At 35.7% G+C, this 72,089-nt stretch overlaps 1 protein-coding gene and 3 pseudogenes across 1 annotated transcript; 3 read left to right on the forward strand and 1 right to left on the reverse strand.

The window, feature by feature from the left end:
- The first annotated feature begins 1,309 nt into the window (after window positions 1-1,309).
- On the forward strand, window positions 1,310-1,743 carry LOC102479649 (coiled-coil domain-containing protein 58 pseudogene; annotated as a pseudogene).
- A 17,107-nt stretch (window positions 1,744-18,850) lies between these two features.
- On the reverse strand, window positions 18,851-19,452 carry LOC114006878 (ribosome biogenesis protein NSA2 homolog pseudogene; annotated as a pseudogene).
- A 27,191-nt stretch (window positions 19,453-46,643) lies between these two features.
- On the forward strand, window positions 46,644-47,014 carry LOC102480067 (Golgi-associated plant pathogenesis-related protein 1-like). The gene is made up of 2 exons (XM_027769923.1): window positions 46,644-46,765; window positions 46,948-47,014. Exons 1-2 carry the CDS (start codon window positions 46,644-46,646, stop codon window positions 47,012-47,014), a joined length of 189 nt encoding a protein of 62 aa, XP_027625724.1.
- Window positions 47,015-67,001: 19,987 nt separating this feature from the next.
- Window positions 67,002-68,322, forward strand: LOC102480487 (selenide, water dikinase 2-like; annotated as a pseudogene).
- The last annotated feature ends 3,767 nt before the right edge of the window (window positions 68,323-72,089 follow it).

Below are 72,089 nucleotides of genomic sequence, written 5' to 3' on the forward strand. Positions count from 1 at the left end.
GAACATTGTGAAAGTTCATGTGATTTATTTAGTATGTTAGTATGACCTTCTAAAATCAGGCTCCTAAGTTTTGGAGTTTTGTCTCATTGTCTCTGTGGAGTACTTCTACATACTTCTGCTCATAGATCTTTCAAATATGAAGAATACCAAGTAACTTCAGAATTCAGATTAACCCTACTAATGTAAAAGAAAAAAATAAATGATATTCATGTAGTTCTAAATTAAATAGTAGTGTTCACTGCACCAACTACAGTTATACAAAAAGACTTATGTTTATGAAAGAATTAATTTTGAAGACATATCACATATCTAAATGAAGTGAGCAGGAAAAAGTTAACAGGATGAAATTTTTTATTGGTTAAGTTTTTAGTTCAACCGACATTCAGTGCTCAAGCCTGCAATTGGATGTGATTACTTATATTTCCTTCAGGAAGCAAATATACACACACACACACACACACACACACACATACAATGGATCTTAGAATCAGCATTCACAAAATATATTTTTTAATCTATATACAGGATTATTTGATTCTTTTCCCACAACATTACACTGAGATCATGTACTTCCATTTCTTTTTTCCTGTTTCTTCCAACTTAGATAAACTTCAAACACACTGTTTTATCTATGATCATAAACATATTTCTGATTTCTCTATTGTAGCTGATGGGAGGATCCCTCAGCCTTGGCCCTCATTGGATTACTTTGTAGTTGCTCAGTCAATTGCCTTCTCATTCTTTATTCCAGCCTCATCTTGATAATCAGGTGCATATCCTTCCTGCTCTTTACAAAACTCTTCTTTCAATAGCAGCCCTGCCTTTGAACACAATAATATTGTAATTAAAACACCTACCCCCATATCATTGCCAACTTATAACTCTCATTTTCTCTCAAACTCATGTCAACACATTTTAGTTCAGTTAGAAGCATTTTTATTTACATTTATTAATATTTAGAGCTATAATAGCAGTCTTCAGTTATTACTTTTTATATTTCTGATTTAATTATACAAGAATGTATTAACAAGAATAGTTTTTTTATGATTCTTGTAGCATATTTCCAAAGTAATGTACATAAAGTATTCTCAATAAACATCTGCTGAATAAATAATATGTTAAAGCATCTAATAAAGCATTTGTAAATGTTCCAATTTTTCAAAATAGTATTTGAGAGAGAGCTGTTGTAAGTGGCATCTCAGGGGGACATTTAGATATGTGTGTTTCTTTTAAAAAATAATGTGTAACTACACTTATTTTAGTAGGATATTACAATTTATTTTAGAAATAGCCCAAATACTAGTCCAATATGGTGGTGCTAATTGGCAGTGTGATCAGTGAAGAGTTCAGCAACTTCCAGAAATCACTCAAGGTGATGAGGACAACTGGTGACAGAATAGTACATGAATTGAACACTACGGTTCCAACAGCTTCCTTTGCAGGGAAAAGTGATGCTAGACAAACCTGTAAACAACTTTATGAGTCTTTGATGGCACCTCATGCCAGTAGGGATAGAGTCATAAAAAACTGAATAGCCCAGACCTCAGCAGTAGTAAAAAGCTTCTGAAAATAAAGAGAAAATAATCTAGATGATTTAGCATTATTAAAGCAACTTTAGAAAAGAATAGACAAAGTTAAAATGGATGCAATCAGAACTGAATGTAGAAGAAGTGGAAGGTGTTTAATGAATACTGCCAAGTTCACTTTAAGCCTCCAAAGATTGAAGAAAGACATTTTTTTTAAAAAAAAAAAAGGACTAAGTCATCTCATAAGAGCTAAGCATGGCAGACATCAACAAGGCAGGCTTCCTAAGATTACTAAGTCAACAGTCAAAGATCTTTCATGGCCCCACTTAGCCAACACCTCAAATATAAAGAATTATGATAACTATGAAGAAATCTATTGCTATTTTATACTGATTCTGTTTTTTAAAAAAGTTTTGTAACTATTAAGATAATTTTCTGACTCAGTGTAAACAAACAAACAAAAAAGAAATAGTCCAAATACTTTTCCATCACAAATACAATCGGGTCAAAATAACTGATCATTGTTTTACTATAAAAGTAAGACTAAAGACAATTAGGAAACTACTTATAGCTTAAGTTGTGTGGTTTGTTTTAAAAGTTCATTTTTATTCAATCTTCCAAACATTTTTTTCATTAAAAATTTTGTTCATTTGGGACCAGCATATGGTGTAATGGTTATGTCACTGGACTCCCACGTAGTCGACTGCAGTTCAACAGAAACTGTGGCTTAAAACTCACACTGGACACGTGTGCATGTGTGCCCAAAATACTGAGAGAAGAATGGAGAAGGGACTGCAATATGGGCATTTCCCCTGGAAGAGTAATTTCTTGCTTTTCCTCTGTGTGTCTGTATGTCTGGTGAGCGCAAGCACCCTATGGCAAAGATCACTCTAAAAGAAAAAAGTTATTCAATAAAAAACAAAAAATAGACTGCCTAAGCCCTCTCACTTCTAGCTTCTTCAAATGGAAGAAGATCATGAGTAGAACAGATTTTTCCCTTAAGATGTTCATCGTTGAATGAGGAACTGAATGATGAGTAGAAATATGCATACTCTTGGATCTTTATAAATTCCATTTTCTGGAATTTATTTGAAGTTTAAATTCTTCTAAACTTCATTATATGTTAATCATAATAACAATCAATTTTAGATAAATAACTAAGCATTAACTGAGCAATAAATTACAGAATAAAAAAATTCTTAGATTTATTGTCTTTTCCGATGGGAAAATGAGCTGAACAAAAATCTCTCTAAGGAAGACATATGAATAGCCAAAAAGCATATGAGGAAATGCTCAACATCCCTCATCATAAGGGAGATGCAGATTAAACCACAATGAGATACCACCTAACCCCTGCCAGAATGGCAAAGATTAAGAATATAAAAACTGATGTGTTGCGGGGATGTAAACTGGTTCAGCCACTGTGGAGAACAATATGGAAGTTCTTCAAAGATCTACAAACAGAACTACCATTTGATCCAGCAATCCCACTTCTGGGTATCTACCCAAAGGACAGAAGAATGCTCAGTCGGAAAAGCACTTGCACATCCATATTTACTGCAGCATTATTCACAATTGCTAAGACATGGAACCAACCCAAATGTCCACAAACTGATGAATGGATTCAAATGAATATATGCTCTATGGAATACTACTCAGCCATATATATATATAAAAAAAAACCCTGACATTTGATAGAAAGCGGTCAGATATGAAAGATCTATTGCTGAGTGAAGCAAGCCAGGATATGAAAGAAAAAATATTGTATGTATCCACTTAATATATGCTGACTATCTGCACTTTATGAAATATTAGAGGGCATAAAAGCAGTGAAAATAGTTAGCAATGATAAGGACAGTGTGGAATGTGGCAAGAGAAGAGTATGGAGAAGGATAGCAAAAGAACAAATAGAGAGGCATGACACTAGTGGGACACAGAAATGGTTTATTACCTATTGATGATGACATGTATAGTATTCTCAACTGGACTGGTCTGAGAAGTATTTCATGTTGGGTAAAGTCTTTTTACAAGCAAAATGATAAATAGTGATTGAATGTTTAAAAAATAATTGGAATAATAATAATAATGATCTGGAAAAAATAATGAAAAGCTATTTGATGATGATGTGGATTTTAATGTCTTTGTATTGACTGATAAGCATGGTATTCCTTCTGGAAAAAGTAATGTAATACACTGTAAAGTTATATGTGATTTAGTGTAATATAAACAAGAGTATGATAATAATAAATTTTAAAAAGGACGTGGATGAAAAAAAAAAAAAAAAAAAAAAAAAGGACACGGATGGCCCGTAGAACTGCCAGAAAAGGATATCGAAGCCTCTGGGGGTCCTAGAGACCACCACATGCTAAACAAGTCACAGGAGCCCAGGAATAAGACTAAGCACAATAAAAATACAAACAATTAAAGAAAAATAATATTTATTGTCCTTTCCTACATTCATTCTAAAAAAAAAGAAATAAACTGTAATGATCATTTGATCACTCAGTGGCTTCAATTTCCAGACTTATACCCAAGTAATGCATGAAAGTTGGTCCAAAGTGCATGAAAGACCATTTCATACTCACCAAAGCTGTCAACCTATCCCTAGAGTTAGATGTCCATCCTCTAAACATTCTCATTCATGTCCTCATTTGAAAAATAAAATCTTATGTCTAGAATAACAGGCCTTATGTAATTATTAAAATAAAATCAGGCTAAAATATCTTCTTTACCAGTCATTGTCATTACCATTCTCCATGCTCAGCTACCAATATGTACTTCTAGTTGACCCATATTTAAGTTACCTAATGACTTAAAATTTCATTTCAGTTGAAATTGTTTATGACAGCAGAATCACAATATGTATGTTTAATCTCTTTCTCTCTCTCTCTTTTTTGGAGAGCTTTTTGCTATAGGGTGCGTGCGCTCGCCAGACAGACAGAGAGACAGAAAGCAAGAAATCACTCCACAGGGGGGATGGCCACACTGCAATCCCTTTTCCTCCATTCTCCTCTCGGGATCTTGGTCATGCACGCACATGCACCCGGTGTGAGTTTTAAGCCACCAGGTCCGGGACGCAAACCGCAGTCAACTACATGGGAGTCCAGCGACATCGCCATTACGCTAACTGCTGGTCCCAGTATGTTTAATCTCTCTGAAACTAAGTCACTAGTGAATGCTACAGATATTAGACAGCTTATGTTTTAAAACTGAAAAGTAGACGAGGTGTGATAAAAGATATGCTACTTTTTGCACAAAAATAATGGTTTATGCATTATGTGAACATAATGAGAAAATACAAGAACAATTTCAAGTTAAGGATAGAGAGAGTTACTTACTTTTAGCCAAGGATTAGCTAAGTCTACAGAATTTTCTTTTTGTTTGTGTATGATAAGCACTCTTCATATCCCGGGGCAGAAAATTCTGAAATTCTATTCATCTTTAATGAACTTTCTTTTGCTTTTACTTCATAATTCAAAGAAGAAGTTCAGCTACTTAAGGGAAAACAAAAAGAAAGTAAAAAAAGAAAAGAATTGTTGAATTTTAATATTTAAATTCTGAAAAACCAAAACAATGTACAATTTATATAAATGGACAATTAAATCAATCATCTACTTTTAAAAATGCTAGAAAACAATTAAAATCAGGCTAAAATATCTTCTTTACCAGTCATTGTCATTACCATTCTCCATGCTCAGCTACCAATATGTACTTCTAGTTGACCCATATTTAAGTTACCTAATGACTTAAAATTTCATTTCAGTTGAAATTGTTTATGACAGCAGAATCACAATATGTATGTTTAATCTCTTTCTCTCTCTCTCTTTTTTGGAGAGCTTTTTGCTATAGGGTGCGTGCGCTCGCCAGACAGACAGAGAGACAGAAAGCAAGAAATCACTCCACAGGGGGGATGGCCACACTGCAATCCCTTTTCCTCCATTCTCCTCTCGGGATCTTGGTCATGCACGCACATGCACCCGGTGTGAGTTTTAAGCCACCAGGTCCGGGACGCAAACCGCAGTCAACTACATGGGAGTCCAGCGACATCGCCATTACGCTAACTGCTGGTCCCAGTATGTTTAATCTCTCTGAAACTAAGTCACTAGTGAATGCTACAGATATTAGACAGCTTATGTTTTAAAACTGAAAAGTAGACGAGGTGTGATAAAAGATATGCTACTTTTTGCACAAAAATAATGGTTTATGCATTATGTGAACATAATGAGAAAATACAAGAACAATTTCAAGTTAAGGATAGAGAGAGTTACTTACTTTTAGCCAAGGATTAGCTAAGTCTACAGAATTTTCTTTTTGTTTGTGTATGATAAGCACTCTTCATATCCCGGGGCAGAAAATTCTGAAATTCTATTCATCTTTAATGAACTTTCTTTTGCTTTTACTTCATAATTCAAAGAAGAAGTTCAGCTACTTAAGGGAAAACAAAAAGAAAGTAAAAAAAGAAAAGAATTGTTGAATTTTAATATTTAAATTCTGAAAAACCAAAACAATGTACAATTTATATAAATGGACAATTAAATCAATCATCTACTTTTAAAAATGCTAGAAAACAATTAAACTACATAGAAATACAAATTGAAATAGGAACATGAAAGTGAAAATATAAAAAACACTTTATCCAATCTGTAGAGAGTCATAAGAAAATAAGTAAACCTGCCCCATTAATGAAGAGGATCCAAACTTTTGTTTGTTTTAATTTGCCATGGAGTACATGCCTACACTGGAGACAGAAAAAAAGACAGAGCAAGAAAGTAAAAAAGTACCCCTGGCCACAATCCCTTTTCTTCCACACTCCTCCCCAGATTTTGGGCACGCATGTACATGCTCCCAACGTTTTTCAAGCCACAGTTTGGAACTTGTTCAGTAGGCTAGATGGGACCTAGCAGCGCAAACTTCCATACAATCTGGCTGCCCCACATAATAAGTTTTTACAATGTAAGAAAGACTTTCCTACCTTCACCTGCCCCTCTGCATCTTCTCTGGAAACTGCCTGTAGCTGATGAACATCCTACATTCCTGATAAACTGACCACTTTCAACTGACTGGAGCTTGCAGAATTTTCATTACCTTTTCCCCCCCCCCCCTGCCATAAGGACAGAACCTTGCTCAGGTCTGGTCCAGGGTTTTCTCATCCATTCTTGCTTCAGGAATTCTCCCCTGAACCCTAATAAACCAAGTTGCTTCTTGCATTTCTGCTTTTGGTATGTTCTTTTTCTTTTTTTCTTTTTTTATAAGAGATTTTTGCTATAGTGCATGTGGGCTCACCAGAGAGAGACACAGAGACAGACAGCGAAAAATCACCTCCCTCCAGGGGAAATCACCACACCACAATCCCTTCTTTCCTATTCTCCTCTCAGGATCTTGGGCATACAAGCACATGTGCCCTGCTGGTCCCTCTGGTAAATTTTGTTACCATGGGCACTGACCCCACTACCCAACTGCCCCACTACACAACCCCAGTAAAAGTGCAGAAAATCTGTGTCTAAACAATTAGTACAAACCTTCCACTAGGCAATTTAGCAACATTTAATGAAAGACCTAAAATATATATAAACTTTCTGACCTACTAATTTTTCTACAATATTTTTCTTGAGAAAATAATCACAGATGTTGAACAACTTTAGTTAACTTCAAATATTTTTATCATGGTACCATTTATAATGGTGAAAAATGCCCAAAGACAGCTAAATAGTTTAATAAACAATGTAAATTTGTACAATACAATGTCATGCTGACATTCAATATGTTGTATGAGATTATGTGGTAACATGAAAATTTCCAAGGATATATAGTTAAGTGGAAATACACATTTTACAACTCCAGTGCATGAAGATGCTGAAGTCGTCACTCTCATCTTTTCCAGAAGAAAATTTAGAATAAACCAAAAATATTACTTTTCCTGGGCTCCTCACAAAACTGTGACCACAGTATAAATTGACAACTTAAAATTTGGAGGTTTGGCTGTACTTAGAAAACTGTAGCAACTAAGAACTGAGACATAAAGTAATGAACTCAAACTAATTTTTACAACTGCCAGATGGGATCTAGCATTTTAAAGAATTGCTGGAGGATGAGCATAGATTAGTTTGAGAATGAGAACATTCTAGGGCTACAGTCTTATGGGACCCCACCACACCTATGCGGGATTTGCATCTTGGAAGTACGCCAAATTATCACCATTAAGATATGCATGAAACTCTGTGTGCAGAATGAATATATTATAAAGTAGCACCTAGCTGAAGCTATATAGCTTACTGTGGTCATTAAATAAATATTTTTTAATACATTTTTTAATTTTAAGAAAAGCAGTTTTAGCTTTAATAAATCAAAATTTAAAAAATGTTAAAAGAATTTTGCTTAAGACTTAAAGCCAGGAAACAGGTTAAGATTCTGCTCAAATAGTAGGTATATGAACCTACTGACAACTCAAGAGAAGACAAAAATCCTTAAATCTAGAAAACAAAGCATAGAAGAAAATCAGTAATGCCTTAGTCAAAAATCATAAAATTTTATTTCACCAGTGCAGTCTCATGTGCTTTAATCTATCTTCTGTTGTGGTCTGATCTTTCCTTTTAAATTCCAGAAGATAATATTCAACTCTGGACTTGTCCCAACCATTATGTTGGCCATTTTCTTAGTTGTATTTGAACTCTTACTTCTGTGTGTCTGTATTCAGTTTTTCTGATTTAACACTCTCTTCAGTACTTCTTGGAGAGCTGGTCTGGTATTGGTAAATTCTTTTAGGTTTTGTTGATATGAGAATGTTCTTGTCTTTTCTTCCCATATACATAGGATAATCTTGCCGAGTATAGTATTCTTGGTTGAAATCGTTTTTCCCTTAACACATTGAACATATTTTCCCATTCTTTTCTTGCTCACATTGTTTCCGATGAGAGGTCTGCTGTTAGCCTGATGAGATATCCTTTGTAGATAACTTGACGTTTCTCTTTACCAGTCTGATTATTTTGTCTTTTTCTGTAGTTTTGGTCATTCTGGCTATAATGTGTCTTGGAGAAGATCTTCTTTGGTTGATTCTATTTGGGGTCCTTTGTATTTCTTGGGTCTGAACCTTTGAATGCCTCTCTAGGTTAGGAAAATTTTCTTCCAGGACTTTATGGAATAGATTATCAATGTCCTTATTAGTTTCTTCACTTTCTGTGATACCAGTTATCTGGAAATTTGGACATTTGATGGTATCTAGTATTTCTTGTATATTATTTTCATTTTGGGGGGCTATTTACTCAATCTTTGTGGTGAATTTTTCTAGGCCAGTGATTCTGTCTTCTATATCTGAGACTCAATCTCCTGTATGATCTAGTCTGCTTTTAAGACTTTCAAGGTAGGTTTTGGTGTCCTGTTTTACAGCCTTCGTCTCTAACAGTTCCATTTGATTCTTTTTATATCATGTATTTCCTCTTTCAGATCATGCAAGAACTTCCTCACTTCCTAGAATTTGTCGGATCTTTTCTCCTGTATCTTCTGGAGCTCATTGTATCTCTTCTCTTGGTTCTCTATTAGCTTTGTCACTACGAATACTCTATTTTCTTTATCTGACATGTCTGTGAATTCCATTGTACTGTCTGTGGATGAAGAGGAGTTATTCTTTTCCCTTGAGAAGGAGTTATTTTCTTGGTTTTCATATATTTTGTGCCTTTGTGTTGATTTCTGGTCATCTGATGGGTCATATGTTTCTTTCTAATTTCTTCACGTTCAATCTGAGCATTCAGAGGCATGCAAGAGGAGGTGATCTGCCATCTCTCTGCTGTTTTGTTTTTCTCCCTAGGTGTGGTGGATTCAGTGGGAACTGAGGAATATTCTCACTGTACTAGTATTCAAATGTTTGGCTACAGTTCACTTAGACTGGTCTAGACACTCAGTGCATGGAGGCACTCTAGAATCGGATATGGAGGGTGAAGTCTCAGCAGAAAATTTTCAGTCTTAGTCCTTACAGCTCAAATGCAGTAGACATTTCAGAAGGTCTACAATTTTGCCACAAAATTATAATGCATGAAAAAAGGCAAGAGAAACCACTCTGAAGAGAAAACACAATTATCAGAACTAGCTTCAGCTATAACGTAAATATTAGGATAATCAGGTAATTTAAAGTAACTGTTATTCTAAGGGCTTTATACAAAAAGTAGATAATATAAAGAAAATGATGGATAGTAAAAAGAGATGGAAACTCTAAGAAAGAATCAAAAGTAAATACAGAAATCAAAACACAGTAACACTAATGAATAATGCCCTCAATTGGTTCCTCGGCAGATGACATGATTAAAGAAAAAAAAACTGGCAACAAAGTCAATAGAAATGTCACAGGATGGGAGAAAGCCACAACCACAATAAAAGTAGGTAGAAAAGAGAATTTAACAGGAAAGAACGATTTTAGAAATGAAGTACACCCAAAAGAATTTTGGGCAAGCAGGTTGCTAGGTAGCAATGCATTTGGAACTGGTTAGGTGTTATTTTTAATTACTAGAGGTGATACTGAATATATAACAGTGGGAGGTCTGTCATTCTATCTATGTTCTCTGAATTCCCAGGCTTTCTCCTGTGTTACCTTATAGGTGAGGAATTTGAGGAATTTGATTACCTAACTGGGCATGCCCAGTGTGAACCATGATAACAGGAGCACCCTTATTTGGATAAATTGCCCAATTAGTTTATTGCTCCAGTGGCAAACAATGTTGGCCAAAATGTCTGGTCAGGTCTTTTCATATTTATGAGAAATAATAAGAGAGAAATTTACAATCTTCCCTTTGTGTCTTCCTCAGGTACCAAAGAGAAAAATGGGATTTGCCTCACTTCTCTGGTACAAGGAGCTGTGTGGGAAGAAGGTATTTTCATAGAGGGTCTGATTGTAACTCCTGATAAGTTGTGATTGATGTGGCACGTGTCCTTCTGCTATTTTCTTAAGGTTGCCCATTTATTTCTAGCTAACTGCCTATCACAGAACCTTCTCAAACTGAAATGAAAATGAGCAATAAAATGAAAATACATACTTTAGATCACTAAACATAGTGTGGTACTAGATTTATATACATAAGTTAGTTCAAAATAGTTATTTCTAAATCAGCAATGAGATTATTGATGAGTTTCACTATCTTTTTTTCAGGCATATTAGTTGCTTCTTCAAAGAATACATATTCCTTTGGTGATACCAAATGAAAAGTTAAATAGGTAGAATTCAATTATAATTGTTCACTAGTCATTTTACTAAATGTTATGATATTTAATGTTATTTTTGTAAAATATATTGACTACAGAGGCTGGGTGTATGAACACACACACACACACACACACACACACACACACACACTGATATGTACAAGAATATTTGGAAAAGAGAAAAGTTTTATGAAGAGGGGTACAAAGAGAGAAGAAATAAGAAGGAGAATGGGGAATCTGATTCACCTCTGGCCTCTTGAACTGCATTTGAGTTCTTAAAAGTAAGGAGTAAAATATAAGAAGATGTTGAAACTGTTCACTTTGTGAAATTAACTCATGCACAGATATTGGAGACTCATGTCACAATGTACAACATGATCTATAGAAGAAGCTTCCCAATCACGGAGCATAACCCAGCTTTGGTTGAGAGCTGGAAATTCCACAAGCACTCAGAGATCACATTCCTAATATGGAGTGTTGAGGCTATTTCAAGTGACCCTATTTGCCACAAGTAGAAATAAATATGGAACAGCAGAATAGTTTGCCGTGGAGCTTCATCAGTGAAAGTGTCATCTTTATAGAGAATAGCATGGTTTTTTCAAAGCATTTGTACAGTGTGCAACAATCAAATAGAGGATTAATCATTCTTATATCTGAGTTATCCTTTAGAAAAAATCATTAAGCACAAAGAACTCTAGGTTGAAAGATTCAAGCAACTTGTCCCAATTTCTAGTAACAAAATGCTGTGCAATATTAAAGATTTCACTTATTTCCCATAACATTTATCCTTCAAAACTAAATGCATAGAAGAAAAATAAAAATTTGCTCTCAATCCAGATGATGTAAGAAGAGTAGCAAGCTAAAAGTCAGGAAATGTGGATTCCAATCCCCATTCCATAGTCATCCTTCAGGTAAGTTATTTTACATCTCTGAGTCTCATTTACTTTAGCTGAAAAATGAGAACACTGGAATATTTCTTCTTCTGTAATAAAAAATGTTATAATGTGAACACTTCTGGCTTGGCTGTCAGAAGCAGAACTAAACCCTGACTTTACACTGTCTGAAGTCACTTCACCTCTTGGTCATTTCAGTCAATAGCTACACTTCACTTGCCTGATGTTCACTCCTTAAATACTGAAGAATGTCTGAAAATAATGACCTTGGATTATTTGTTGACATGCTTCCTAGAAACAAAGATGTATGGTATAAACTAATGGAATCAACCAGTCATTGTGCAGACTTTGATTTCTCATTTGATTGACTTTTCCATATTAAATAAAACTAACTCATTTTTTCCCATTGCTGTTGATACATTAGTAACAGAAAAGTCTTTTAGTTAGATGTGACTTTAGAAAATATCTGTGTAAACTAGACTATTTTATATATTAGAAAATTAACCTTAAGAGATACAGAGAAAAGGGAGAATTGTATTCTTTTTCTTCTCAGCTTTGCTTAATATGATTAGATTCATCTTTTCAAGACCAATCTATTCTATGTGATCCAAACTAGTTTTTTTCTAAAGAACTTAGTTACTAGGTTGAAATAGATACTCAGGATTTTGATTGATGACTTAGAAAAATGTACATATTATACATATTCTTTATTCCTATAGCTCAGATAAAGGCTTCATTTTCAAGCAGTTAAATATGTCAATATTCTCCTTTTCCAAGAATCAAAAATGTAGAAATAAGTAAATGTATCTATATTATAAAACAGTAAAACAATTGTTTCCAAAGATGTTAACAACATAAAAATTTAAAAAAAAAATTCAAGTTGCTTTTAAGTAATTCATACCATTCTAATACAAGGTTTCTTAAATGAGCCAGCCTACTGTTAAAACCCTTTAATTGAACATTTGACCAAGCTTTCCTATCTTCACTAAAGGCAAGATTTTAATATACCTCAAATGATCAGGACTACCCTTTGATAAATAGAAATTGTGAGGGAAGTTTTCATAAAACATACAATATTTTATCTAGAAAGTGTTGCTAAGATAGCACAGTTAGAGTACAGTACCACAAAGGTAGTGAGTTTCTGCTGGGTGTAAAAATTTCCTGCATTTTTAAAGCAATAAAGCTACTGGTTTTATGATACTTTATCTCCCCTTTCAAAAGGACATCCTCTAAATTCTCAGACTTATGTAGTCACACTTCCCTGATCTTTTAATCATCTTGCTATCCCACATTTCTCTTACTTATTCCCTTTCTATGTTAGAACAGCAGGTCTATATTTCTGACTGTGAAGGAATTGAGTGCCCGCACCAAGCTGTGTGACATGCCTGAATGACAAAATAATGGAATGATCCCAAAGACCCAGGAGCCATGGGAGAAGTATTTATTGCTTAGCAACCTAGACTGATGTCAAGAGTTTTACCCAAATGCAGATGGTGAGTAGGACTGTTGAAAATCAAAATTGCTTTGCTATAATTCTTTTAAATTGGTTTCAACCAAAATTATTAATTAATTTGCCCATTTATTTGCTTGATTGATATAACAGCTTTCTGGCCAAGACCAAAGTGGCAATTAGTTAGCTGGTCACACTAAAGGACCATAAAAATATAAAACTTAGGAGAAAAGAACCCCCACAATTTCTCCTAGAGGATAACTATCTGCTTTTCTGAACTGACATTCAAATGCATTTTCTGGTCATTGTAGCTACTTTGAGTCTAGAAAAGTGACAAATGATGGAAAAGTCTTTGAAAGCACACCGAAAACAAGGTATAATTATATGCCACATAACAATATTTCATTCAGTTATAAACTGCATTTTCAAGTGGACTTCAAAAAGTTCATGAAAAAAATGGGATAAAAGTCTAAGTTTATCTTGGTCCAAAAAATTCTTGAAATCCAGGCATAGTTTTTTTTTTTTTTTTCATAATATACATTTTCCATGAAATGGAAAGTGGTGGTGGTCCCAAAAGAAGTACAGAGGCTATACCACATAGCCTAGGTGCGTACTAGGCTATTCCATCTGTGTTTGTATACATACATGCACACGATGATGCTGAAATCCCCTAATGACACATTTCATAGACTATATCCCCTCTGTTAAGTGATGCATGGCTGTTACTTACCAACTAATATTAATCAATGGCACACACTCAGTCCTTGTACCATACTTATTATTCTGTGCCTGAGGCCTTTGATTGAAGGAAAAATGAGCAACTGATTATATTTTCATTAGTATTAAGTAGTTTCACAGGCTTTTGAAGTAATTTTGAATATGCTGTAGGGAGCCAAATACAAAATACAAAGCTCTTCTTAAATCAATAGTATGTATCCAATTTACTTCAAAATAAAATTCACACTTGCTGCTATAGGGAGTCACTATTGGGATATGTTTTATCAGTTTTGACACAGTCATAACACCATGAACATTGAGAGGAGCTTATTTTCGATATTTTTGAATGTAATACCTCCAAGTGAAAGTCAGTATGAGGGCGATATTCCTTTTAAATGTGGGCATGTGTTTCCTAGCTGGTAGTATGTCGATATCAGGAAAACAAGGGGTCAGCAGGTGGCATAGAGGTTCAGGCACTGGACTCCTACATGGCCAGCTGTGGTTCAAGTCCTGGACCTGGCAGCTTGAAACTGATGCCAGAGACATATGTGTGCATGCCCACAATCCTGAGAGAAGAATGGAAGAGAAGCGATTGTAACATGGCCATCCACTCTAAGGGGTGATTTCTCACTTTCTGTCTCTCTGTCTCACATGTGCCTTATTGCAAAAATCTCTTAAAAAGATAAATAGAAAAATAATCAATGACTTTTTGAATAGTCATCCATTTGGTGCAGGCTATCAATAAAGGAAAATATTTTATTCCAACCGAGCTAGATCTTAACCAACTAGACTATTCAATTAAACAACATAATTTTTCAAAGAAAAAATAAATAAAAATGGGCACAGGCCCAGTCACAGTGGCACAAGCAGAAGAGCACCAATGAATGATAGCTGAGAACTCATGGAGCCCTTACTTCAATTTCAGGTCCAATCTGAAAAATTTGGACTCAGTCATGGGCGTCTAGAATTCTAGGTAACTGGGAAAAGGAGCAAGGACGACAGTGTGATTAGACTCTGGGAATAATTCATGTCCTTCTCTTCCTCATACACTCTCTTTCTCTCACAGGGGAAAACAAACAAACAAGCAAAAACGGAACACATTTAATGAAAAAAGCAAATAAAAATAAGACCATTTTATTGGGAGTTGTCTGTTTTGTCAGAAGGCATATGAACAAGGCAGAAAGATAGAAAAAGAACCACTCCTCAGTGTCTACCTCATTCAATCCCCTTTCCCGTATTCCTCCTTCCTCCCTTGAACCCATGTTTTTCATGCCACCAGAGCTGAGATCTGTACTGCAGTCAGCTGTGTGGGATACACTACAAGGCTGGTCTCAGAGGGATGGGAGGGTCTGCCTTTTTTCCTTTAAGTTTTGTTCAATTTAAACATATTTTTACTTCTTCTAGGGTCACTTTCAGTAGTTTAAATGTTGTTCTGGAAATTAGTTCATTTCATCATGCAATTGGTCTAGATTTCCTTTATATATATATTTTTTTAAATTTCAGTAAGATCATTAGAAACATCCCATTTTTTCATTCCTGATATCACTAATATGAGTCCTATCTCTATTTTTCTTGGTCACTCTACCTAAAGATTCATCAATTTTATTAACCTTTTCATAGAGTCAACTTTGGCTTTGTGGATTTTTCCTTATTATGTTTATCCCACTCACAGTCCTCATTTGTAAATCTTTCCATTTGTTTTTGGTTTAGTTGTCCTTATTTTCTGTGCTTGAAGGTATAATTATAGGTTGTTGAACTTAGACTTTTTTGTTTGATAACTGAAGCATTTATAGCCATAAATTTCCCTATAAGCACTATATTATCTGCTTTCTGTAAGTTTAATATAGTATATTTTTATTTCCATTCATCTCAAACTATTTTCTAATTTCCCTGTGATTTGTTTCTTTGACCCACTGATTACTTGGGAGTATGTCATTTATTTTCCACATATTTTGAATTTCACAAGTTTTCCTCTGATAATGAATTCCAATTTTATTTCACCATGGTCAGAAACAATTCTTTGTATAATTTAAAATTTTTTACATTTACTTAGACTTGTTTTATGATCTAACATATAGTATATCTTGGAGAGTATTCTATGGACTTGAGAAGATGTGTATTTTCTGTTACTGTTCGTCTTCTATTTCTGCCCTGATCTTTCATTTATTTTATCCATTATTGAAAGTGAAGTATTAAAGTGCCCAACTATAATTATTGAGTTAAATTTTTCCCTTTTAGTTCTATCAGTTTTGCTTCATGTATTTTTGGGCTGGATATGCATGTATTTATAATTATTATATCCTCTTTATATCTTGACCCTTTCATCATAACAAAATGTCTTTCTTTCTCTTTAGTAATACGTTTTTTCCTAAAGCCTTTTTTGTTCATATCAATGTGAATATCTCTACTCTCTTTTGGTTACCAATGACAAAGTATGTCTTTATCTATTATTTTATTTTTAACATATTTGTGTCTTTCAATCTAAAGTATATCTCTCATAGACAGCATGAAATCAGATAACCTGTTTTCATCTACTATGCCAATCTCTTCCATTAGGAAGCATATCTAATACATTTCTATTTAATGCAACTGTAAGAAAGATAAGATTTATATCTGCCATTGTTCTATTTATTTCTATTTAACTCAAATCTTTTTTGTTCCCCCATTCCTTCATTCCTACCTTTCTTCTGTTAACTATGTACTTTGTAATGTAATTTTTTTATCATCAATAATGAATCTATTGATAAACTTAATGAGATATTTGTGATTCTTACAAAGCATTAGGAAAACTTTCAGAACTACAGGACTGAAATGTGATTTTAAGTGGCTAGTCTACTTGCTAACTGTCCAGTCACATTCTACTAAGTCCTTTGTGAACTGACTTTTTTCTGTTTAGAAATTGTTTGTGAAGAAGGGAGTTCACTTTTAGTACACATACATATATATTTCCTGTGTAATAATAAAAGTTAATAGCAAAATTTTAGTTCAGTTTAGACATCACAGAAAATAGTGTATTTAAGAATTTATTATAAAGCTTCTCTACAACTTTTAAAGATCAGAGGCTCTGTTACGATTTTTTTAATAAAATTTAATGGCATGACTTACAATGTCAGTCTTCTACTGAAAATGTATCTACATTCATGGTATCTTCATTCAGTGCAGAGACGAAAAGGATAACATCTAGCTATTAATGGTTTACTTTAAGCAAGCTACAAGAACACTAAGATGGTTTCAGTGAAAAATATCTAGGTTTACAATCACACTGAATAGAGCCTTTATCTAATATCTGCCCTTACATTATGCTTTACTCTTTGGAATTACCTTCTAAGGTTTGGTCACACCAGCAAACAGATCTTACTGTAAATAATTTACACTAACATTACTCATCTGTGTACCAGTATTTTAGAAACATATTTCTACCTTGTGTGTCCAATAGTAGCAATATGGTGTTTCAGGTGTGATCGTCTTTCACGGATGCAATTAAAAATGTTATACTTATGTTTTCATGTTTAGCGTCAAAGCTTTTTTTATACGTTATGAGAGTAATTTGCTCATTTTTTGGTTCTAAAAAATAAGCAGTTCTCATTTCTGTGGTATCCAGTGATTATCTAGTCAGTTTTTCTTTCTTTTTTTTTTTTTAACTTCTATACCTTTCAGAACTTAAGTCATTCACATATTACCCATTTTTATTAGCAGCAAAATCATTGGTTAAAATTTGATTATAAGAAAGGTTCAGCTTCTGCCATCAAGTGCTTGTATTATACTGGACTGTCATTTCGAAGGAGCTAGCCTTTCTTTTCCTGTGTGTATGTGTTCTAAAACTGTTTATAGAACTTAGGGAACATGTTACATTATTCAGAATTGCAGTCTTACTGGAGTAATCGTTTGTTCTTAGTAGTTTATTTTATTTTATTTAAAAGTTTAAAAGTAGTAATTAAACCTATATTTTGTGATTGTTTTCTGGTCTATGTTTTGATATTCTTTACCTTCTTTTTCTCTATTTTGGTCAAGATGTGTTTAGATAATGAGCTTGTTTAGACATTGAATGATTTTGTTAAAGGCAGAACTATTCATATTGGTTGTACTTTGAAGACAGACTTAAAAAAATAAATAAATAGATTTTAAAGCTATGTGGTGATTATGAATTAATATAAAGATACCACTAAAGCTCAAAGCCATAAACATAAAATTCAGATCAAGAAGTGCTTTGACCAAATTACAACCCTAAAACATGGCCTTTTAATATTGTTTAAATAACTGCAAATAATTTCCAGGGTATCAATAGTCTTTTTTCTTTCAAAACTAAACTGGAATTATTTAAATGAATTTTTAAATACCATTCTCAAAGCATAAATATACTACTCTAGGTTTGGAATATAAAAAATGCTAAAAAGAAGTACAAATATTTTTTGTTTCTTTTCCTATCTTTTTTGTGTTTTAAAAGTAGAGTTTCAAGTAGGTATTACTATAAGTGGTGAGAAAAAATGATTTGAATACTATAATAATTTACTAATTGTACAAAGTTAAGTATCAACCACAAGTTAATAGATTTATCTAAGTTCTCAACATGTCCTACTAATATAGTGTGCCTTCTTGCATATACATTTAACACAGATACTTTATGAACAGTATAAACAATGTTAATGGTACATTTTTTTCAGGATTAATGATGAAGAATACAGTAGTTGAGACTTCAGGTAAGCTCTCAGACATGACAAAATTTCCTAGCCTAAGCCCCGTAATAAGTGTGCTTTAACCAAATGTGTTTTCAACCACACTGGTAGTTTTTCCAGTAATGACAGATCTGCATTGCTAAATATCCACTCTTTAAAGTAGATACTAATGAAGTAGCATATTTGTACATTTCCTTTTTTCAATTGTAAATCCTAAGTAGACACCAAAACAAAGGCGTATTTGTAAAACCAGGCCACTTTAATGTTTTTGTACAATTTAATAAATAATCTTTTGATGACTGCACACATGTAAGACCAGCTATATTCAGAAACATCAGTCATGATGGTTTTCCAGATGATGTATCATCTTCAAAATTACAAGGAGTTATTTGCATGCAACTGCTATCAAACCAGTAAAACAGCATTCATGCACCCATCATTTTCAAGATTATGGGTAACGTGGGCATATTTCCCCCAAATAACCTTGCCTCTTTGTGTCACAAGGCCCAGCTCGCTCAAGTTCACCTCAGTGACAGTACCTTTGGTGATAACACCCAAAGTTGTATATAGTGGGGATGAGGGATTCTTCTTTACACCGAGTATTGGCAGGCAAAAGGTGGCTTTCAGTTCAGGATGTGTTACGTGGGCCTTCTTGAAACGTAAGCCCATTGGCCTAATGAATCTTTCATATTTAGGTGGTTTTCTAGTATAGCTCGGGACTGTCCTTCTCTGTCCAACAGATAGGCAGGGCCTGCTCCTTGTGGAGTCTTTTCATCATTCTTCTGTTTGGTGTTCCTCTTTTCAAGCATCTTGATAGTCTTTTTCATTTGCATTTTCTCAGCATGGTGCTATTTATGATAGAGCTTAGCCTTCAGACCAATCATCTTTTTTGCCTTCTTTGAACGTTTATGAGCCTCCCGACTTTCCTTCTTTCTCTTTTTCTCATGGTAATCCAAACAGTATCCATAATGTTTACGATGTAATTCAATATATTCGTTTTGTGGCATGGTGACGCCTGCAGAGTCGCCAGGAGCAGCCTCCTGGACACAAAGAAGTTGTCAACTTTCAGATCAGAGACCAACAAGCTGACCCAATGCGGTCCGGAATCTAATGTAATTATTTTTGAGAGAGGTTTTAGCTATAGGGCGCATGTACTCACCAAAGAGACAGACAGAAAGCAAGAAATTACCTCCCCCCAAAGTGGATGGCAATCCCTTCTCCTCCATTTTCTATTCAAGACTTTGGACACACACACATGCCCAGCATGTGTTTCAAGCCACCTGGTCCAGAACTGACACCATGGTCAGCCATGTGGGAGTCCAGTACCTTAATCACTATGCCACTTACTGACCCTTGTAGCGTAGTATTTTAATTAAATAGGTATTTTATAGTGTAATATTTTAATCCCCTTGTTACTTTTTTACAACATGTTTTTCACTTATTTTATTAGTGGTTATCCCAGGAATTATAATTAATGTCTAAACATATAAAATGTATATAAAGTTAGGATTATCACTTAATCACAATAGTATACAAAAACTTTGCTTCTATGCAGATTCATTTTCTCTCCTCCTTTATTATTCTGTTTTTTTTCATGCAAATTATATCTTTACATGTTACATCAGTATAAACACAGATATGTAATTATTGGTTTATAAAGTCGTATTATAAGTTAGTTAGGAAAAAACACTTATGAACAAAAAAGCGTTTATACTGCTTTTTACATTTATCTATGTAGTTACTATTTCTGGTCTTACTTATCTCAGCATTTGTTTTTTTTTATTTGTTTTGTTTTGTTTTAGTTCATTTTATTTATGGGTTTAGGAGGTGGTATGGTAGTTAGACACTGAACTCCCAAATGGCTGACCATTGTTCACATCCCAGACCTGGTGGCTTGAAAAGCATGACAGGTGTGTGTGTGTGCATGCCCAAAACTCTAAGAGGAGAATGGAGAAGAGATTGCACGACGGCCATTCCTTCCAGGGGATGATTTCTCACTTTCCTCTCACTGTCTCTCTCCCAGAAGCACACATGCCCTATGGCAACCACTCCCTGCCCCCGCAAAAAAAAAAAAAAAAAAAAAAAAAGTATTTCATGAGTGAGAAAATCAGAGAAAAAGAAAAGATAGAGCTATAACACACCCCAAAAGGGTGTTGATGCTGAGTTCTACTTCCCAGCATCAGCCTGTCTGCAATACAAGTATATACATGCCTGGTGTATCGAGGAGGTCTGTAGGCTTGAACTGGCAACATTCCTTCATGGGTCTGCCTTGCATAGCACTGCATTTTAACACTGTACCATTATCTGGCCCCTTTATCATTTGGATTTGAATTACTATCTAGTATTCATTCATTTCATCCTAAGGAGTTCCCTTTATTACCGCTTTTGTACATAGGGATAAAAACTGGCTTACAAGATTTAATAGAAATGACAGATCTTTTTGGGAAATGATCTCAAATACAATGGAATCCTTATTATGCTTCCAAGTGGAGATACTTTCTTCATAGAAATAAGGAATCTTAACCAAAAGCCCCAATTTTTGCAGGCATAAGATTTGCACTCAAATGTACCACTGAATTGTGAGTGATATAACAGTAAAAATATTTATCATCTTGTACTATACAGTTACAGTTTCTTTTCCAATAAACAATTAATAAATCATAAAGTTGGCTTTCTGTTTTGATAGTTAACTATTCATGTTTTTTAAAAGATACTATATGGCCAATGCCCTAAAGCCCCTTTCTTCCAGTCCCGTATACTTTTTCTCACATCATTACATACATTGTAAATGTTCATATTTATTCATCTTATATTCTTATTATTAAGTCCAGTTTTCATCAAAAGAATTTCAGCTTTGCGTCCACATAAATCCAGTGTGTCTAATTTGCTGCTACAACCTCAAGACCCAGAATGTCTCCTGGTATATCAAATGTACTCAAAAGTATTTATAAATGAATGCAGGAATGGATCTTTCTAATTCCCCAACAAATGCCCTTACCTCCTTGCTCTCCAACTTTGCGTGAGTGTTACAGTTTTGTAGTTGTCTACAAAATCCAATCAAATTGAATAGACTATAAGACAGATTTGCTAGTAATGAATTCTCTCAGTTTTGTTTTCCTATGAATGTCTTCATTTATCTTTCATTTTAAAAAGAAGAAGAAAAAAAAAAACTAAAACAAAAACCTTGCCAGAGAGTACATACCTAAGCTCACCAGAGAGATAGAGGTAGAGATAGAGATGAGTGAGAGAGAGAGGGGTGTGGAAACAACAGCCTCTATGAGTGTGGTCATTTCTCAATCACTCTTCCTTCATTTCTACCCTGTTGGGATTTGAAGGTATGCACACATACATGTCCAGCATGTTTTTCAAGCCACCAGGGTCAGGATTCAAACCACACAGTCAGCCATGTGGGATCCAGTTCCCTTAACCAACAGACCATAGGGCTGGCAATATCCATTTTCAAACTGCCTTCTGGCTTGCATTGTTTCTGATAAAAAAAAAAAAAATCAGTATTAATCTTATTAGAGACACTTACACTCACTGAGTTGCTTCTCTCTTGCTTGCTTTAAAAAATCCCAAAGACTAATGTCTTTGGCTTTGGAAATTTAATTACTGAATGGCTAGATATGAGTTTCATATAATTTTTTTTTTTAGTTGGAGTTTATTGACCATATTGGATATGTCAATTAACATGTTTTCATCAAAGTTAAGAAGTTTGGGGCCATTGTTTCTTCAAATATCTTTTGATCCTTTTTCTCTCTCCATTTGAGAATACCATTATATATAGGTTAATATGCTTGATGGTGTTCCATGGGTTTTTAAGGTCTTGTTTCTACTTTTTCCTTTTGTCATTTTGTTCCTAAGACTGGATCATCTCAATTGACTTACCGATGGGTTTGTTGATTGTTTTTTCTGTCTGCTCAAATCTGTTGTTGAGCCCTACTAGTAAATTCATTCCAATTATAATAATTTTCAACTTCAGACTTTATATTTGGTTCCTTTTATAAATATAATTTCTTTGTAATATTCTATATTTAATGATAAATCATTCTCAAGTTTTTCATTCTTTAGACACGTGTTTCCTTAGTTATTTGAGCATTTTAAAAAATAGCTGCTTTAAATTCTTTGTTTAGAAAGTTCAATGTCTTGGCTTCCCCAGACACAGTTTATATTACTCTCCCCTCCCCTGATATATGGCCCATATTTACATGTTTATTTGCATATCTCATACATTTTTCTTGAAATTTGGGCATTTTAATTAAATTAATGTGACAATTAAGGTCAGGAAATAAGGTTTTCTTCTGTCCCCAGGATTTTCCATCATTGCTGTTTATTTGTTATTGACTTTTCTGAACTATTCTATAAAAATTCTATATTTTTTATAATGTCTCTGAAGCTTCTGGTTAGTAGTCAGCTAATGATTAGATAGAGATTTCCTTAGATGCTAGAACTAATGTCTCCCAATATTTTCTAAGGGGCCATTTGTGCATTGGGGATGCCTTCAATATTCAGACAGTTTACAATTCTGTGTTGGCCCTCTTTTTCTCCTTGGACAGAGCCTCAAAGTTAAGCAGAGTGAGGGCTTAGGCTCTTTTTTTCTTAATATATTAACAGCCTCAGGCATAAGAACAGTCCTACAAATAAATCTGGTCTTGTAGATTCACAAGAAATTTTTAGTTTTTCAAAGCCCCTGTTGATATTCAACATTCTAGGTTTTTCCACATTTTTATTTTATATTCCTTGGTTAGTCTATTGTTTGCTTTAACTATTAACCACCATCTACGGAAGTCAAAATATGCTAAAATAATCTGTAATCATTTCAGACAGATGATCTGTGAAAAAAGACTGTTCTCACTAGGTGACCTCTAAATCAGATCAAATGAAAATGACCTTGCCAGAAAAACTCATCAGATAGGTAAAAATAATGACACTCTTCTGGGCTGTTTGTTTGAAGAAGCTCCATCTTCACCGTTCCCTTCCAGTGGCTGGTAGGCTGCTGCTTTTACTGTGAGTATGGACTACCAGTTTCTAAGGCTACCATAGAACTTGATGGGAGGTATGGGAATAAGGAAAATGAAAATGTCACAAAGTTTACTCTTCTTACTGAGATCCCCATTTCCATAGACTCTGACAAGCCGTTTGTTAATATCTGAGTTCTGAAAGATCTTGATGGTTTTGCTATTGTTCTTATTTTTATGATGGGGAGAATATTTGGAGGTCCTTACCATTTTTTTATACATTAGCTTTTTATTAAGATGTGTTTTGTTTTGTAATGCACATCATCAAATTACACAGACTTCATTCAGCTCATTTAATACTGGTATCTACTCTAGTCTACAACTGAACGTGCATAACAGCGATCACAATAACAAATATTTATTGACTTCTTAATATGCACCATGAATAACTGTAAATATTTTATAAGTAGTGGGTCTTTAAAATATTTAATCTCAGTCTTGCTTTTTACAAATGTCAATTACTAAGGAGTTGAGAGTAGATAGGAACTGACTCAGAAAAACCTTTCCTCTTATGTCCATGTTGTTACGTGTGCTACTCTGAAAACTGTAACTTAAAACTGGATAAAACATCAATAAAATTATCTGGCTTTTCTATATAAAAAGACTTCATAAAATAGTATTGCAAAGAAAAAGGCAACACTTATTTTCAATTTAAAAGTGGTTTGGGCAGCTAATATCAGCAGTATCTATGAAGAGATTTCCAGGACTACTTTAAGAAAACAATGCTCTGTAGTATAGATACGGCCCTGAGCTAGGGCATCCCTCGTTACTAAGACAGTGTGTAACAGCACTTGATGAATGCACCAGTATTTGAAAATCGCTACAGAAGAAGAAAAATATAACTCTTCATTTTGTATGCTTTGGCTTGCTTGCTTCATTTTATTATTTCAACAGTCCTGTGAGAAATATTCTATTCTTTCAGATAAAAATAGAAACTAACAGATTAGATAAATTCTTGGAAACAAAGTATTATTATGTACTTATTATGTGTGGTCAATAGTCTATATGTACTTTACATTCATTGGCTTTTTATCCTCACAATAATTCTGTGAGATAGATGGTATGATTATTAGCTCCATTTTATAGATGAGAAAATTGAAGCAGAGAAAGGTTAAGTAACTTACTCAAACTCAAGTGGCAGAACACATATTTGAACATGAGAGAGTCTAGTTATAGAGACCAAACTTTTATCCCTGAAGTAATCAATATAGGAATACAAAGTCACTTCTGGAAGGCCACAAAGTGCTACGTGTAAAATTTCAGACTACTAAATTTTAAAATAAAAATCACAATCCAATGAATTAAGTTTATGTTAGTAAACTTTTGAGTTCTGTTTGGGTAAACCTAACATGTAGAGGACCAGCTGCAGTGATGTACACTGCTAATATCATGCTCCCCACAGGCTGGAAACACATGGAAGGCCCAGCTTTGATCCCAATCTAAAAACATGTGTGGGTGGAGGTGCTCTTTAACCTCAGCATTTCAGGGAGACTAAGGCAGGAGGGTTGCAAACTCAAGGCTGACTTGGGCAGCAAAATGAGATCCTGTCAAAAATGAGGCAGGCATGGTGGCACAGCCTGAAGTCTCAGCAGGGAGGCTGAGGCAGGAGGACTACAATAACAAGGCTCTGTCAAAAAACAAAGAGAACAAGAAAAATAAACTATGTAAAAACGTCAACACTGTCAAACATGCTCAAACTTTCTTTTCCTCTGAGATTATTCCTACAAAGGACATGCGTAATAGAGAAACTGAGGTAAAAAAGAGAATAGAGGACTTTCTAAAAGTCACCTAGAAATTCTGCTTCTGTAGAAAAGTTGGAGATAAAACTGAGCCACATGGTTCACTCTGCACACAGGCTTTCCCACACATTCCTACCACAGTAACTCACTGTGCAAACAGAGTCCTGAGGCCCAACAGGGTATTGCCCCAGTGAGCCTACTGATGCCAAACACTGGCACTTTCTCACAGCACAAAACCCTGGAGACCAAATGCACACCACTGATGAGATCATCTATAATGAAGCACAGACTTCCCAAAACAAAAAAACACACAATTCATTTACAGTCAGCCAGAATGTACCAGACTGTTAGCCTCTTCCTGGTAGCCCCATTTGCTTACGTGAACATTTCCTGAAAGACAATTTACTTCTGTTAAATGTTTTGGCTATAAAATTAGTATGATCCATATTTCCCATTTTTCTAACCAGCACTTTATATCTGAAACATTCTATCCCCTTCCTGTGGCCATTCTGACCTTTCATGTAAATTATGAAATATTTCAAACTCACCTGAAATATTGATATTCCTTTGACATAAATTAAACAATACCAGGTCAGCCAGTGGTATGGTAGTTAAGGCAGAAGGACCCCAAATGGCTAACTCTGTGGTTCAAGTTCTGGACCCAGAGGTTTGAGAAACACCAGACGAGTGTGCCTGATGTCCCCAAAACCCTGAGAGGAGAATACAGGAGGGTGATGTGGCCCTCCCCAAGAAGCTGCTCTCCCACCTTCCCACTCTCTCCATCTCTCTCTGGTGAGTGCATGCATCCTATGGAAAATTAAAAATAAAGAAATAAATAATAATGTAAAAAATCTACAGAAGCCTCAAGGCTCTCTATTCAGTTCTTAGATTTTGTGTTAACTAGGCATTTAGTGAGATTATTTTTATGCTGACTTTGTAAATTATTTTTATTATTTCATGTGTCTTCATATTTCTATTTCAATTTCCTGATTGTTTTGCTTATGATTTTGTTGAATGGAATACTCTTTCATTATTTACCCCCCAAAATACATATCTGTAAATTCAGAAAGTTGCAGCTGCTGTGGATACTTTGCTAAACTTCCAGCCTCTGAATATCACTGGACTTCACAAGGCCCTTTACAATTCCATTTATCGCACTGTCTTGGAATTGTTTATGTTCCTGTTACTGCTCACATCAGAGAATTCCTCTGGTGAAAGGACTGAGCTCTACTCAGCACGTATTCGCAGAGTTTCATGAGTATGTGAATATGAAAAGTCAAATAAATACTTTACAATTAAAAAATGAGATAAATCAATTTAAAAATTTATTAATTTAGAATAAAGGATTTGTTGGCAAGTATGACTTTGAAAAAGCCTGAATAATAAAATATTTCATAAAATAGCAACTATAGTTGAAAAAATAGTTTTTATTATTTTTAACTCTGATAAATATTTAAAAAACAAACTGAAGGCTAATTATCAAATATTATAATACCTGAGCAAAATACTTCTCAATAAGTCATAATTTATATACTTTACAAACTACCCAATGACTAATAAAGGAAAAGAACATATATACAAAAAGAATTGCTGATGTCTAGTAGTGGATACACAGCAAAAAAGATTTTTAATTTCCTGGACATGTGACTTAAAAATTATTAAATATTTTTATCCAAGTATTGTTATTAATTTTTAGAAAAGAAATCAAATCCCACTAGGAAACTTTCTATAAAAGAATTTTTTTTTCAATGTTCCATGGTCTAATGTGTTCTAGATGACAAATGTATTTATAAAATAAAATGAAAAACAAAAGGTTAGAGTTAGTTTGACTACATAAAGTTATTGTGTGTGTGTGTGTTTTTGTTTTTTTGCTATAGAGCATGTGCACTTCCTAAAGAGAGGGGAAGTAACAAATTACCTCCTACAGTGTATGGTCATGCCACAATCCCATGTACTCCAGTCAGTCTCCTTTCAGGATTTTGGGAACACATACATACCTACCCAATGGGATTTTCAAGCCACTGGGTCCAGGATTTGAACTGCACAGTCGGCCATAAGGGATCCAAACCCTTAACCTCCAGGCCATCAGCTGGCCCACTACTTAAAGGATTTTTTTAAGTTTTTACGGCTATCAGCTGAAAATCTGTCTGAAGTACCCACTTACTCACAGAATCATTTCCACTTAAAAATGGAAGAAAACTGAAGGAGAAAAACAAAAGTAAAGTGTTAATCAATCTATTTCTACTATTAATTTGAGCTCCATCAGGTCACTGTAAAAAGGCCCACCTATTTGCAGAGCTTTAACCTAACAAGTAAAATTATATCATTCTGAAATAAAGTGTTATCCTATATGAAGTTTATTTGCTTTTGAGGGGTCTGTCTTGACATTGCTATTCAGGGAACTGAGAAGAGTAAACATACTTAAGAGTTGCATGGAAGAGACAATTTCCCTAGGTGAATATTTTATTTCATAAAATAGATTTTCCATCTTTTCACTAAATGAATGATTTGATTACTATGTCTTTTGCTTTACATCTTTTTCAGCAGAATGGTTAACAGCATATAAAAATACATATCACATTTTATTCATTTATAAAATATGTTCAAAATAGCCATCAGAATACCTCTTAACTACTTAAAAAGGAAAAATACAAAATCACCAATAAAAAGGAAGAAAGAGCTTAGATATTTTTTCTTCCTTGGTAACAATGAAGGCTTAAGTAATATGTTTTTGAAATTACACATCAGCCACCATAAAATCTGATGTTCTTAGTATTTAGGGCATTTAACTTTTTTTTGTACTATTTGTCTTTTCTCCATATTCACAGAATTTATATCTTAGCCTATAATTTAATTAGTTTTTATATTCTGTGTGCTTATGTAAGTCATTGCAATAGGCATATTTTAATAAGTCCAATGAATAAATAAAACGCCATTCTTACTTGGGCCGCCTCTACGAATCTTATTTTCTGCAATCACAACTGTTTTCATTACTAATATTAATAATAGTAATTGCTTTCTAGCTAACTCCAAAAAAAGCAATAATAATGTGATTGCTGCATCATATTTTCAAAAATCCAGTTGAAAGAAGTGAATAGTGCAAGTATAACTTTCATGAACATTTCCTCAAAGGCCACAAGCTCTTTAGAAATGAGAGTGAGTTGTGTGTCATTTTAGAGATAATCATTGTCAGTTTATCCTCCAGAGTCTTTAAATATAAACCCCAATACGTCTCTTTGTTCTGTTATAAAAACATAGATCTCATTGTTTCACAGAAGGAATATGGCAATAGTACAGCGTATGTGCAACTCATTTCACATGATTAAACTCAGCTCAAATCCTGTCCTGTCCTTGAAGTCTGTCCATTTAAAAATACCATTATTAATTTACAAAACTCTAATAATTCATGTATATAACTCTAATAGTAGTTTAGCTAATATATGCTTATACATATATATGTGTGTGTATGTATATGCCTAAACTTGTATAGAATTTATTGGAACTTAGGGCTTACAGGCATTAGTAGTTTTTCCTCTCTCTTAAATTTTGTGTCATTCTCAACATAGCTCCTCTGAGTTTATTTTATTTATAATTCTTAGTGTAGAATCATAGCTTTTTTTCCACATTATTAAAATACTTTTTGAGACTTTTTTGTTGTTCTTTCCCAGTTTCATTTAGAAGGCCATGACAAAATCTCGTGTTTTTATAATTAAGCAATTCTAACCCCAGTTAGGAACTGACTAACCTGGTCTGCCTACATCAGGGGTTCGTGGATGTTAGGGACTAGGCCACTAACCAGTACTGGTCTCTGGCCTCTGATCTGTACCCCCTCAGGTCATTCAGTAGTGGTACAGAGGGGGAGTCACAGCAGGCAAGTCAGTGAGGCTTAGTCTGTGTCACAGCCACTATGTGAGCCTTATGGCTCACACGGCCACCTGGGCTTGGCCTCCTCAGTGACAACATTGGATTTTCCCAGGAGTGTGAACCCAATTGTTGTGTGATTGTTTCATAGTATCAGTATATTGGTGGAAATGGGGTGCACTGTGGATGTGGTATGCTTGGGTTATCTGGGACCAACCAATACCCCCTCCTACCCATTCATGAAGGGAATGTCTTCCACAAGGCCAAGTCCCTGGTGCCAGGAAGGTAAGGGAAAATTGGTCTTAGTGAAAGTATTTATCTGACAGTTTCTATAAGCAGAACTGCTGCACTTCTGTCAGATCAGTAATTCTGCTATTCGGGTGGATAGGGACAGAGATTCTGTGGAATAGTTAATAGTTGTCAACAAACATTGCCTGCCTCTGGCTAAAGGGCCCTAAGACAAATGCTTAGGTCTCTTCAGCTAGACCATGGCCTCTGGAGAGGAGCTGTGATGACTGATTCTCTCCAGTATCATTCAACACTTCTGCAGCTACCTTCAAAACCATGAGTGTGTGGGGTGGCATGGTAGTTAGGGTGCTGAAACGCACACAGCCAACCACAGTTCTAGTCCCAGACCTGTTGGCTTCTTTTCTCACTTTCCCTTTCTCTCTCTCTCTGCGTCTCTCTGGTGAGCACACATGCTCTATAGGAAATTACAAAAAAAAAAAAAAAAAAAAAGACAATAAATTAAATTAAATAACTCTTGAAACAAAACCCATGAGTGTGTAAAATAATTCATATTTATCAGATCCATATTCTTAACTATATAAACAAAACAACATTATCTCTCTTCCCTCATAATTTAAATACTTCTGTAATATAAAAAAACAGTTTATACATTGTATGCATAAAAATAATTTTGGTAGCATTCCATAGCTCACATAGCAGCATTAAATATCAATATTATGATCTCTCTTAATTTCCATTTTTTTAAAAATGATGATCATTCATCAACTTGTGAATTCTATTATCTAAGTGTATATAGAAAGGAACACAAAATTGGAGAGAATTGATTTATGGCAAAGATCTGAAGAGGTCTTACAGGCCAACCACAGTTAAAGCGGATGGCAGTTTTCAAACTTCCCATCACAAAGATGTGTTATAAGTCAATACATAGAGTGGCTATATGCAGACATTCAGAATATTGGCATCCAAACAACTACACAAGAGAGATGAGAGCTGAAGCATTTTCTCTAGAATATTTAAACTGGGGATTGTCACAGCAGAAATGTGGCCCAGGACTAAAGGAGGAACTAATTGATAGTATCAAATGGCAAAGTTACAACAAATTTAGTTGAAGGATCTAATTGACTTGTGTTTGTGATTTTAGAATCATGCAATGCCTCATTCAACAAAACAGAATGAGTGATCCACTAAGCATGACAGAGTGGTTGTTTTTGTAAGATGAAACCAGGGAAACAGAACAATAAAAAAAGTGAATAGCTTAACAAACAGCTGCTACAAGTCATTTTTCTTTTAAAGGTTAAAGGAGAAGGTACTTATGCTGACTCAGATCATCTAGGCTCTTTCTGATTTGTTCCTGTGAATCTCCTGTTTTCAGGAAAAAAAAGTCTGTTTGGTGACCTACCTGCTTCCTTGCACTTAGCGTGACTAACTCCATTTTGGTTTGATCTGGTCTTTTGAGGCCTAAGACAGGACTCTACTCCAAAGCAGTGGCCTCTCATACACTTTGTTTAACAATAGCATATAAATTGTCAAATGTTCAAATTTCCTTGCTCACCTCACAAGTAGCATTCTAGCAGTCAGGCATTAAGCACTTAGTCAGAGATCAAACATTTTTCTATGGAAGAAATTCAATAGAAATAGAGAAAAGATCTCCAAATATCTTGCTCCTATGTACCTAAATGGAAACTTATTTGTAACAAGGCCTCATTCATATAACTGACCCCTTTTTTGTGTCTCACATCTCCATGTAAGGAAGGCTAAGAATAACCAGTATTTGAAGAGAGTTTTTAACTCAAGTAAGAGCCAAAAAATAATAAAAGAATAAATAAATGTAATAGAGGGAAGGAAAAAAAAAAAAAAAAACTCTTAGTTTCCAGGAGGGGATGAGAAAGACATTCTATTCCACATAACAAGAACAAGTTGTTCCATGGATTTGTTTTTCATTGCCATGTAATAAAGTATTACAAACTTGCAGCTTAAAACAACATATATGATTACCTCACAACTCTCTATTCAGTTTCACAAGGCTACAGTCAGGGATTGGCTGGGGTTGGGATCTAATCTGAGACTCAGCTCCTCTCTTAAACTAATTGCTTGGTAGCAGAGTTCACTTCTTTGTGGTTAGAGGACTCAGATTCTTGATCATTTGTTAGATATAGTCCTGGGACTCATTTCATTCCCTAGAGGCCCCACAGGTAATTCACTATCTTAATGTTATTTTCCTCAGAATAGAGTTTTCTGACTTCTGACACTGACCTCTGGGTCCCCTTCAAAGAGCTCAACTGATTACATCAGTTCTATCCAGTGCATTCTCCTTTTTCATTAACTCAAAGTCTTCTGAGTAGTAGCCTTAATTACATGTACAAAGTCATTTTTAAATTTTTTTTTTAATTTGCTAGAGGACACGTGCTCACCAGAGAGAGAGAGAGAGAGAAATGGCAAGTAAGAAAGCACCCACCATGTGGGATAGTCATGCCATAATCCCTTCTCTTCCATTCTCCTTTCAGGATTTTGGGCATATATGCACACATGCCAAGTGTGTTTTTTGATCTCTTGGGTCTGAGCCTCAAACTGCACAGTCAACCATGTGAATCCAGTTGCCTTAACCACCACACCTCCAGTTGCCTCCCTCATTTCTTATATAATATAATACAATCAAGGTGATATATGCCATCATACTCATAGTTTTCTCCATACTGGAGACGAAGATTATATACAGTGTACATGAGGTGTACATGATGAATTGGTCATGAGAAGAGCAGGGCAATTATTATACGATATAAAAGCCACATAAAGCATTTGTCTCACAGTGCATTATTTTGGCTTCAGAAGAACTATATTTGCATAACTGTAATGATTTCAGCGATGATCATGGTTTAACTCTAGTGTTTGGGAAATATAGTTGGGTTAAATGGGGAGAGTAATGGGTAAAAAGTTCAAAAGAGCTAAATCTTCATTTTAATGACAAAATGTCAAGTAGTGAAATCTAAAAACCATCAATCAAATAGTCTTAGAAGCATATTATTCAGCAAAAATCAGAAGAACTGAGTCAAAACTTTGCTTCAGAAGGATATTAGAATGAAAATAACTTTATTCTCATCCTTCTATTATTATTAGACTGATTATAGTGACATACTTCTACTTTTTAAATTTTGAACTGTTTGACCATAAAGAAACATTTTCTACATGGCTATTTTGGGATCTTAATCGAATTTCAGATAGTCTTTCACAAAGAAACACTCCTGCAATATTTTGTTAAATTAAACACAGAGAACTAAGTTTTTATGTGAACTTTTTTGTCTCCATTATGAGGCTAACAAATTGAAGTGTCTGGATTTCTGATTTTTCCTAGTGTCAGTAATTGTCTTAAATTATTACTTAAAATTTATATATTTTTATCAACTGTACCAACTAAAAGTACTTTAGAGGTACTAAAACATTATTGCTTATATATCAGTTATGCTTCTAATAATCCCATGTGAAGACAGAGAAAATATTAATTATTAATTATATTTTAAGAAATCAAGGTTCACAGTGTTCAGTACAGGCTCAAAATCATGATTTTTTCTTTTCTTTTCTTTTTTTTTAAATTTCTATAGGGCATGTGTGCTCATGAGAGAGACAGACAGAAAGTGAGAAATCACTCCCCATGCAGAATGGTCACACTGCAATTTCTTTTCCTTCATTCTTCTTCTGGGATTTTGAATACACATACATACCTGCCAGGGGTGTTTCTGAACTGCTGGGTCTGGGAATCAAACTGTGCATCAAGTATGTGAATCCAGCTGCCTTAGCCACCATGCCACCATCTGGTTCCCTGCCTTAATTTTTCCCCCACATAATTTAATATAATTAAAGGGATGACCTGCCATCATATTAATAATTTTCTCCACACTTGAGAGAAGGTGATCATGTAAGGTGTACATGGGGGTTTTCCAACTTCATATGTGTGTGTGTGTGTGTGTGTATATATATATATAGACACACACCCATAACGCACCACAAGAATTGAAGTGTCTGGATTTCTGATTTTTCCTAGTGTCAGTAATTGTCTTAAATTATTACTTAAAATTTATATATTTTTATCAACTGTACCAACTAAAAGTACTTTAGAGGTACTAAAACATTATTGCTTATATATCAGTTATGCTTCTAATAATCCCATGTGAAGACAGAGAAAATATTAATTATTAATTATATTTTAAGAAATCAAGGTTCACAGTGTTCAGTACAGGCTCAAAATCATGATTTTTTCTTTTCTTTTCTTTTTTTTTAAATTTCTATAGGGCATGTGTGCTCATGAGAGAGACAGACAGAAAGTGAGAAATCACTCCCCATGCAGAATGGTCACACTGCAATTTCTTTTCCTTCATTCTTCTTCTGGGATTTTGAATACACATACATACCTGCCAGGGGTGTTTCTGAACTGCTGGGTCTGGGAATCAAACTGTGCATCAAGTATGTGAATCCAGCTGCCTTAGCCACCATGCCACCATCTGGTTCCCTGCCTTAATTTTTCCCCCACATAATTTAATATAATTAAAGGGATGACCTGCCATCATATTAATAATTTTCTCCACACTTGAGAGAAGGTGATCATGTAAGGTGTACATGGGGGTTTTCCAACTTCATATGTGTGTGTGTGTGTGTGTGTGTATATATATATATATACACACACACATAAAGCCACATAAGAAAAGGTTTGCTACACAGTGTATTATTTTAATTTTGGAAATCCTCTTGGGATTTTAGGTAAGCACATGAACCTTATATATTTTTCAAGCTGTGGGGTCCAGGACCCAAACCATACAGTCAACCATGTGAGATCCAGCTGCCTTAACCACCATACGACCAGATGGCTTAATTTTCATTTCCTTTTAAAAGTCTGTTCATTTATTTCTTCCATGGGCAATACAAACAGAGATAGGAAGACAGAGAGACAGCATCCTGATGCTAAGATCCACCCCCAGCTAGTCCCTGATTATTTGAAGACATATGCCCGGTGTGCTCAAATTTATCTAGATTCCTACTCAGACCCCTCCCATATAGGTCAGACTTTCAGAACACAACGTTTTACCTCTGTTCCACCAACCAGCCTCTCAAAATTAGGATTTTCTGAGAATCGGTATTCCGAGGGCATAGTGACTTTCTCATCACATCATCCTTTTTCTTATGTTAGGTTGCTTTATTTTACTTTGGAACTTTTACACTCAGTACCATTTTGATACTTGTGTGTTTTTTCTTTGTTTGTTTGTTTTTTGTATGTGTACCTAACTAACATTTTTGTTTGTTTGTTTAAGATACAGGACTACATATATGCACACAATATTATTGTGAAAGACAATTTCCTTGTTGTTATATAACTTTAGGTAAGAAATTGGCTTTTGGTTTTTTTTTGTTATTTATTTATTTATTGCAATAGGGTGTGTACACTAGCAAGAGACAGACAGAAAGAGTGAAAATGAGAAACTATTCCACGGGTAGGGGTGGAGGGAATGGCCACACCACAGTCCCTTCTCCTCTGAAGATTTTTGGCAATGCACACACACTTGCCTGTTTTTCAAGCCACCAGTCCAAGACTTGAACTGCAGTCAGCCACATGGTAGCCCAGCTCCTTAACCACCATGACACATGCTGGCTCAGAAATAGATTTTTTAAAAATATATAATCATAATGACTTTATAATTTTATTTCTATCTTGGCAATAGCTGTACATACATTTAATTTAACCTAGAATATTTTTCAATATATTAGAATGCATGCCATGCTTTAAAAAAAATGCAAATACCAAAAAGTCTTGCATCTGAAAAACCAAGAAAACAGGAGGCAAACATTAGCTGAATGACCATTCTTTCAGTCCTACATGCTCTATTTCAGAAGTCCCCCATGCTTCTTATCCTGTCCTCAAGATATTTCAGGAAGCTTGTTCTGAGAGTTACCAATTCTACCTTTAGAAAGCTGCCAAACTTTAGATTTCCCAGGGTGTCATTTTATTTTTTCAAACAAACCTATTCAAGAGTTAAGAAAGAGGAGAGATGGGAAATAGCTTGCATTTTAGGGGAGGTAAAAAAAGATAGTGACTTCAGCAAAAACGAAAAATAGTTCATTCCTTCCTAGATAAAATCATTGTGAGTTTGGGATAGTCATAAAGGCAACCTAGCATCACATAGGCAGCCAAACAGCAAGTGCATAGTGATTCCAAAATGGATCCCAGAAGAGCAATTTCATTTATCGCATGAGAGCTTTAGGGAGGCAAAACATCTAGAAATTCTGTCCGGGAAGCTTCTGCAAATCTACAGGCTCTGTAAACTAGTTTCAAGATAAAATACATTATTATAAATCCAAAATTTGGCATAATGGGAGGAGTGGGTTTTCCAACTTCATAAAGAACAGCGAATTTAATGTTGCTTTATTTTAATTAAATGTATTTAATATAATTCTGGTAATATTTTCTGTCCAATGTTTTAGCTATTTTCAAGAGTGCTGAATAAACTGAAATGTGCCAACATAGCCATATTCTATTAAGCCAATTAATTAGAAGATAGTTGCAAAATAAATAGAAATTGCAATGACACAAATGTTATCTAGAAAACTTTATCTACCAGACCAGCAGACAGTGTAATGGTTACATCATTGGACTCCCACATAATTGACCATGGTTCAAGTCCTGGACTCGGTGACTTAAAATTCACACTGGACACGTGTGCATGCATGCCCAAGATCCCAAGAGGAGAACAGAGGAGAGGGGACTGTAGTGTGGCCATTCCCCCTGGGAGTGATTTCTTGCTTTCTGTCTCTCTTTCTCTCTGTCTCTCCAGTGAGTGCACATGCCCTATAGCAAAATCTCTCTCCCTTAAAAAAAAGAAAGAAAGAAAGAAAGAAAACTATATATGCCTGTTTCACAGATATTGGTTGGGTAGGAAAAGAGTTATCGGACACTGTACCTGACACCAAACATAATACTAGATGTTCAGAAGTCTAGTGAAGAATACAGAATCATAAATTAAACAGTGATAAGGTATGAAAAGGGGCAACACTGGTGCTAGAGAAGCTGAAAGTATTTCTCTTTTCTGGTAGGAATATGGAAGTTATCCTAGTGAAAGTGGCCTTGAGCTGAACTCTGAAGATGACTCTGAAGTTAGCTTGATTACAAATGATTTCAAGAGGATCACTGCCCGGGTTCTATTTAGTGAGCACAACAGAAAATCAACTAGCATAGAGCATAGAATTAGAATAGCTTAAAGCAATAGATTCTGTTTTGCTTTGTTTTGTTTTTACAAACACCAATAATATTCCTTTGGTAAGAAACTTGAAGCTAGGAAGCTGCTCAAAGAGAGAAAAAAATGTAAGCCCCCTTTAGCTTCCTGCTCCACCAGTGTTAATGGGTGGCTTTTGTTCTTTTGGGCATAAAATAGCTGTGTTATCTATAGGCATGATATCTCATTTTAGGCAGAAAGAAGGGAAGAAAGATGAAGAGAGAAGGAATATGCCCCTTTATCTGTCTGTCTATTTATTAGAAGAGTACTAAAGCTTTTCTAGAAGTCCTACTGGTAGATTTTGGGTATTGTATCATAGTCCCAAATAAGACCACCTTTTACCGTGTCAACAAAAACCACTTGAGGAGCCAGAATTTCCTCTTAGAAATAAGGAACACTCTCTTTTTTTTGAGTGTCAACTGATATCAATAGGAACTGAAACATCTATCTCCATTTGGTAGTAAATAGTGCTCCCATGACCCCTTTCATCTGATGGTATGGTATCAAAGAAAGCAAAAACAAGAGTTTTAAATAAGAGCCAGTTTTTATAAAATAAAAAATGTACAGATTTCAATTTATAAAATCACTTATATAGTGACCAACAAGTGACATAGTGGTTGAGGTGCTGGAGTCCCACATGGCCCACTGTGGTTTGAGTCCCAAACCCGGAGGCTTGACAATTACTCTGGGCACATATACATGTGTCACCAAAATACCGAGAGAAGAATGAAGTAGAATGGACTACAACATGTCCATCCTTCCAGGAGGTGATGTCACACATTCTCTCTCTCTGTCTCCCTGACAAATGCATGTGCCCTATAACAAAAATCTCTCAAAAAAAAAAAACTCAGAGAATAGGAAAAGCAACAGCAAAAAGATCAAAAAAAAAAACTCCAGGAGAAAGGAAATAAAGAAGATACAAACAGAAATAAATGAAGTAGAAAATAAATGAACTATGCAGAAAATCAATGAAAGCAAAAGCTGGTTCTTTGAAAAAATAAACAAAATTGATACACCACTAGAGAGACTTATTAAGAAGAAGAGAGAAAGGAACCAGGTGAATCAGATCTGTAATGAAGCAGGCAAAATAACAACAGACATAGGAGAAATATAAAACATTATTAGAGGATACTATGAACATCTGTATGCCAAGAAACCAGACAATCTGGATGAGATGGAAAAACTCCTGGGCACATATAATCTACTAAGTTTGAGCCAGGAGGATATAGAAAGTCTGAATAGGCCCATAACAAGCCAAGAGATTGAATCAGTAATAAATAACCTCCCAACAAAGAAAAGCCCTGACCCTGATGGATTCACTTCTGAATTCTACAAAACCTTCAAAGAAGAGTTAACCCCCATTCTGCTCAAGTTATTTCTAAATATCCAAAAGGATGAATATTTCCCTAATTCAATCTAAGAAGCCTCTATCAACCTTATCCTTAGAACAGATAAGGACAGAACAAATAAGGAAAACTATAGACCAATATCCCTGATGAATATAGATGCAAATATTCTCAACAAGATACTAGCAAATCATATCCAACAACTTATAAAAAAGATTATACATCATAATCAGGTCAGTTTTATTCCAGGAATGCAAGGTTGGTTCAACATATGCAAAATGTAAATGTAGTACACCATATTAACAGGAAGAAAGATTAAAAACAATATGGTCATATCAATTGATGTAGAAACAGCATTTGATAAGATAAAACATCCCTTTATGATCAAGACTCTCAGCAAAATTGGCATAGAAGGGTCATTTCTCAACACAATAAAGCTATCTATGAAAAACCCATAGCGAACATCATCCTCAATGGAGAAAAGTTGAAAGCTTTCCCACTAAAAACAGGTACAAGACAAGGATGCCCACTTTCTCCACTCCTTTTCCATATAGTACTGGAAGTCATCACCAATAATCAGAAAGGAGGAAAAAATAAAAGGCATTCAAATAGGAAAAGAAGAGGTGAATCTCTATTTACAGATGGCATGACTGTATACAATGGTTTCCATGAAAAAATTTTTGGAAGTAATACATGAATATAGGAAAATTGCAGGATACAAAATTAATATCCAGAAATTTATAGTATTTCCATATACAAGCAACAGGAAGGCTGAGATAGAACTGAAAAAAAGTTGTTCCATTTACCATAGCCACAAAAACTATAAGATACTTAGGGATAAATCTAACCAAAGAAGTTAAAGACCTCCACAAGGAAAACTACGAGAAGATAGAAAAAGAAATTGAAAATTACACAAAAAAGTGGAAGGATACCCATGTTCCTGGATTGAAAGAATTAATATAACCAAAAAGGCAATTCTACTCAAATTAATCTACATATTTAATGCAATGTCAATCAAAGTACCAAACACATTCTTAACAGATCTAGGAAAGACAATCTGGAAAGTGTGTCTGGAATCATATAGACCCCATATTGCCAAAGCAATTCTGCACAAGAAGAGTGGAGTGGGCGGCATCTCACTCCCTGACCCAAAAATATACTACAAAGTTATAGTAATCAAAACAACATGGTACTGGCACAGAAATAGACATGTGGACAAATGGAACAGAATAGAGTCCCAGAAATAAATTCCCAAACATACAATCAACTGATTTTTGACAAGGGGTACCAGTTAATTTAGTGGGAAAAGGAAAACCTCTTCAGCAAATAGTGCTGGAAAAACTGGATTTCCACTTGCAGAAAGATGAATCTGAGCCCCTATGTCTCACCTCTGACAAAAATCAAGTCAAGGTGAATCAAAGATCTAAATCTCAGACCTCAAACTATAAAACTGCTCCTGGAAAACCCTGGGGAAACTCTGGGAGACATTGGAGTAGAGAAAGACTTCTTAAATAAGACCCCCCAAAGCACAGTCAATAATCCCCAAAACAGACAAGAGGGATTACATCAGACTAAGAAGTTTCTGCATGGCAAAAGACACAGTAATTACTGTGAATAGACAGCCCTCATAATGGAAAAATATTTTTGTAAACTATGTGTCAGATAAAGGATTGATAACCAGAATTCACAAGCAACTCAAGCAGCTGTTCCAAAAAAAAAAGACAGTCAATCCTATTAAAAGATAGGAGAAGGAGTTGAAAAAGCCACTCTATAGAGAGGACATAGGAATAGCTAAAAGGCGTATGGAAATATGTTCAGCATCCCTCATTGTAAGGGAAAGGCAGATCAAAAGAACAATGAGATACCACCTAACCCCAGTCAGAATGACTAAGATTGAAAAAACAAACAAACAAAAAACAAACAAACAAAAAAAAAACGATAAGCGCTGGCAGGGGTGTGGTGAAAGGGCAACTCTCTTACACTGCTGGTGGGAATGTAAATTGGGCCAGCCACTGTGGAGAACAATTTGGAGATTCCTCAAAAATCTACAAATAGAACTACCATATGATCCAGGAACCCCACTCCTTGGTATCTACCCAAAGGACATAAGAATACATAATTGGAAAAGTGCTTGCATATTGATGTTTATTGCAGCACTATTCACAATTGCTAAATCATGGAAACAACCCAAATGCCCATGAACAGACGAATAGATAGAAAAACTGTGGCACATACACTCAATGGAATACTATTCAGCCATAAAATAACCCTTGGCTTTTGACAGGAAGTGGATGAATACGGAAGATTTACTGCTGAGTGAAGCAAGCCAGGCTATGAAGGAGAGGCATTGTATGTCCCCACTTCATATATACTGAGTGTCCACACTCTATGACTGAAACTAATTGACTAAAGGGTATAGAAACACAGTATATAGATGTAAATACCAGATATAGTGTGTGTGAAAGATGAGACTGAGGAAGGACATTTAGAAGAAAAATAGGGAGGCAAAGAATTAATGGCACAAAGAAATGTGGTATTATCTGTTGAAGATATTTTATAGTTTTATAAACTGTACTAGGGAGAAGTGTTCACCTATAGAAATATCCATTTTGTAAGCCAAGTAATAATGTAATTGAATGTATAAAAGAGAATGAAAGGAAAAAATTTTTAAAGATTAAAAATTAAAAAAAGAAAAGAAAAGAAAGAAAGAAAAAAGTCGCTATACCAAAACCCAGGAAAATCTCAGGACCAGCAGTTAGTGTAATGGCTATGTCGCTGGACTCCCATGTGGTCAACTGCGGTGTGCATGCATGCCCAAGATCCCGAGAGGAGAATGGAAAAGAAGGGATTGCAGCATGGCCATCCCTCCCTGGGAGGTGATTTCTTACTTTCTGTCTCAATGTCTCTCTCTGTCTGTCTGGTGAGCGCACGTGCCCTATAGCAAAAACCTCTCCCCAAAAAAGAAAAAACCAGGAAAATCTCAACTAAATTCTGAATTTAAAAGATAATCAAGGCATGCTAGCACCCCAGCTGAGAACACACAATGGGGAAAGAACAACAGTCTCTTTAGCAAGTGATATTGTTAGAATATATGGATATCCATATGCAGAAAACAAAATTAATTCTTATCTCTCGCCTTATTAAAATGTCAAGTCAAATTGGATTAAAGAAATGTAAGACATGAAATTGTAAAATTACTAGAAGAATACAGAGGGAAACCCCCGACATTGGTCTGGACAATGATTTATAGAATATGACCTTAAAAGCACAGACAATAAAATACAAAACAGAATTACATCAAACTAAAAATGTCCTGCTTAGCAATGGAAATAATCAACAGAATGAGAAGCCTACCTATGGAATGGGAGAAAATATTTGCATATCATACATCTGATGAAGTCTTAATATAAAAAAAGGAACTTAATAACATAAAAACAAAGAACCAAACTTAAAAATGGACAAAGGATCTTAAAAGACATTTCCCAAAAGAAAACATATGAACATATGAAAAAATGCTCAGCAACAGTCATCATTAGGGAAATATAAATTAAAATCACAATGAGATATCACCTCACATCTCTTGGAACGACCGTTATCAAAAAAGGCAAGAGAAAGTAGTTAAGCTCTGTGTATAGGAAGCTAGATCCCACATAGATGACCATAGTTCAAATCCAGGTTACAGCAGCTTGAAAAAAATGGTGGACACATATGCAAGTATGCCCAAATCTTAATGGGGTGGAGAAATTAACTGTGACATGACCACATTTCACTGAAGGTTGCTTTCTCTTTCTCTCTATCTCTGGCAAGTGCACATACTCTGACAAGTTAAAAAAAAAAAAAAAAAAAAAAAAAAGCAGTTCAGGTCCCGGACCCAGCAGTTAAAAAATACACTATGGGTATAAGAAATACCAAAAGAAGAAGTGGAGGAGGGTGACCATCCCCCATGGAGGGATGCTTTCTCACTTTTCTTATCTCTCTGTCAAGCAAGTGTACATACCCTCGAGCAAACTGAATGAAAAATAAAGGGCAACAGATCACTATCTGTTACTAGTGTTAGCAAGAATATGGAGAAAAGGGAACTCTCGTAGACAGTTGGTTGAAACCTAATTTAGTATAACCAACTATGGAAACCTATATGGAAATTTTTTAAAAAATTAAAAATAGAGCCTTTTGGCCAGAACCACCATTTTCCAGAAATTCACCAAAATGACAAACACAAATGGAACGGCACCTGATCTATGTTCTCTAGGCCTTTTAAAAAACATGGAGCAGTTCCTTTGGCAATATACATGTAAATGTACAAGAAAGGTGATACTGTAGGCACCAGGGGAATAGGTAATGTTCAAAAAGAAATGCCCCACAAATATTATCTTGGCAAAACTAGAAGAGCCTACAGTGTTGCCCAGCATGCTGTTGGCATTGGTGTAAACAAACAAGTTAAGGGCAAAATTAGTGCCAAGAGGATGAATGTTCATATTGAGCATATTAAATTTCTAAGAGTAGAGATAGCTTCCTAAAATGTGTGAAGAAAAATAACCAGGAAAAGAAGGAAGCCAAAGAGAAAGGTATCTGAGTTTAACCGAAAGGTCAGTCTGCTCCACCCAATGAAGCACACTTTGTGAGAACTACTGGAAAGGAGTCTGAGCTTCTGGAACCATTTCCCTATGAATTCATGGCATGATGGATGTTAAAAATAAACTAACCTGTGATCTATAAAAAAAAATAATAATAAAAAATAGTACCACATATGATCCAGCAATCTCAGTACTGGATATACAAAGAATTTTCAGAAAGTTCATGGAAAATCCACATAATTTAAAAAAATAAAAGATATGCATACATTTTTTTTTAATTTGTACTAAAAATACATTTATATTTAAATTTTGTTTTCCACAAATTCTTTAAAGATGAACTTGGAGGTGTCAGGGGTAGAATGCTATAGAACGAATTTTTGGTGTCTTCCCTAAATTCATATATTATAAATTAATACCAAATGTGATCATTTTAGAAGGTGAGGTCTCTTTAGAAATTACTATATTATGAGGGTTTCACCCTCAATAATGGTATTAGTGCCTTTAGAAAACAGATTGAAGGGGGTTGCCTTGTCTTTTCTCCATGTGAAGACACATCAACAAGGCACCATCTATGAAGGATAGCCCTACCAGACATTGACTCTTCTGGGGCCTTGTTATTAAGTTTCCCTCCTCCAGAACTATAAGTAATAAATGTCTGTGGTTTATAAATTACCCAATATAAAGTACTTTGTTATGGCAACCTGAATAGACTAAAACAAATGAACAAAGAAAACATAGTATCTGTATTTTTAAGTACATATATAGGAAATATATATAAATATAAATTATTTATGTCTTAGGGATGGAAAGTATTCATTGAATATTCATTGAGTCTATTTGTTTTTATTCATTTCTCTCATTATTTTACCAAATCTGTTCATCTAGCACATATATTCGAATAAAATATATTTTTAAAGAAAAAAATAAATGGAAAAATATACTTATAAAGTATATATGTACATACAAAAGTATATATAAATATATATATATATATACACACAATCGTATCAACATACGTAAAATATATTGTATACTTAAAAAATTGTTAGAGTAGATTTTAAGTGTTCTCATCACAAAAATTAATGAATCTAAGGTAAAGCACATTAGTTTAATTTGCCATTCCACATGTATGCATACATTAAAAATGATGCTGTATGTCAAAAGTATAAATTATCTTTATTTATCAATTAAAATAAATATTTTTATAACCAAATTAAATACATTTTAAAATTTAAAAGAGCTATTACAAAGATAATAGAATATGGCATATTTTAAACAGCCATGCTAAAAGTGATTAAATGACTACATATGTATATACTTGAAATACAGTTTTAAAAATTAGAAAACTTCAGTAAAGAATAGGAAATATGCAGAAGAACTAAATAAAAATTTTGGAACTAAAAGTATTAATAACATAAATAAATAGTAAATAACTCAAAAGCATCCATGAAAGACAGAGATATAAGAGTAGATTTTAAAAAGTGACAAAACTATATATTCTCTATAATTAACTTACTTCAAATAAAACAAAATAGGCATATTGGAAGTTAATAGAAGGAGTAGCTAAACAAAGTATACTTTGGAAAAATGAAAATTTACTAGAAACAAAAAAGGACATTATATAACAATAAAAAAGGCCAATCCACCAAGAAGATATACCAATTCTAAATATGTATGCCCCAAACAACAGAGGAGAAAGATATATGAAGTAAAAACAGATAGAGCAAAAAAGAGAAAGAAACAAATCTAAAATTATAAAAATTTAAACGTCTCTTTCTTAACAATCATTAGAACAGAGAGAAAAATCAGTGAGGATCTAGAAGAATTCAATACAACCACCAAAGGAGATCTAATCAACATTATTGAATATTTCACCCAACAATAGCAGAATATACAGTCTTTTCAAATATCCATGGAATAAAAATAGATCATATTGGTCATTAAAAAAATCCACATATATAAAAGAAAGGCTGTTTTCAGCCCACAATGGAATCAAACTAGAAAGATAACAGGAAAATCTCCATTTAGAAATGCTGAGAGACTGACGGAAATATTACTCAATTTTAATTTTCCCTTCAACTACTTTTTTCAGAAGAATAATGCCAAACAAGAAAACTGAAACAAATGTCAGCATTAACTGGGGCTAGCTCTGTGACCCAGTGGTAATACACTGCTCAATAGAAACTCTATACCATGTGGTGACTGTGGTTCCAATCTTCAGCCTGCTTGGCCTGAAACACACTGCCCATTTTGGCAAGTATACACATGAGTACACAAGATTCAATATGTTGGAGGACTAAAGAAAGGGGATCATGGCATAACTAGACTCTGTGGGAGGTACTCATCTCTCTCTCTCTCTCTCCCTCTCTCTCTCTCTCTCATGCATAAGTACACACTCTTAAATGAACAAAGAATAAAATTAAACAAAAAATATTAAGTAATTGAATTCCAAGACACATTAGAAGATAGAAAGAAAACATCAAGTAGGTTCTTAATAGACTTTTGAATATGACTGACTGATGGATCAAGGTATAAATGGTTGTGTGTTTTATACCCTTCACATTATACCACTACTACATTGTGCTTATACAGCTCTTTTGTTCCCAATTGATTATGAATTCTCTGTAGAAGGAACTATAATAAATCTTCTTTTCCTTCTTTGTACCAGTGCTTTAAATACAGTGACCACTCAGAATTATACTTGAATTTAATAATTAACTAATTGAGGGGCCGGTAGGTGGTGTGGTAGTTAAGGGCACTGGACTCCCACGTGACCAACCATGGTTCAAGTCCTGGACTTGGCGGCTTGCTCTCTCCCTTTTCCTTTCTCTCTTGCTCTATCCTTCTCTGGTCAAATTAAAATGAAATAAATGAATAAATAAATAAAGTTAAACAAAATAATTCTTTAAAAAAACACTTAATTAATTGAACATTTGAGTGAATTACCTTATAGACACACAGAATTAACTTATGAATGAACCAGTTAAAAGCTGACTACTTAAAGAAGATTATGATGATAATAAATAAAAAATAATAATAATGAAAAAGCTGACTACTAAGTATAACTGTAATTGCTTTACAAATTATTTTCATTTTAGCTGATCTCTTTCTACAAAGGATACAATTGTGAAATTAGTGGAAAACAAGAACAAAACAAAATAAGCCAATAAATGTGCTGAACTCAAACATTTTTAACTAAACTTAAATTTTCCTGACAGTCTACTCATACACACAAATATGTGATCAGTCAACCATATTTAATCATTTTTTTAAAAGTATACCACTGACTCATATATAATATGAAAAAGTGAAATTATTTAACTACCAACAAAAAGAATAAACTCAGGATATGATGATCGAATCTTATGGTAGGACCAGCAGTTAGTGTAATGGCTATGTCGCTGGACTCCCACGTAGTCGACCGTGGTTCGTGTCCCGGACCCGGTGGCTTAAAACTCACGCCAGGCGCGTGTGCGTGCGTGCCCAAGATCCTGAGAGGAGAATGGAGGAGAAGGGATTGTGGCGTGGCCATCCCCCCACTTTTTGTTTCTGTTTCTGTCTGGCAAGTCCACGTGCCCTATGGTAAAAACCTCTCAAAAAAAAAGAAAAAAGGGAACCAGCAGTTAGCGTAATGGCTACGTCGCTGGACTCCCACGTAGTCGACCGTGGTTCGTGTCCCGGACCCGGTGGCTTAAAACTCACGCCAGGCGCGTGTGCGTGCGTGCCCAAGATCCTGAGAGGAGAATGGAGGAGAAGGGATTGCATCGTGACCATCCCCCCTGGGGGGTGATTTCTCGCTTTCTGTCTCTATGTCTCTCTCTGTCTGGCGAGCGCACGCGCCCTACAGTGAAAATCTCTCCAAAAAAAAAGAAAAGAAAAGAATAGAATCTTATGGTTACTGGGACCAGCAGATGGTGTAATGGGTACATTGCTGGACTCCCATGTAATCGACTGTGGTTCGAGTCCCTTGAAACTGTCCAGGCTTGTGTGTGTGCATGCCCGAGATCCAGAGATGAGAATGGAAGAGAAGGGATTGTAGCCATCCACTCTTGAGGGTGATTTTTCACTTTCTGTCTTTCTGTCTCTCTGGCAAGTGCACAGTGCTGTATAGCAAAAATCTCTCAAAAACAAAAGAATCTTGAACGTGCAAAGCCAGCCATGGGCAAGTCAGCTTCCAAAGAGTTAAACAATGAGGTCCTAAGTGATCACAATGAATACCAGAAGCAGCCCGGAGTCACCCAACTGACGCCCTGCAAGAAGCTCAACCAAGTGGCTCAGCAGTACTTTGAGGCCCTGGATAGCACAAGGTTCCTCAAGTAAGGCCCAAAGTCCAGTTGTGGTCAGTGCGAGGAGAACCTGGCCTGGGCATCCTAATATCAGACAGGAAAGGAGATGGCTGATAGATGGTACAGTGAAATCAAGAACTACAACTTCCAGCAGCCTGATTTCACCTTCAGAACAGGACACTTCACAGCCATGGTCTCAAAGAATACAAAGAAGATGGGAATGGGAAAGGCATGTGCAAGTGACTGGTCCTCCTTGAGGTGGCCAGATACTCCCCAGCAGGGAATGTTGTCAATCAGGGCTTCTTTGAAGAAAATGTCCTGCCTCCCAAAATGTAATTTGTCAGATATGATGGGAAGGTGGAAACAGAAATGTGGGTATAAAGTGCCTGGAATAACAAAAACCCAGCTGTGTCTGTCCCTGTGGGTGTACATGCTGGTATGTGTGACATGCATGAGCATCTCCTTACACACTTGGATATACAGTTCTGTGCAAGCTCATCCTCATTAAAGGAATGAGCCTGTAACACAGTTACCCTGTTGATGATCTAGATCACCATTCCTTGGATTTGGGCAAGGGGCGGGAACATTTTTTATTCTTTCGGTTACTTTTAAAGCATATTTCTTTTATATCTTTCTTACTTCTAATATCCATCCCTGGACTTTTATGTGTTCCAAATATTTGTGATGCTGAAAAGCAAAGTTCATTTTATGAAATCATGCACTGTAATCTCCTTTTGGTAGATGTTTAAGAGTATTAAACCTTCATTTAAATGTGGAGGGAAAAAGAATCTTATGGTTACTATCATCACATCAGAAATGATATTCCCAGGAGGCTCTGCTTGGTCCGAATACATGTGGAACACAGTGACCACTGCTGGCATTTCCATTAAATATACAACTCTAGTGTATTTTAAAGAAATATGGCCTGCATGGTAAAAGGTCTTGAACTTCATCATTCAAGTAATGAATTAGTGGGAAGAAGAGAAATCCATGGGAAACATTCTAACTGCCTTTTTAGAACTATAAAGGCAGTTTTGTAAATAAGTTTGTAAACACTGGAGGAACTACATGTTAGAGATACTGGTTTAATTTCAGGAAGAATTTCTTACCATTGTGCTATCCCAGTAATCGACAAGCTCCACATAAGAAGTAACCAACTCATAATGAGTTCATGAGACTTTGTGTGTATATTAACAAACTGTGTCAAATAAGGAATTTATCTGGTAACTTCTGAATCCCATTTCGATTCTCAGATTTTATAACTTTATTAGTTTAAGACACAAATGCTGGCATATTTTTACCAATTTAACTGTATAGTTTGACTCAATCCTATTTCTCAGTAATAATCTATGTTTGGCCTAAATTAAGAATAAAGTCTCCAGCTTTTCAGCTAAACAAAATTAATTGGGGCACTATAGACAGAAGTCTACGGCCTGATTTTATGTTAAAAGTGCTTCAAATAACTCACCCAATAAGCTTTATATTTAAATAGGGCCACATTTCTCAGGCAATACTAACTGGCAACTAAGGCTTTAGTCACCATAATAGGTATCAACATAATTCCTGGCAATTCCGGTTTGTTGGTATTTAGGAAGGAATGACGACATTTTATAGCATGTTTTAAAAGAAAATTACTCAAAGAAGCATAGCTATTTACACAAATGCAGTTCATTTTTTTTTAATGGTAAAGTTATATAAATCAGTCAAGACAGAAAGTGAGTCTTCTGAAATAATTTTTGTAATACATATAATAAATTATAAAATAAAATAACTCCATTCTTATATGACTTATGCTCTTCAACAGAAAAATTCTTGCCATTATTTTTTTAATTATGTGTTTTGAGAAGGGTAATTATGCCTGAAACCATGAATACTAATATAGTTTACTGTATTAACAACAATACAAATCTGAGTCTGGGACATTCAGGGCTTGTTCTCTGACACCTGGCACCATGCAGGGCAATTGTAACTACTTTATAAACATTGGTAAAATGACAAAATCTAACACCTGTGAATTGTGTACACAGTATAATGTTCAAGTTTTCAGTCCACTAAATCTGATTTCCAACTTGGAGTAACCAAGTTAAAAGACCAGGGCCTCTCTGGGCCCTTTATTGTATATCTTTATAATACAAAACTGTTAAATCATGTCTGTCAGTATGCATAATATGAAGAGACAATTATGAAGATAAGTAGCTTCAACAAAATCATGATTCTTGACATTTTATCACTGAGAGATTCTGAAACTTGGATAAATTCTCAAGGGTCTCTAAGATTTGTGAGGTATTTTGGGAAGTATTTAAGTCATCGAAATTTTCCCCTTAAATCCTCTAAGTACAAGAAACAAATATGCCTAATAAATTTCTTTTTTATTATAAGCAGAAGATTTAAGAAATACATCAGAAAAGCAATTTATGGTCATTAGGTGTATTAAAAGAAAATAGTTCTAAGGATGCACATGACTACAGAACTTTTTCCATCTACTTATTTTTAAAAAATTGCTTCATATAGTTCTGATACATTGATTAGATAGGTAAAGATGGAAAGAGATTGGGACCAGCAGTTAGTGTAATGGCTATGTCGCTGGACTCCCATAGAGTCGACTGCGGTTTCAGTCCCGGACTCAATGGCTTAAACTCATGCTGGGAGTGTGTGCGTGCGTGCCCAAGATCCCGAAAGGAGAAAGGAGGAGAAGGGATTGTGGCGTGGCCATTCCCCCTGGGGGATGATGTCTCGCTTTCTGTCTCTCTGTCTCTCTCTGCCTTTCTGGCGAGCATACGCACCCTATATCAAAAAAAGAAAAAAAGGAAAAAAAAAAATAAAGAGACAAAAAGAAATGCCTGATTGTATTTGATAAAACTCACAGAAATATCTGAACTCAGAGACAAAACATGAGGATGCACATGACTACAGAATTAAACACAAGGCCACAAGGCAATGTAGTTGGATGGGAAAAACCTCCTTTGAAAGGAAGGAAATATGGTATTTCTGTTCAATATTTACCACCTGGGCAACTTAATATTCCCATGGCCAGAACTACTCACCTAGAAGAAATCGCAATACTTGCTACTACCAAGTGTGTCTTGCTATGTTGGATGTGTTACTCAGTCTTTTTCTAGTTCTGTGTGTTTAGGCATATTCCTCACCTTCAATTGTCAACTTTCTCAACTGAAGTAGGGTTATAACAGGAGGAGTTGTGAAGAAAAACTGGGATAAGGTATTTAGCGTAGTCCCTGGCATATAATAAGCACTCTATAAAAATTTGCTGGTGATTCTGAACTCCTTAATCATACCCTAGAGACAGTGGTTATTTAGGAACTGGGATCACAGTGATGTAATGGAACTAGATTAGAGGCCAGAGTCATCATACCCTTATATAAAGTTTGTGAACTGGCAGACATGTTTTACTTGGCAGATTATATTTGGCCAAGAGAGTATTTTCATTTTCAAATTCTGAATTACTTTCAGTGCATAAAAATAGATTTTACAAATAAATTTTAATTCCCAGCTTTCATTAAAAACATCTGAAATATCTCATAATATATCAGGCCTGCCAACCCAAACGAGAATCATCCCGGTCCAGTCACAGCCGCTCTTTTTATTAGAGGTTTTCAAGTTTGCTATAGGTTCTATTTCTGCTACTATGTCTCCAGCAATGAGAGCAAAATAATGTAAAATTAGTGTGTGAGCAATGATTACACAATGTAACTATTTTTCTTGGATTTTTTTTTTCCACAAAGCTTGTAAACCCAGTGATGTCCTCTTTTTGCCTAAAGTACAAAGATTCTTTCCCTTCATCTGAACTATCCAGGTAAGTGAAATAAAAGTTGTGTGGACAGAAGTCTGACTACTTTTCCTATTTTTCCAAAATCTTTTCAAAAGGGGACTGGGGAAGTCATGCCCACAAACATTAACAGACCATTTACTTTCTATTAACAGGGTTCTTCCTACCTCCTGTCCCTGGCATAGTATCTTTGAGATGTATATTTCAACCCATTACAGTATATTCTTTTGCTTATCTCTTCCCAAGACACAGAACTTCCCTTTTCCTTGAGATGTAGATTAAGCCTTTCTTTAACTAATCTCTTCCCAAGACACAGATCTTCCCTTCCAATCACCAACCTAGAATTTGTGGAACCCACCTATAACCTACAAGCCCTGGCTTCTACATGTCCTGCCTTTTTGGGCCAGACCAATGGGAAAAATCTCTTCACGAAATGTTGTCTGTCAATCTCAAAAGCAAATAAAAGGATCCCCTGTACATGATCACCCCAAGAAAAGGCATGTATGTCTCTTCTCCGGCCTAGGGCACTCACAGTTGGCTTAGAAATAAACCGTATTAATTATTAATTATTAATTTTACAGTTGGTTTTTTCCGTCGACATCATATGCATTTTCCATGAACTTTTTGAAGAGCTCCCATCTTTACATACAAATACATGCAAATAACTTCGACTTGAACTGTTGCATAAAGTATAATTATCCCCGGGACCAGCAGTTTGCGTAATGGCTACGTCGCTGGACTCCCATGTAGTCGACCGCGGTTTGAGTCCCAGACCCGGTGGCTTAAAACTCATGCCGGGTGTGTGTGTGTGTGCCCAAGATCCCGAGAGGAGAATGGAGGAGAAGGGACTGTGGCATGGCCATCCCCCCTGGGGGGTGATTTCTCGCTTTCTCTCTGTCTGGCGAGCACATGCGCCCTATGGCAAAAACCTCTCAAAAAAAAAAAAAAAGTATAATTATCCCCTCGTATTGAAATCTGACAAAATTGTAGGATTTCCTATAAAACTGTCCAAGGTAGGAGAAGAGGTAACAATGTTCTTGGAAAAACTACAAAAAGAATAAGAGTGAAGTCAATAAAATCCATATATACTGCTTAGGTTAGAGAAATACTCTAAGTTTGCCTTTATTTTGTGTTTTTGGTATTTCTTAAATTTATACTTATCTGGAAAAATAAATAACCCCAAAGAGGGTGAGAGCAAGAACCCCCTAATATATTTTCTAGGGTTCCTGAAATATAAAGCCCATTTGCATTGTAATGGCCCAGAGTAAGGAGTAAGTCTTCAGACTTTGGTTATGATAATGACCAACATGGACCATGAGTGAGGGCCATTTGACCTCTAAAACTCTCACTTAAAGGAAAGAAGGTTTTCATTTCAATGTGTAAGATGTTTTGTAGACTGGAAACTGCTGGTTGTGAGCTCACCAGGCTGAATGGTTCCGGACACCTGAGGAGGAATTTGATTATCTAAGGCCTCACCAATCAAGAATGCCCAGGAGCTGATCACGCCCTCTTGAACCAATCACTGAACTGATCATGCGCCTGGGAGCTCTGTCCCCAATTTTGCCCTTAAAAACACATGTGGGGAACATCTCAGGGAGACCGGGTATTTTCAGCATGAGCTGCCCACTCTCCTTGCTTTGTGCTTTGCAATAATAAAGCTGTACTTTCCTTCATCACACCATGTGCCTATGTTTTATAGCGCTTGGGCGAGTGAACCTGATTTGAGTTCGGTAACAAGGGTATGTAAGAGGATATATAAGAGGTATATACTCCACCTAGACACAATTGCAGCTTCCAAATAATATTACTATTGGGAATCTTCAAACAGGAAATAAATTTATGAAGGTAGAATCCTACATAGCTACAGTCTTGATGAGAAACTGGAAACTGATTTCAAAGGTCATTTACATAGAATGAACAAGATTTGATATATTTTGATATTAATAATATTTTTGAAATTGTATGATTATACTTACTACCAAAGTGCCTTTCACTTCTACCACTTAATGTGATGTGTAGCCTTAACTGCTCCCAAATTTTAGCTCTTGATTTTTTTCTACCTTTTAAAGAGTAAGGAATTATATATAATATAAATGTTTATAAACATTAAATTACTACTTTGAAAGTATCTATTAAGAAAATATCTATCTATCCATTCATCTATCTGAAATAGATATTTGCCTGATAGTAAGTTAATGCTTTGAAGCCTTTTCTTTGAAATAAAACTTATATAAATTAACCTTTGAAAATAATCCAATCCAAGTGTTGCTTTTGAAAGACATCTACACAGTTTTTGTATATATTTGCCTTTAATTATAAATCTACCTTGTGGAGCAATTTTTCTGGTTTTTGTTTTTGTTTTTGAGAGAGATTTTTTGTTATAGGGCACATGTACTTCCCGGAAAGATAGAGACAGACGGAGAGACAGACAGAAAGAAATCAACCCCCAGGGGGATGGCCACATCACAATCCCTTCTTCTCCATTCTCCTCTTTAGATTTTGGGCACATGCACACACACACACCCAGCATGAGTTTTAAGTCACCAGGTCAGGGACTTGAACCACAGTCGACTAAGTGGGAGTCCAGCAACATAGCCATTACACCATCTACTAGTCCCTTGAAATTATTTTTGATACAGTAATGATAACTTTCTGGTTCATGAATATGTTTTCCTTTAAAATCAGAGTGATTTTGGGACCAACAGTTAGCGTAATGGCTGTGTCGCTGGACTCCCACGTAGTCGACCACAGTTCGCGTCCAGGATCCGGTGGTTTAAAACGCATGCTGGGCGCGTGTGCATGCATGCCCAAGATCCCGAGAGTAGAATGGAGGAGAAGGGATTGTGGCGTGGCCATCCACCCTGGGGGGGTGATTTCTCACTTTCTATCTCTCTGTCTCTCTGTCTGTCTGGCAAGCGCACACTCCCTATAGCAAAAACCTCTCAAAAAAAAAAAAATCAGAGTGATTTTATTCCAAAGATTGCAATAATTTACATAATAATGACATATTGCATAATTGGCCTCCAGCCATCCAAGAGGTACAACTGTTTAAGAAATTAAAATTTATTATTTAATTCATTTAGTTAAGAAAAAAATTACTTCCTGATAATTTCTAAGAACCAGCTAAAAAGTTCAGTAGGGTCCTAGGCAGCCAGGAGGACATGAACAATTATTAGATATCTGAGAAGGCCAAATACAGCATAGCTTTCTTCATGTAATCTTTGCAATCATCCTATGAAATGATTATATTTCACATTTTATACCTAAGGGAACTGTAGCTCAAAAATAAATTGTGCTAAAGCAAGATTGTAATTCATAGTTCTCTAGCTCCAAAACTTGTATTTGTTTACCAACACTATACTTCATTTTCAGCAAAAAAAGATAATCTTTTATAATCTGAAGATTCCAAACTAAATTTAACTGCTAATATTGAATAGAAATGAAAAAGAACAGAAAGACATGAGAATCAAATATCAATAAAATTCAGAGGGACTAACAGATGGCATAATGATTACATCGCTGTGGGACTGAATCCCAAACCTGGCAACTTAAAACACCCGGGGCGAGTGTGCATGTGCATCCAAGATCCCCAGAGGAGAATGGAGGAGAAGGAATTGCTGCTTGGCCAGCACTCTCCCACGGGGGCATTTCTCACTTTTTGTCTCTCTGTCTTTCTCTGTCTCTCCGGCATGCACATGTGCCTCATAGCAAAAATTTCTAAAAATAATAATAATAATAAAACTCAGAAAATACTAGCAAAAATTGACTTCAATTAGTAAACAAAAAAACTAGACTGCCTACATACAGCAGCCGTAGAAATTGGGGCTAGCAGGATTGTTGCCAGAAGCCCTAGTGTACACTAATTAGTCAGAAAAACAAAAATTGAAGAACTGCATATAAAATCACAGCCAAAATCATATCTTCACAAGAGTCCCTGTGGGGGGGTGGGGAATGTATACTTCAAAATACAAAGTTCTGAAAATCACTCCACTTGAACACTACCAAGAATGGTGCATTAAAATACAACTCAGAGTCTGGAGACAAAAGAAACAGAAAATTCATAAACGTCTTTTATAGCAAAAGACTGAACGCTTTATTGTAAGACAGAGAATAAAACAAGGCTGTACAATTTTTACTAGAAGAGATAAGAAATACCAATTTTGAAACAGATTTATTTGCATAGTAGGGGTCAACAAAATAAATAAACATACTGTCGATAATACAATAAATATATTGTTGGCAGGTTTCTCACTAATGGAGACGGAAGTTACAAATAAGAAAAAGTCAAGGATAGAATGAACTATCTAGGTAAGAGTCAGAAATATAAATACTAACTAATTTTAAAATATATTTTCTGATAAATAGATAAAGAAATAAATATGAGTGTGTATATGTATAATTAAATATACATACATCCACCTAGCTCTTCAATACCAAAATAACAGTGACCGCACTTTGGATCCAGATTTTTATTTCTAATAACATTCTCGAAAAGTGAAAAAGTAGAGAAGCAATTAGTTCAAGGGCTGGGACACAAAATATATACACTGAGCCTGAATCAGTTCATGATGCCAGGAAATAAGAAATGCTCAAAACCGAGAATGAAGAAATACCAAAAAGTCACAGAAACAAGTGCGAAAGAGCACTAGGTGGCCAAAGTTGAAGCAACTTGGTAAAAACGTAAATAATACTTGTTTCATAATTCTAATAACAAAATGAATATGGGGACCAGCAGATGCTGTAATGGCTATGTCGCTCAACTCCCATGTAGTCGACCGCAGTGGGACCCAGTGGCTTAAACCCACACGAAGGGCATGCCCAAGATCCAGAGAGGAGAATGGAGGAGAAGAGATTGCGGTGTGACCATCCCCCATCAGGATGATTTCTCACTTTCTGTCTCTCTGTCTCTGTCTTTCTGGTGAGCATATGTGCCCTATATAAAAAAACCTCTCCAAATAAATAAATAATAAAAATAAAATAAAATACATATCAATGAGTCTATACTAACACAAATCATTAAAAATGGGAGAGAAGTAACAATATTTTGTCATAGAAGAATCCCAATTAATAAGTTTAGGAAGAACATTAAGAGGGTAGATCTCATTTCCTTAGCATGAAAATCAAACAAAGGAAACAAAAAATAATAGGACACAAAAAATTTGGAAAGGTTTTGGATATGTCCAGTACCTTGATTGTGATGACAGTATCATAGATATGCATATATCCAAATTCACGGGATTATACACATCACATACACACAATTCTTTGTATATCAATTAACACCTCAATAGAGCTGTTACTAAAAGGAATAAATATTTTAAAAATAAGAAAAAGAGAGAAATAAGGGAAGACAGGAAAGAGAGAAAGAAAAGGGGGAAAATGAAAGAAAAAGAAAAGAGGAAATTAGACTAACAGCATTAAACTAATACAGTAGCTTCTTTGTCACAGTCAGTACCACATACTCCCAAGGTTCAAGCCCCTGGACCAGGCAGCCTTAAGCACACTGGATGTATGTGTTCATGGCCAGGATTCTGGTGAACTAGAGGACTGGAAGAAGGTGACTTTGGCATGACCAGGACCTTTGGAGGGTACACTTCTCTGTCTCTGTTTCTCTCTAGTGTACATGTATTTTGTCATAAACAAGAACAAAAGCACCGTAATCATGGTAGCAGGCAAGATTCACTAATGGATACTAAAATTTGGGGCATAGTTTAAGTAGAAACAAGCTATTTGGTTAATCTCAGGTATCTCTGCCAAAATATGTAGTGATTGCAAAATAATAAAGTACTAAAAGAAAATGAGAAGGCATGACTTTAAGGCCATGTGATCAAGGTTAACACAGCCAGGAACACATATAGCATCATGTATTCCTTGATCTAATACTCTGAAGAGGGTGCACAATCACATCCTCCTATGGCATCCTTCTGAAAATGTACATCTTCTATCTGATTATTAAAAAAGAAAATTAGATAAACCTAAACTGAGGGATACTCCATAAAATAACTGGCCAGTACTCTTCAAAAGTGTCAGGGTTATGAAAGATAAGGAAAGGCTGAGGACATGTCTCAGGTGGGAAGAGATAAATGATATGCAAAAGCTGAATATTATGTGAGGCTTTGTATAGGATCCTGAAACTGAAATAGAATGCTAATGCAAAAAGTTGTATTTTGAATAAGTTCAGTGCTTAGTTAATAACATTTGAGTAAACTTAATTTCTTAGTTTGATACATTTTCTCTAATTATATAATATAAAATGTTAATACAAGCACGACCTGGTGAAGAGTATATTGGAACTCTCAATGCTATATTTGCAGCTCTTCAATAAGCTTTAAATTATCTCAAAATAAAAATAAATCTTAGACTTTAAAAGAAAATGAAAAATATCCAATTGGCAGCACAATCACACGAATAGGAACTAGTCCAAGTAAAGTTTAAAATACTAGTTGAATATATTGAAGGACAACAACCAAATATTTCGGTTATCAGAGCGGTGGCAGCAATACCGTAGTTTCTGTACTGCAACTTGTCCCATGATTATCCTGGGATAAAGTAAGTGAGAAATTGTATGAGAGCTAGGCCTTTTAGCATGGGAGAACAGAGAAAAGAGGACATCAAGGAAATAGCCCTATATTGAACTCATGGATATTTTCCCATACATAGTTCTCTCTTATTTATGTCCATTAAAATCTCTAGAAACAATGACTATCTCAACAGTAAAGAGCACTCCTAACACACTGATCAAAGTCTCTGAATAAAAATTTCCACGGAAAGAAATCAGAGCTAGTACTATTTCATATCATGTTGCTCTAAGACAATATCAAAAGCTTGATAATGTACAAAGAAAATATTTAGTATGATTCTGATGGCTGGGAAGTCCAAGAGCATCATGCCAGGATCTCTTTCATGTCTGATGAGAACCAAGTGAACTTCACAAGGTGGCAGAGAAGTGGAAAGGTAAGTGGATGTGGTCAAAGAAACACACTGGAGAGGCTGGGCCTGCTTTATGACATCCTGCTCTTGTGAGAACTCACCCAAGCAAAATCTAGTCACCCCTTAAACGTCACCTTGAATCACTGCCATAATGGGAATTTTATTTCAACATGAGTTTCAGAGAGGACAAACTCAAACCCTCTTCAAGGGTTGCTTAGAGAAATGGATGATTCCGTTTAGCAAAGGAAATGTGTAAGAAATACATACATACCAAACGTCTACACTCTATAGCAGTAACTGAAAGACTGGAAGGTATAATTGCAGGGAGGGCAACTGTAGATACTAGAGACAGTGCAGGAAGGTAACAGGGGGTAGGTGAGTAATAGGGGGTGAGAGGAGGAGAGTCAGGGACAAACAAACAGTACATTTAATAGACACAAAAATGGAAGCTTTTCTGCTGATGACAGTAAAATATAATGCTCCCAAAGTCTAAATCCACATGGGAAGGTTATGAGTTTGCATCTGGGCCAAGCGTGCATGTGCCCATGATCAGGCTGCTAAAGCTGGAGGTGTATTGCAACACTGGGACCCTGTGGAGGGGTGTCGTATCTCTCCCTCTCTCTCATAGAATAAATGAATAAACTTTTTTAAAAAAATAATCAATATGCCACCCCAAAGCAAAGAAACACACAAATAGCCCTCAGATAAATGCACAGTGCTTGACCTACCTCATGACAACATAAATGCTTATTTTAAGAAATACATTATCTGGGTCATCAGTACACCATTGGTGGCATGGCAGTAAAGGCACTGGATACCCAACACAGCTGACGCAATTCAAGTCCTGAACCTGGCAGCTGGAAAATCACACCAAAGGGCCAGCAGGTGACATGGTAGTTAAAGTGTTAAATTCCCACATGGCCAACCACGATTCTAGTCCCAGACCTGGCAACTTGCTTTCTCACTGTCTCTGTCTCTGGTGAGCATGCATGCCCTATAGCAAGTTAAATAATAATAATAATAAATTTAATTTAAAAATTAAAAATAATTAAAAAGGAAAAAGAAAATCATGCCCCCCAAAATAATCAAGCCCAAAATCCTGAGAGGAGAATGGAAGAGAGGAGATTGTGGCATGGCCATCCTCCCAGAGGTAATTTCTTATTGTCTCTCTCACTGTCTCTCTCTATCTCTCTCTGGCAAGTGGATATGTCCTATGGCAAAATCCTAAAAACAAAAAACAATACATAAGAGTATCCGAAAATTTGACATCAAACTACATTCCAAAAGCTGTGGGGAAAAAAAAAGAGTAGCTCTCATATATCGTTGGTGGGAGTGCAACTGGTACAAACTCTGCAGTGGGCAATATTGAAATATGAAATGTGTATCAAAACTACAAATCAAATATCCTTTGATCCAATGATTCCACTTTTGGAGATGTCTCATGCAAACATATTTATACATGTACCACAAATACACACACACATACACACACACACACACACACACTTTTTTTCTAAACTAGAAATAGCCCCAAGTATCTATCTGTAGGCCATTATTTAATTGAAGTACAGCACTGGGACCAGCAGATGATATAGTGGTTACATCTCTGGACTCTCATATAGTCTACCATGGTTCAAATCCTGGACCTGGCAGCTTAAAACTCACGCTGGATATGTATGCGTGCATACCCAAAATCCTGAGAGGAGAATGAAGGAGAAGAGATAGCTATATGGTCACCCCCCTGGGTGTGTGGGGGAGGTGATTTCTCACTTTCTGTCTCTCTATCTTTCCAGTAAGCACACACTCCCTATAGCAAAATTCTCTACCAAAAAAATTAATAATAATAAAATACCGTATTTATCCATACTATCTTATTATTAAGTTGTAAAAAGAAATGAGCACTCTACCTATAAAGTATATTAAGGTTTTTCATGATATCACTAAAAGAAGGTAGATATTTACTATAATCATGCCAAAGAAAATGAAATCCTAGTTATAATCTTTTAAAAAGTAAAAAGTCTATATATTATAAATTACAAAATGCTGGTGATACAAAGAAAAGAATATCTAAATAAATGTATAAATTGCTATGTTCCTAGTTTGGAAGATTTAGTAAAGATGTGACTCTCTCAAAATTAAGCCATGGATTTAACACAATTCCTACCAAAATCCCAAGTTTTTCTGTAGTCAAGGACAACCTTATTCTAAAATATATATGGAAAAGGCAAAAGACCTAGTTAAACTAGCTAAAATTATTTTAATAGAAAGGAGTCAAGTGGAAAGAATCACTCTACTCAATATTAAGGCTCTCTATAAGCACTGTTCAAGGTGGTGTGGTATTGGCAGAGGGATAGAAATATCAATAGAACAAAATAGAGAACACAGAAATCAATCCATACAAGCAACTGATTTTTTTTAAGGCACACAAGTGATTCAATAGAAGAACAGATAGCTTATTCAAGAAACGGAGTTTGAGTAATTGGACATTCATAGGTGAAAACTTGAACTCAACCTAAACCTCGTGTTTTAGGAAAATTTAACTTAAAGTGGGTTATGAACTTAAACATAAAGCATGAAATTGCAAAAGAAAAAGAAAATCTGAAGAAAATAGTTAGAGCCTAAAAACAGAAGTTTTTAGATGCAACACCAAAAATATAATCCTTGGGGGAAAAATAATAAGGTTCTAATAAAAATTAAAGACATAGTTCTGCAAAATCTCATATTATGGATGATATAAGAACTATCTATAGACCAAGAGAAAATATTTGCAATTTATATATCAGATGAATATCTTCTATCTATAATACATACAAGAATTCTCAAAATTCAACAACAGAGAAAAAATTCAATTATCAAATAGACAAAAGAAAGGAAAAGACATTTTACACAACATGACTGACAAATATCAGGTAAACACATGTTAATTGCACTACCTGTTAGGAAAATTTGAAGTACAATAAGATATTGTTACCCACCTAACAGAATAACTTGGAGAAAGGATGGTAACACCAACTGTTGGCAGTCATATTCTATGGCAGGAATGTAAATCAGTGGAAGTACTCTGGAAAATTGTTTGACAGTTTCCCATAAACCTAACCGTGCACATACCATATGACTTAGCAATTATACTCTTGGATCTTTACTGCAGAACTCTGTACACAAATGTTCATAGCTTCTTTATTTATAATTGTCAAAAGTTTAAAACAACCCAAATGTTCTTTAACAAGAATGATTAAACAAACTGTTATACATCCATATTGTGGACTTCAATAAAGCAATTAATTTTAATAATACATGCAACAATTTGGAAAAATCTCGAGGAGAATATGCTGAGTGAAAAAGATTATACACTACACAATTGCGTTAATATAATAACATTTTGAATGACAAAAGTTTAGCAATGAAGAATACATTAGTGGTCATCACATTTCACCAGTTTTACATAAGTACGTGTAAACTTTATAAACTGTAGTGATGTCAGTTTCCTGGTTTAATACAGTACTACATGTTACTATTGAAAACTAGATCAAGGATACATGACCTCATTTTTTTTTTAGCTACTTCCTATGTTTTTATAACTATTTCAACTATTTCGAAGTAATAAAATGTGCTCTGCAGAATAGTGTGTGTAACATGCTACTGTACTGTGGAAACAAGACTAGGAGAGGGAGGAGAAATGATATATTTGTTTTTTCTTACATATGCACAAAGAAACTTCAAAAGGATACTACAGTAATAACAGAGGTGACCCGAATGTATGGGGGGCAGGTAAAGCATGACCAAAGGGAGACAGGGGTGAGAGGAGTATCTCTTGATGTATCTGACCCACATTAATCCATTTCTTGTTCAGAGAAGAGTAAATTATTATTGCTGCAAATACAAAATTACTAATGGCCATGCATTATCTCCATCAAGCATAAAAAAATAACAATTTAATACCAAAAAAAAAACTAAATGAAATAATCTTGGATTCAGAGAGATTATTCAAATTTAATTACTGTTACTTTATAAAAAATTTACTTTATCATTGTCATTTCACTTATTTTTTTATGGATTTTGGGAAACTTGATCACTTTTCAGCATTAGTCTTGAAATGACACTTGGAAAACACTGCCTTAACTCATACCAATGTGTTACCCAAGTGTCACGATGATTATCTTACTTTTTGATTTGTTGTCCAACTTATGCAAAGCAGTTCTCTTGGATTGTAGAAAGAGAAAACAACAAAAGGATCTTTAAATAACCTCCACAAATTAGAATAGAATATGCGTTTCTGTGCTTTAGTGTTTCTTGGGAAATAGACTTGTGTGGTACTATCTGCACATTTCTCAAAAAAGAAAACAAAGAGCAGGGAAATGCAAATGCCAAAATGCACATAAACTTTTGAAAATAGTCAAGTGCAAATGAGGGGCTTCAAAAAAATGCACAGGTAGCATTTAACCCCAATTTAATAACACAGCATATAAAAATAAAATGCCAGCCACCTCAGGTACTAAGGAAATCAATAAATGCCAGTGTGCTTGGTACTGATATGATGGAAATGTCTGCTTTTTAATTTATCTGCTGGAGCAAAGAAAACTGAAAGTTGGTACCTTAGATGAATAAAATATTGAAGATACTCAAAGTTATTCACATTAAAAACTGAATTATTTTCCTAACTTAAAGAGCCATTTCTCTATGCATCTAAACTTTACAATTTAATAATAGCTGTATATACATTTAATCTTCTCATTGCTTCTTTCAGCATGTTTACAAAGAAGTGATCAGTTTAGACCATATTTTTTCTCCCAGTCTTGCCAGTTTTTAATAGGAGAAAGGCAATGACTTTAAGGAAAGCTTACAGAAAATATAAGAGCTTTAAATTAATTATTTAAAAAAATACACATGGAGGACCAGCAGGTGGCATAATGGTTACATTGCTGGACTTCCCACAGGGCCAACGGTGGTTCAAGTCCCAGACCTGGCAGCTTAAACTCAGATCCCAAAACCCAAGAAGAGAATGGAGAAGAAGGGATTGTGGTATGGCCATTCCCCCTGGGAGGGGGGGTGCATTTCTCCCTTTCAATTTCTCTGTCTTTCTCTGTCTCTCTAGAAAGCACTCATGTCCTCTAGCAAAAGTCTGAAAAAAATCCACATGGGAATACATACATAAATTAACAATTCAACAATCCAGCATTATTGGGGAAAGTTAAATACCTTCCATTTCATTGGAAACAACCCAGTGAGAACAGACTCCAGAAGCTCTGCAGAAATGGTGCTGTGTAGTGTGAAGATGCCTGGGAACCTGTTTCTCTTTGTACTCCCTTCTTTTCCATTGGGACCACTGTCATCACTAATATGTCTTCTGTATTTCTAATCATTTAAAGCAAGTATTCAAAGAAAGATAATAGTTAAACTCTGCCTAGAATACTCCTTCCATTCCAGTTCGGCTCATTCCCTACTGTCTTCAAGTTTCTGGTCCAAGGTTTCCCTATCAGTGATGCCTTCCTTGAAGTCCCTGATAAAAGAAGCCCACAGACAACTATGGCTCACTCATGATTTTCTTCATAGCATTTATCACCACCACATATTTTATGTTTTCTGGTTATTGTCTGAATGTCCTTCACTCAGGAATTTCAACTCTCTAAAGCTAGGAATTAAATTGCTTGATTCACTTCTGTATTTCCAGTATTGGAGGGTCTCTAAATCTCACAGTGATTCTATAGGCAAAAGAATGCAAAGAAAAATTATGAGTTCCCCAACGGTTACCAGGCTAATCAGTGGAAAAGTTTATTACTCCATCCCATGTTTTTCAATTCCAAATTTTGTGCTTTCTTCCAACATATCACAGTCTCTCACCCTGGTAACATAAATTACTATAAACATGGAAATGTTCATAAACTTTGTGGAAATGGAACACTGTATAGGTTAATGGACCAGCTAAAAATTGCATTTTTTCCTATATATTTGTTAGGTATGTAGTATAATTCCTCTTTCATGCACACAATCAAAAGCCCTTTTTTAGAAATGTACAAAAGTACATAAATATGTTTGTAATTGGGAATAATACAGAAACAAATAACTTGAAATTTCTTGTGATAGCCCTAGATGCTAATGAAGAGGCATTAAAAAAATAAAAAAGGATGAAATTAGTCACAACCATTTAACAGTTTAGTAAGCATGTAGTGATTATTTTTTTAAGGGTCAGCCCTTAAATTCTGTGCTAAAACCATGGAGATATAAAGATGAATAAATGATAGTGTAAGTCCTTAAAGTAGTTAAATCCACTTAAAGATACAGACATATAAGTATAATTACAACATAATGGAATCCGAGGCTTTTACTTATTTTATTTTATTTTTTCTATTTTTGGAGGTTTTTTTTGTTTGTTTGTTTTGTTTTTTTTGCTATAAGGCACATGCACTCACCAGACAGGCAGAGAGAAACAGAGAGATAGAAAGCAAGAAATCACCCCCCAGGGGGGATGGCCACGCCACAAAGCCTTCTCCTCCATTCTCCTCTTGGGATCTTGGACACGTACGCACATGCGCCCGGCATAAGTTTAAGCCACCAGGTCCGGGACTCGAACCGTGGTCGACTACAGGGGAGTCCAGTGACATAGCCATTACACTAACTGCTGGTCCCATCTGAGGCTTTTATTAAAAGAAAGGTTGTGAAAACCACTAATTTTATCCTAGTACAAAAATGGTGATCAGTAACCAGTTCTTCCTTGGAGGATCAAGCAGAAGAGCTACAGTTTGAGCTGAACCTTAGAAGATAAATAGGCGTTCCCCAGTCCAATAGCAAAAGAGGAAGTAGAATTCAAATAGAGCTGATAAATGGCATGAATATCTGAAGGACTAAGACGTTTGATATGTCTGTCATAGAATGCATAAGGAGGCACCAGGGTAGATAAGACTGTCCATGAGCACAGCAATCCTACCTAAATGTTGCTGAGATGGTTTGATGAGCTAACACATAAGACCAACAGCATGACGCCTCCTTCAGCAGTGAGGAAATGCTGGCACTCATCTTGGAATGAGGGATTTGAGATTTTTATGTAATCATAATTTTGAAAGAAGAGAAATGTATCCTAGTACAAAAATAAATCCACTGTTTATCAAATAAAATTCTTTATCTGGGAACTCATGTAATAAAAATGGAATGCATATTATACAAAGCTGTATTAAAAACCGGAGACTCCAGACAGCATTATCATCTGATGTTTTCAGTGAGAACCAATATACACATGACAGGGAGCTTAAGAAGTCATGAAGCGATCCAGTATTTAATTAGAACCAACCATGATACGAACTTCACTTGCTTAGATACTGGGTTGATTTTACAGAGAAGTGTGAGTTTGGTTTCTTCTTCCATTACTCACGACCTGAATTCTTAGGGAAATGACAAGATAAATCTCAAACATTCATTTGGGAGTGTCAATGATAAATGATTGGAAATATTGCTGCTCCCGTTGCACTGCTTTTCTTTAGTTCTTTTTTCTTTCTCCTGTATTTGCTTAGCATTCTTTCCACTCAGCCCCAAGAAACTAACTTGATATTAGAGCAATAAAGCCTGTCACAATAAACCTAATCTTCTATCACAATCTTTCTTCCTTTCTCCCTTATCCACAGTTGTCCCCTAGAAAATCTTTCTTTTGGTCCTTGCATGGCTACTCTGTATTTTTACATCATTGAGAGCCAGAACTAATTGATCCATGTGTACACATTGTCAGCACAAGAAAATGGTAATTTTTCTTCTCTTTGCATCTTCCAATCACCTAATCAGCAGCTCTAATGCTGGCTATTGAATTACATAATAAACAAACATTTCCTATCATTTAGCATTTGTTCAAAGACTTAATGCTGGTGAGTTCACAAGAACAGAAAGAAGAATAGAAATGTGCATTTACCCAGAGAATTCAATCAAACTACAAATCTAAGTTAATTATTTAGTCCACCCAAATTTCTCGCTGCTGTTGTATCAATTTCTAAATTATTTTTTTAATCATCTAACCTTCACATGGTGGTAGGCCTTTTTGACAAAAATGTGCCTAATGAAAATTCTTTTGTATTTTAATTAAAACATTACTTCAGTTATTTTGCAAATGAGCAAATGTTAATCACTCAGATCTGAAGTGGTAAGGGCTTTATTGAGTAGAACAGGGATCAGACACCATTATCTTTTGAACCAGATTGAGAATCTTATGCCCACAGCATTTTGCTACCACTACCACTGGACCAGTACACCTCTCCCCCTGCCACACACACACCTACATCTGGAGTCCCCACCAGGTTCTTCCTCACCATAATTCCCATTGAGTGTGGAGACTCAGTGGTAAGCACAGAACAGCAAAGAGGCGGAACAATACCCATCATTCTGATGGGCACTTTCCTTCTCCTCTTCATTCACAGAAGGACTGGGTTCTAAGCTTTACCAAGCATCCCCTGACTGCTTTAAGCTCCCATCCATACACAGTAATTGAGTTGATGATAACAGGAGCATCCCTTTAGAAAGTCTTCCCTCACCACCCTATGCAGAAGTACAACAGGCATTCTAAAAGGAAAATGTGATCCAGTGAGAGACCAATGTGTAAAAATGTGTATAGGAAATGTTTAATGACAATAAAATGGCAATTGTACAGAGAGTTTAGAAAATAAGGCTGTCCTTTTAACTTGGCTTTCTGGCACTGAGAGGTATTTGACTCTTAAGTATCATGATCCTCACATGTGACCGTTATCTCTGAAAATCTTCCTAGAATTTATTTGTGCACTTTTCTCCTTGAGTAAGTGATACCATTTAGTCTTTTTTGATGATTCAGCACCTTACGATACTTTATTAAGAACAAATAGGCAGTTTGTCCTTTCAGGTAACATTTTTCTTTTGCTTGTATGCTTAGAACTAAAAGACTTTTATGAAATCATGTGTTTGGAAAATATTTTACTAAACAATATGGTGCAGGGTAAAACATTCATTTATTCACTCATTCACACATTCATAAACCAAACAGTATGGATCTCCTACCAAATTGAGGCACTATGCCAGGCCTTGGAATATGGTAGCAAACAATATGTGAACGCCTTAGAAAGAGAGAAGCTGTAGTTTATGTTCTTCTCACTTCCCCTCTCTCTGTCTCTCTCACATGCTAAAGTGCATGTGCCCTATAGCAAATTTATATATATATATATATATCCAGAGAGAGAGAGTAATAGATATAATAGATATTTTCATGGAGTCCACAGATCCCCTAAAGGCAAGCATGGAGTTTCTGGAGATTCATGGATACCATATTAAGAACTCCTGCGTTAAACAGAACTAAGTTTCTTGATGTCTACATCCTATACAAGAGAATAGTTTACCACTTGAACAAGGTGGAACTGGGACTGAACTGTACAGGTCCATTTGTTCACAGGTATTTTTCAATAAATACTTTAAGTGTATTTCTCTTATTTATGATTTTCTTAATAACATTTTTTTAAAAAACTTAGTTGATTATAAGAATACAGAAAGAAGGCCAGAAATACCTTGTGGTGCGAGTCTTGCTGGCGACGGTGGAAGCTGAGGTGCAGGCTCACGGGGAGAGGAGATGGCTGTGAGGGTGGCCGCGAAAGGTTCTCCGAGGCGAAGGGGAGAGTCTCTGGGCCTGAGCTTCTGGAACTACCGGCAGGCCCAGCGATTGGGCCTGAGCCACACCTGGCAGCTGATGGCCTTCTCAGGTGTGAAAGGCAGAGCTGCAACGTTTCCCAGGAGGCGCGGCTCAAACTCCCAGCGCGGCTGAAGGGGTTAGCATGGCGGGCGGTGCTGCCCCCTCTCTGCTGCCCTGGTCGAACGCCAGGAAGAGGAGCAAGTCGTCCTGCAGTAGGGCAGGCCCCAGCCCAACCTTTCCATACATGTGCAGTGGAATCGATTCCTGCGTCATCCCCTAGCGGCACGGAGGCCCGTGCCTGGTGCAGAACACGGATTTCTTCTACCCTTGGTAGATGATCCCTCTATGAGGGGTACATAGCTTGTGCAAACATGCTTTGTGACCTCTCCCCCATGGGCAGTACTGACTGTGACAACATGCTAATGATACTAATCATCAGCCACTGTGAGTGCGGAGGAACGAGAAAAGGTAATGCCACTCATAATCAAAGGCTTTGGGGATGCTCCTGAAGAAGGAGGGATTTCAGTGACTGATGGATAGACAGCGGTGGGTCAACCCTTACATTTTCATCAGGTGAAGGTCCCACAATGGTAGTCATCCAAATAAATTCATGATGCCTTCATCAACTAATGATCCAGTGCAGTGTTTGGGATAGGCTTATGTACACCAAACTCTTGAGAACCCAAGCTGCTGTCAATGCCCACTGATGGGGTAATCCTAAAAGATGGAATGAAATGAACATGGTGGTGTCCAGAGAAGAGGTGGAGCTGGCCTATCAGGAAGCGACAGTCAATATGGGTCAATATGGCTACCATACCAAAAATGCTGCTGAATTAACCCACACATTTAATGCCTGCAACCACAGTTATAATAGGCTTTGGGATTCTTGGACACCCTTAGAATCTGGCAAAACAACAAAGAAATTCATAATCCACCAATCATTACCAAGATGGCTGTCATCAGCAAGGCTACTAAGAGGTTTGGACTCCTTCAAACCTCTGGAGAATTACTGATTTGTCTGCCAAGAGAATGGGCTTTTGTTCTGAAATGGACAGAATGGAGAGGGCCACTAAGCATGGGTGATGGACATTGTGAAAAAAGGAAACTGACCATCTAGATCATTGGCAAGCTTCTAGTTGTTGAGATCCTCTTAATTGAGCCACTGCCACTGCTCCTGACAATTCCAATCTCTCCTCTGAGCCAACCATGTGAGATAGAAAAGCAGAAATTGCTTGGACCTTAGAGTCTTTGTACATAATCATAAACAATTCTCAAAAGTTGATTTAAGAAATTCTTAAAGCAGGCTACCTACATAGTAATGTCCCTGTCCTAAGTGATAAGGATCAGTCCAACAAAGATGCCTCCATGTACATTCAAGGCCAAAGTAACAGTTCAAACTTTAGAGGGATGTATGTTTATCTCTTGAGTAGAAAAGAAGTAGAATAAACTATTTCTTCTTTCTAAAGCAAACAGACCATTCCAGTTTGAGGGGTTGTTGTTTATTGTTTGTTTTTGTACTGGGTTGATTCATTTCTGCACAAGGAGTGAGATTATTTATTTTTAAAAAAATTTTTTGGAGAGGTTTTTGCTATAGGGTGCATGTGCTTGCCAGAAAGACAGAGAGAGATAGAGAGACAGAAAGCGAGAAATCACCCCCCAGGTGGGATGGCCACACCACAATCCCTTCTCCATTCTCCTCTCAGGATCTTGGGCAGGCACGCACACACACCTGGCATGAGTTTAAGCACCAGGTCCAGGACTCAAACCGCGATCTACTACATGAGAGTCCAGTGCCATAGCCATTACATCATCTGCTGGTCCCTATTTATTAAAATTTCATGCATACACAAAAAGTACACTGTACAATGAAAAACAATCAGATCAGAAGCAAATGACTTTGGATCAATACTGATGATAAATCTAAATTATTATCAGAGATCTTATAAAGCAATGTCAAATTCTTTATTAAATTTTTCTGAAATACTGACTCTTCCTTGCTTCGGACAAGAATTGAGAAGCTTTTCCAATGACTGGGAAATGATGACCTGCAGCCATCTGACTTGGTCTCTGTTAATCATACTCTCCCTTTAAACTCCATCAGAGCACGTACCAGAACCCAGGTGTGGTGGACTTTAAAAAATTAAATCTTGTGCTGAAGAGTCCCGGTGATTTAAATTTAAATCTTGTGCTGAAGAGTTCTGGTGATTAATAAAAAGTAATTTCTAGCTAAATAATTTTTTTGAAAACATACAAGATACTTGTTACTAAATTATTCATAATATTTAGAAAGGCTTTCTATCAATAGCAGAATATTAGGAGTTAAATTTTGGGCAGTGAACAACTGTATAAGGACTTTCTACTGTGTAGGAGAAAAAGAGAGGTTGGTTCTCCCTACCCCCATGTTGTTAAAAGGGAAACCGTGGCAATTATCTGCATAATTTCACCAAAATGGTGGCACAAGATATGATGCAGATTCCTAAATAGATTTTCTGCTAAGATTCTAGGGCACCAGCAGGTGGCATGGTGGTTCAGGCATTGGACACTCCCACATGGCTGACCACAGTTCAAGTCCAGGACCTGGTGGCTTGCTTTCTCATTTTCCCTTGCGCTCTCTCTCTGTCTCTCTCTGGTCAAATTTAAAAATAAATTATTGAATAAATAATTCTTTTTTAAAACGATTCTAATTTGATTGTGGGTTCTGTGCTTCTTAACAAAGGCTATTTTACCTATCAAAGGATATTTGTCAATGTCTTGAAATGTATCTGGTTGCCTAGGAGGAGGGCACTGCTATTGATATCTAGAAATCAGAGAGTAGGGATGCTATAAAATACCTTGCACAGAACAGTCCCTACAACAAAAAAAATCCTCTGACCAAAATGTCAGTTGTCCCAAGGATGAGATCTGATGAAAATCAGGCTGCTCAAGTGATTTAATTAAATAATGCAGCGTTTAAACCTTTGTTTTTATTCTACTTTTGATCTAAAATAGGTCACAGACATCATTTAATAAAGGCAGGGGTATCTCCTTTGTAATGAAGATGGAATGAAAATAATCTGACCTGTCCATCCACTTTGTGGTGTTTGCCTGTGGCAGTTGCTATAGCAAATATCGGTGTTTAATAAATACCACCAAGTTACTTAAGCAGTCAGAAATGAAAACAGACTTAATTAAATGCAGACTAAGTGACCTTTAGAATTATTTCATTGCCTCTGGACAGTGTTTTGGGTTATCATGGACAAATATCTACTCAGTATGTATTTATGGTACCTGAGAGTGCGTCTACCAGGCCAAGAAGACAGTGCCATGTGTCTGCCAGAGCTGCCTTCTGTAGAAGTCCTGTCATGCATTACTCATCACAGCAGAAACATCTATATTTAATATTTGCTCTATCCAGCAGTATATATGTACATTTTTATATATAGCCACTTTGCTGGAAGAGGTCAGTGGGTATGATATGTACCCTCGTTGGCCAAGGTTTACTCAGACAGGGAGGGACAGGCATTTAGGAACAGACCAAGAGGAAACCTTTGCTCCCCACATATACCATTGTACTTCCAGATACATTCTTAAAGTTCTATTCTACTTTAATTCTTCAGGATAGAGTTTAGAAAGCAGTATTTTCAAAGACTAAGTGAAACAGACATAATAATGCACTTTCCTATCCAAGTCTGAATACAAATTATTCAACTGGGGCTATCACCAAAATTCTGTGACCTGTACAACTGGATGAAACTGTTGCAATACCTAATCCATTACGAGTATTTTATTATTATTATTATAATACTAGAAATAATATCTACCTCAGGATAGTGTTCTGAGGATTAAGTGAGGAAAGGTGGTTATTTAAAGTATGTGGCACAGAGTATGTGACTAATCATGCTCATTCCCTGCCTAACCTTTGTTTCTTTGAGAATAAAGCAGTTAAATTCCCCGCCATGTGTCTTTGTAGGAATCTGACTCAAAATGTCATAACTGTGGAAGGAGATGGAAAAGCTTTGGACTTTGTCTGGTATTGTAAAATAAAACTCACTGGGACTTGGGGCTGGCAGGTGATATGGTGATTAAGGGCACTGGACTCCCACATGGCCCACCGCAGTTTGAGTCCCGGACCCAGCCACCTGCTTTCTCTTTCTCTCTCTCTCTATCTTGCTCTTCCTCTCTCTCACTCTGTCCCTCTCTGGTCGAATTAAAATAAATAAATAAAATAAAGTTTAATAAATTTTTTTTAAAAAAAGAATAAATATCACTGGGATTCCCCCCACTGCTTATTTAACTAAAAATATCAAGTAAAAAAAAAAATAAACGATCCTTACTGAGGTAGGATTTTCTGATTCTTATTCCCAACCTACACTCACTGAATCAATATCATGGGTTTTATGCGTAGATGACAAGAAATTGACAAAAATTTCTCATAAATGATTTAAATTACTTCTACTGAAAAATATTTATAAAATATTTGGGAATAAAAAATGGGTAGGATGGGTAGGAGCTTTTTTTTTTTTTTTAGAGGTTTATGCTATAGGGTGCGTGTGCTTGCCAGAAAGACAGAGAGACAGAAAGTGAAAAATCACCCCCCAGAGGGGATGGCCACACCGCAATTCCTTCTCCTCCATTCTCCTCCATTCTCCTCTCAGAATCTTGGGCATGTACACACATACACGCACCCAGTATAAGTTGAAGCCACCGGTTCGTGACTCAAACTGCAGTGGACTCCATGGGAGCCCAGCGACAAAGCCATTATGCCAACTGCTGGTCCCCAGGTAGGAGCTTTTACTATAGAATCAAAAAGTTGCTGGATCACTGCTCTAGAATATTGTCTCTAAAATACAGCAAGAATTTGATGGATAAAAAGCACGCCGCTTCCAGCTTTGAGTAAATGGTCACCTCTCTTCACAAACACAGATATCTATATAATATATTAATGTGTATGTGAGTGTATGTGTGTTAATAAAAGGAATCCATGCAGGTTTACTAAGTGA

Source organism: Tupaia chinensis, unplaced genomic scaffold, assembly GCF_000334495.1.
Source record: "Tupaia chinensis unplaced genomic scaffold, TupChi_1.0 Scaffold000097_1, whole genome shotgun sequence".
NCBI lineage: Eukaryota > Metazoa > Chordata > Mammalia > Scandentia > Tupaiidae > Tupaia > Tupaia belangeri.

Excerpts from the sequence above, each read along its gene's own strand:
- LOC102480067 (XM_027769923.1), top strand. The coding sequence starts at position 46,644 with ATGGGCAAGTCAGCTTCCAAAGAGTTAAACAATGAGGTCCTAAGTGAT. Across the intron at positions 46,766-46,947 it reads CTCAACCAAGTGGCTCAGCA|GACACTTCACAGCCATGGTC; the intron begins GTACTTTGAGGC and ends CCTTCAGAACAG.